This window comes from Macrobrachium rosenbergii, chromosome 40, assembly GCF_040412425.1.
Source record: "Macrobrachium rosenbergii isolate ZJJX-2024 chromosome 40, ASM4041242v1, whole genome shotgun sequence".
NCBI lineage: Eukaryota > Metazoa > Arthropoda > Malacostraca > Decapoda > Palaemonidae > Macrobrachium > Macrobrachium rosenbergii.
Genome location: NC_089780.1, coordinates 23,026,958 through 23,097,665, shown reverse-complemented (window position 1 = coordinate 23,097,665; position 70,708 = coordinate 23,026,958). Strand labels below are relative to the sequence as shown.

General features: G+C 36.6%; 3 protein-coding genes and 1 long non-coding RNA gene across 12 annotated transcripts in view; 3 read left to right on the top strand and 1 right to left on the bottom strand.

The window, feature by feature from the left end:
- The window catches only part of LOC136826235 (integrin alpha-PS2-like), a 191,102-nt gene extending 184,667 nt beyond the window's left edge, over positions 1-6,435 (top strand). For both annotated transcript variants that reach the window (XM_067083328.1, XM_067083327.1), the window contains 5 exons: positions 325-524; positions 1,759-2,044; positions 3,951-4,343; positions 4,934-5,221; positions 5,769-6,435. In XM_067083328.1, coding sequence (XP_066939429.1) covers positions 325-524; positions 1,759-2,044; positions 3,951-4,343; positions 4,934-5,221; positions 5,769-5,864 — 1,263 coding nt within the window. In that variant the 3' untranslated portion in view covers positions 5,865-6,435. The remainder of the gene's footprint in view (positions 1-324; positions 525-1,758; positions 2,045-3,950; positions 4,344-4,933; positions 5,222-5,768) is intronic.
- A 4,085-nt stretch (positions 6,436-10,520) lies between these two features.
- On the top strand, positions 10,521-35,286 carry LOC136826236 (HCLS1-associated protein X-1-like). Of its 8 annotated transcripts, none has more exons than XM_067083337.1 (9): positions 10,521-11,453; positions 15,920-15,988; positions 17,077-17,264; positions 18,245-18,389; positions 19,224-19,372; positions 20,349-20,439; positions 21,929-22,094; positions 27,095-27,203; positions 29,256-35,286. In XM_067083337.1, the coding sequence occupies exons 3-9, from the start codon at positions 17,138-17,140 to the stop codon at positions 29,345-29,347; spliced, it is 879 nt and encodes a 292-aa protein (XP_066939438.1). In that variant the 5' UTR covers positions 10,521-11,453; positions 15,920-15,988; positions 17,077-17,137; the 3' UTR covers positions 29,348-35,286. The 8 variants fall into 8 exon arrangements, with proteins under 8 accessions (XP_066939438.1, XP_066939435.1, XP_066939436.1 ...); XM_067083334.1 differs by having other exon boundaries at positions 27,095-27,208; positions 29,256-29,513; XM_067083335.1 differs by having other exon boundaries at positions 10,563-10,707; positions 27,095-27,208; positions 29,256-29,513.
- Positions 28,051-34,995, bottom strand: LOC136826237 (uncharacterized). Its single transcript, XR_010849560.1, has 3 exons — positions 34,858-34,995; positions 34,377-34,459; positions 28,051-28,185 (listed from the first exon to the last, which is right to left on the bottom strand). It is a non-coding gene; the product is annotated as an uncharacterized lncRNA (long non-coding RNA).
- A 15,735-nt stretch (positions 35,287-51,021) lies between the features above and the next one.
- Positions 51,022-70,708, top strand: part of RhoGAP100F (Rho GTPase activating protein at 100F) — a 331,548-nt gene continuing 311,861 nt past the window's right edge. The window contains exon 1 of the mRNA XM_067083319.1: positions 51,022-51,187. The gene's annotated coding sequence lies outside the window, so the exon portion shown is untranslated. The remainder of the gene's footprint in view (positions 51,188-70,708) is intronic.

Sequence of the window (70,708 nt, the reverse complement as noted above, 5' to 3'; positions counted from 1 at the left end):
TCTATATTTTATTTATTTAGTTACTTATTTATGTATTTTTTCTTACCTTTCCCTGTCTTATATATTAATTAATTTTTCTCTTAGCATTCTTTTCTTTATTTTATCAGGTTTTTATCTGTTCCATAATAATAATAATAATAATAATAATAATAATAATAATAATAATAATAATAATAATAATAATAATAATAATCCATAAAAATCTCAATAAAATGGTGAAGAAATCCAGAGTGGTGTAAGTGTAAATATGTATTTCTAATATACATTTACACTTACACCTTTTTCACCAATAATAATAATAATAATAATCTCACTTTCTTCCAGGTCATTTGCGACATCGGAAATCCCCTTCCAGCGAGAGCGAAGGTGATACTCCACCTGGTATTCCAACCCATTCCGGAGACAGTCAACAGCTCCGCCCTGGAATTCCACGTGACCACCACTTCTGCCAACGAAGAAGGCGAAGAAGAGTCCCAGGCCTTGGCGCTACCCGTCACCGTCAGGAGTGACATCGATATCAAGGGGTGAGTGGATTGGGTGGCCCGGTTTTTTATGCAGAGGCCGTTGGTATAGGCAATTTAGTGTACATGTGTAGCTAAGACTCGTTAGAAACGAGGTAAAAGTGAGACAGTACAGATGGAATTTCTGGCTTTATGATTTAACTTATACTTTTAGTTTATCTGAAAACGTCCAAATTTATTGTATGCGTATGTCACTAATACTAACACCTTAAGCTTATGTGTCATAAATATCCATAACTTTAAGCCTCGGGGTGACCCAAGTCAGCCTGATTATGTGTTAAACAATTGTTTTTACCCAAACAATTTTTTTTAACTTACTGACCTTCTCCTCAGGCAAAATTTGTAGCAGTTTCATTTTCCAAAGTCTGTAGCATATTATACCAACGTGAAAGAATTGCCTTGACCTGCTGATGCAAGTTGACCCTGTGTTGGAAAATTGATGGATAACATTTTAAACCAGTTGCATTGACCGTCAGAAAGAAAGAACCAGGACAATTTTCCAGATATCCTTTACGAACTTTTTAAGCAAAATACTAACGAAGTTTTTTTTTTAATAAACGTTCATCCCCTAAGGGAGGCAGTGCCATCAGTGCACCTCACGTAGGCATTGCTAAAGGGTGTTTTTAGTGTCCCTCCAACCCTTGGCTACACCCACTTTGTAGCCTTTTACTTTACCTCCATTCCTGCTTTCTTTCTTCAGTCTTGCTGTCCAGTCTCTCTTAACTATTGCTTCTCAGTGCCACTAAGGGGTTTTCTCCCAGTTTCACCTTTAGATGCATTACTTCATTTCCTTTATTTTCTGGGTCTGTACATTTTTTTCCCCACCACTTCATCTCCCTCTTTTCAGTGTTCTATGACGAAAGCGCCCCAGTGCTTGGCTTGACGGCCTAAATTTCATAAAATCAAATCAGCAAAGATGCGATGCATTACTACTCTAATACAATTCAATTTGTGTTTTAATATTTGTGTCCAATTTTTATTTATTGATTAATTAGTTAATTTATCTGTTTTTCTAATAACTGATCTCCTCTTTCTATGTTTCCCATTACCTTCTGTTACTTGTTTCGAATGAACACCATAATATTCTTTTGGAAGCTTGAATTTGAAGTCAGTGGTCCCTGTGGTGGGCTTGTTCCATATGAATAGGGGTCATCTTCTGAATAATAATGATAATAATAATAAGTGTTATTATTACGTTTTCTGAGGCTAACAAACCTACACCTTTCTTCCCCAACAGGATATCATGGCCGGACGGTCCTTTCGACTACAACGTGTCCCTCTTCGGGAAGCACCTGGTCGGCGAACGTCCCATCCAGCACGAGAAGGAAGTCGGACCCGAAGTGATGCACGTTTACCACGTCACCAACCAAGGGCCTTCTGACCTGCCAGGGGCGCATTTGTACCTCCTGTGGCCGACGAGAACTCTCACGGGCGACCCGCTGCTCTACCTTCTCGATACCCGGCTGGAGTCGAGGTTTACCAAGTGTGAGAAGGTTGCGGATACGAATTATTTAGGACTGACGGTAAGTCGGAGTAGATGTCTAGGGTTTTAGATTGTAAGTTGGACAGACTCGTATTCATTGGTATTTGATCTTTGGCATCTTTTTTTTTAGTCTGAAGAGATATCTATGGCTGTGGACTATAAACTGTACAGGCTCGTTTTCATAGGTATTCGACCTTTGGTTTTTTCTGGTCCAAGTCTCCACTAAATGACCCACATGGAATCCAATTTTCTTTTTGAATTCATGGGGCTATAGATTATAAGCTAGACAGACTCGTGTTCATTAGCATTCGATCTTTGGTTTTTTTCTGGTCCGTATCTCAGCTGAATGGCCCACGTGGAATCCAGTTTTCTTTTTAAATTCGTGGGGCTGTGGACTGTATAGACAGATTCGTATTCATTAGCATTCGATCTTTGTTTTTTTTTCCGGTCAGTATCTCAGCTGAGTGACCCACATGGAGTCCAGTTTCTTATTTTAATTCAGAAGTCAGTGAGATAGACAGCCTAATCCCTTTATCTCATCCCCGGGCGAGTGGAAATAAGTAAAAGATAGGGGTCACAAGTTATTTCGCCGAATCAGAGTACAGAGATGAATGGCCCAGTGTCTCTAAGCGGATTCAGCTCACTGCTAATGAGTCTCCTAAGGAGAAAGATACGTGCTGTGTACTCGTATGTACACACATCTATGCATATATTAAAAACGCGTTTATGAATTTAGATTACGTAACTGTGTAATGCCAAGTACCTCGTGTACATTCGTACATTCGTGTGTGCGCATCACGTACCTTTTACTTTTTCTTGTAACGGGTCATTCAGCGAGACAGAGGGCCCTTTTTGGCCTGAGAGTGCCACAGATCCCACGGTAACGTGAGACACCAATCCCACCGGGAAAAGGAGTTCGCCCCATTCAGGAGCTAATTCCCTCAGATGCACCGTCTTACTCCCCCAACCGGAGTAACTATGGCTGCTATAGCAACATCTACAGTGGCATTTTAATGAGCTTATATTGTAATGGAAGTACTTGTGCTTAATAAGAGGAGGTGGAAAGGCCATTATGAAGACGTTCGTGTTCTTTTATAGCTCAGATTGTTTCTAGAAAAACAAATATATGAGGTTCTGCTGACTCTGGCTTGTATAAATAAGCTTTAGGTACAGATTCAACTTTTTACTTGCAAAGGGTCGTTAGTTTAGTTGTACTTGTCGTTTAAATAAATGTTCTCCCATAAATTCCCTTGTAATGGAAATGTCTCCATCTGACACTAAACGTGGTGCGTCAGGTCTCTTTATGTTTATGTATAACTGCTGAGCTTATTTTATTTTCTGCTCTGTTTTAACACATTTTTCTCTTCGCGATGCTTATCTGTGACAGTGTTATTTTATTGATATTTAATACTGAATACTTAATATGTACAGTTTCACGGGAAAGCGAGCAAGTTTCATTGTAATCATATTTTGTTTTGCAAAGTTCCGTAGCCACGACCTGACACAATACGAAGATGAGTACTTGCTTCATTTTACATTTAAATAAGTAAAATAGACAAACTTTACTTTCATCTATTATCGGTATTTTCTTAAGGAAAGAGATATTTTTCTTAGAATTTTTCAATGTAACGAATATTCTCAAACCTTTAGTTTGAGTTCCTCTACTTGGGGACACACTCAAGCCTGCATTCTTTTCTTTTTTCTTTCTTTCTTTCTGTCTTTCTTCCTTTCTTTATTCGGTATGAACAATGCTATCAAATCAAATAATACGTATACTGAATATCTATAATTACAATAATATAACGAAATTCGCTTTCTTGTCATTTTCCTTTCATTCTTTCTTTCTTTCTTTCATTATTCGGTACGGATAAAATTAGCAAGCGAAGTAATATACTCCATAACACTCATTAAAATGATAAGAAAACCACTTTCTCGTCATCATTAAGGTCGACGAAGCATCCTACGAAAACCTCATCGTGACGCCCATCCTAGACGCAGAGGAAGGCGAAGCCTCGCTGAGCTCAGCGTCCGGACATCCAACAGACGCCGTTGCCGACAACCTGGTCCTTCGGGAACAGCAACACCGTCGGAGGAGACGCCACAACCACCACCACACCGTCAGCAGCAGTAGCAGCAGCCACGCCCACCGACGCCACAGGCGAGAGGAAGAGGGGGGCGTCGTCGAGGGCAGTGGCTTAGGAGTCGTCAACATCGAGAAGGAGCTCTCCTGCGGGCCTACCAATTGCACGAGGGTGAGATGCACGATCTCCCCCTTCAGGAAGGATGATAACGTGGTCCTCAGGGTCAGGTCAAGGCTTTGGGTGGACACTATTGAGAAGGTGAGTGGAGCGTTATTGGTCTCTTAGCTTTTCTTGCGTTGGATTTTGCTCGGGGAAAGTAGGATGCCAGTGTCAGTAAGATAAAGGGGCCCTTATGGGGATAGTGCCATCAGTGCGCCTCACGCGGTGCACTGCAGGCGTTACTTGAGATTCTTTGCAGCGTCCCTTCGGCCCCTAGCTGCAACCCCTTTCATTCCTTTTACTCTACCTCCGTTCATATGTTCGTTCTTCCTCCTTTCTTCCCATTCCTCTCCCAACAGTTGTTTCATAGCGCAACTGCAAACGGTTTTCCTCCTGTTAAACCTGTCGAGCCTTTTTGCTCTCAACTTCCCCTCCAGCGCTATATGACCTCATAGGTCCCAGCTCTTGGCCTTTGGCCTAAGTTTTATATTGCAGTTCCAGTAAGACAAGGGAAACAGGGCGACGTTATTTTGTTGATAGATTCCATATACCCCTTCTCCCTTATATCCATCAGTTGAATTTACAATTGGCATTCATACACAAGGATATTTATACCCCTTCCTCCCTTTCCTCCGTCAGGTAACATTACAGTTATCATCTATCAATTAATTTTAATTTTATATCCCCAGATCGGCATGTCGGAAGTGAAGATCTCCTCCAGGCTGGTCGTCATAGGCACAGACGGCAAGGACGAAGTAGAAGGCTCCTCCTCGGCCAAGCCCTTCCATACCAATACCCCGGGGCACCACTCCCACCACCTACAGACGCAGGTGGGCATGGTGTGGCGTGGGACGGTCACGACCATCGTTCGCACGAGCACGGAAGAGCAGAGGACCTCCTTGAAGTGGTTGGTCATCTGCGGCAGTATACTAATAGGTCTTCTCCTGCTGGCGATCTTGTGCGCTATTTTGTGGTCGGTGAGTTGGAAGACGTCGTTTTCAGTTGTAATTTTTTTTTTTTTATCGAGGGTCAAAACTAGCCTGTACAGGGTAATATATCTCTATATCTATTTGTCTGTCTGTCTGCAATATATATATATATATATATATATATATATATATATATATATATATATATATATATATATATATATATATATATATATATATATATGTATATATGTATATATATATATATATATATATATATATATATATATATATATATATATATATATATATATATATATATATATATATATATATAGACAACCATTAGCATTTGAAGACATAAAATACTCAGAAAGTAAAATCGCTAATAGAATTATGATTATAATATTTCTTTTTTCTTTACGTAGTCTATTCATAACTTAATATTACGACATCAGGGATATTAAATTAGTTCTCACTTTACTGCTAACCCATTGGGGCTAATTTTCTAATGTATTATTATTATTATTATTATTATTATTATTATTATTATTATTATTATTATTATTATTATTATTCTCTTTTTTCCTTCCAGATCGGTTTCTTCAAGAGGAACAGACCGCACGACAAACACGAGAACGAGCCGTTGAACAGCAACGGTTACTATGGCAACGAGAACGGGAAATCTTGAGAGAAGTCTTCGTAACCTTTGAAGGACCAATTTGTTTGTCACGCGATGCCCTTGGTGGAGTTACGATAGAACGGGCGGTAAAAGGAAGATTTTATTAAACAAAAAAAAAAGGGGGTGTCGTTTTGATAGATTTAAAAACAAAAAGAGGTGGTCGTTTTGATGAGTGGAAGATTTAGAAACAAAAATAGGTGGTCGTTTTGATCAATGGAAGATTTAAAAACAAAAAGAGGTGGTCGTTTTGATCAATGGAAGATTTAAAAACAAAAAAGAGGTGGTCGTTTTGATCAATGGAAGATTCAGAAACAAAAAGAGGTGGTCGTATTGATAAATGGAAGATTTAAAAGCATAGATAAGTGGTCGTTTTGATAAGTAGAAGATTGAAAAACATAAATAAGTGGTCGTTTTGATAAATGGAAGATTGAAAAACATAGATGAGTGGTGTTTTGATAAATGGAAGATTAACACTAAAAAAAAAGACGATCGTTTCAAAGCATAAAATACTGCCAGATGATTTTCTTACATAGGACTAGATCTTGTTCGTGTGAGAGCACAGACATTTTCCACCCAAAAATATTTGTACAATTCAAGTGCATTTGCAAAAGACTGGCAATTTGAGGTAAGTTGTGACTGGGGCATTTGAATAACGAGTTCTTTCCCTATCTTTAATTGCGATCCGGATTCCAGGAAAGTTAAACCTAGATTGTGAAATGTTAGCCAAGAATGATGGCTTCAAGTACAGAAAAATAACAATACGTAATAAGTGGACCAAAATATTGCAAGCGACGAGGTTCTTACTGAAGGCCAGAAAACTCGTCCTCTCAATGAGATTGTCTGGGGCAATATCTTTGAGACAGGAGGACTACGATAGAGAAGACATCATCAAGGTAATGGAGTTACACACGAAGAACCGTAGACTCGTGAAAAGGTGCGGCACTGTGTAGTTAAGGTAGTGATATGCTTCCGTTTGTACGACTCTAACAGTCTTAAAGGACTTACTTGCTGCTAAAGTCCCCGTTGCCGATCTCTGTGCAATTATTAATTTTGTGATAGGATTAAAGCGGTGAAAATCTAAGGGTTCCTTGGGCACTAAGATAAATGTGCTTCTTGTGCTGAAAGGCTGGACTTGATTCGTTGACTGGAAATAGAGACTTCTTCAAGTTTACTAGCATTTTGTGTTTCCTGTTGCCCCATCGATCGCTGAGATATCAGGGCAATCTGCAATGGTAATCTGAACATAACAGTTCCTTAAGCATCACTGCTCAGTGATAATTGAGCAGGCTTAGGATATTTTTCCTTGCCTTGTACATTTCATTATAATCCTGCAAACAGAAAATCGAGAGATTTCACCTATATGTTGATCATGAAATTCTCATTGAAGTCTGTTCAAGATCTTACTACATGAAATTCTCAATAAGTCTATTGAAGATCTTACTCTTGTATGCATTGTCAGTTTTTTGTAGTTTTTTCTATTTTATATCTTTATATATTGTCAGTTTTTTGTAGTTCTTTCTATTTCCTATCTTTGTACATTGTCAGTTTTTTTATTTTTTTCTATCATATCTTTATACACTTAGTTTTTTGTAGTTTTTTCTATTTTATATCTATACATTGTCAGTTTTTTGTAGTTTTTTCTATTATATCTTTATACATTGTCAGTTTTTAGTTTTTTTATCTATTTTATATCTTTTACATTGTCAGTTTTTTGTAGTTTTTATATTTTATATCTTTCCTTGTTGGGCTGGAAACAACTGAAGACCGATTAACACTGCCAGAAAAGATATATACATATATCACAAAGGTTTAAAGTTGTAGTGGATAAAATGGTTATTACATTATTTTCTTTCAAGATCCGTGACATCTTACCATTTGTAAATGCGATGCATATTTTACGTTTACACTAAAATGCGTACATTCCAGTACTGTTGCTTCTGCAGTAGCAAGAAAAGTAACTAAATCAGATGAAAGTCGTGAATTGAGTACGTCATCTGAAAGTCGTGAATTGAGTACGTCATCTGAAAGTCGTGAATTCAGTACGTCATCTGAAAGTCGTGAATTCAGTACGTCATCTGAAAGTCGTGAATTCAGTACGTCATCTGAAAGTCGTGAATTCAGTACGTCATCTGAAAGTCGTGAATTCAGTACAAATTGTGGCCAACGGGGTTATTTAAATTTGCATAAAAACTGCGTCAAGTTGAAATCAAATCTATGTCCTTACTCTGTGATGTTTAATTTTTCAGATCCCCGAAAAAGAATGGCTTGAAATTATTCCAGTTTTCCATGAGTTTCCTGGAATCAGTGGAGTAATTAGAATTCAAAGAGATCAGTAAAATTACGTACTTACAAGAAGCCTTAAAAATGGGCTCTGTTATATATCCAAAAAGTGCAGAACCAAACGACTGTTTCTTGTGAAGGAAGTACAACGGACCACTACGACCAAACTTGTGGCCTGTGTTGACGAAAATAATATTGCCATACAAGCGTTGCATTTATACACTGTAAATACATGTTTAGTATTTATGCATTTTAAATTTTACGATGTACAGATTTTGTTTTATTGCTGAAAGCAATTTTTTTTAATGAAACCTTTATATGCAGTTACTTTACAATACTAAAGCTTAACTGTTCATCTGTAACTTGTTTCTTAGATGTTAATGTTATTCAGCCTTAAACACTTGCTAATGATTTTTTTTTAGATTCAGGGTATAAATCCTCCCTGATTATGCTAATTAAATTTTAGATAAAGTTTGATAAGGAGAGATTTACGGTTTTGTTTCAAAAGAAGGCCCACCCATTTATATATATATATATATATATATATATATATATATATATATATATATATATATATATATATATATATATATATATATATAAATATAAATAACGTAGATTATTTTAACATTTGAAAGATGACCCCATCCCTTACTTTCTGACCTTGACTTCACGTCCATTCCTTTTAATCTCTTCCAGGCTTCCAGCCTTTGCTGTCCAACTCCTTCAACTTCCTCATGCTTCATTTAATGTGAAATCTCTTGAGAATTTAGAAAACTTACAGGGATGATGAGGCCTTCCGTAGAAGCCTGTGAATTAATATTTTTTCCTCTCAGTGTCACATTTAGCATTGCATATTTTAACAGTTAAATACACGCTTAGTCTAACGAATGTTTTCGTTCTTGTGCTAAATTGTTCTAATACTGATTTCCATTTCTTTGTCAGTAATTGTAGACGTAATTTTAAGCCGTGTGCATTTTGAATCTCATTCATTTTTTTATTCTAGTCAGAACTGCGAACTAGGTTAGCCCTTTTTTATTATTATTACTTATCACTCTTATTATCATTATCCATAATAGTTCTAATATGACGTAGGTGTTAAATAAAAGTGTATTTGATTATACCAATGTATTATATACATTGTTATTAGCTGTAATTGTGAATTTATGATAAGAGAAAGTGCCAATTAATTTTAAGAAGAATGCCATTGATATGTAAGGGTTTTAAAAAGTTTTATCTTCAGTAAATTAGATTTGCTAGTTTTAATTTTTGTACTTTTTTTCTAAATGATAGAGAGCTTTTGTATTGTATATGTAAATATTAACTTTTCAGTTGTGAAAGAATTATGGTATGTCGTTTTCTGCCTATAATTTAATTGTTTAGTATTCTTAATTGTTAATTTTTTTTTTAGCCATGCAAATGATAAGATAACAAAGATTCCTTTTGAGAAGGAATATGTCGATATTGGAAGCTCTTCTTTAAAAGTGGGATAGGAAAGGTGGCATTTATAGTATGCATTTATCCATATGCATTTACAGTACTCATCTGCCGTGAACATTATGCAGCTGGAGACGCTGGTAGCTAAATAATGATGTACTTAACTATTTTGTTATATTAGTAAACGTACGCTGTTTAAGTAGTTTATAAGACTCGACAAATGTGAGTTTAAATTTATGTTATTTAGAGAAATGGAATTTGTTAATATAATGCTTAAAGTGCCTAAAATAACAGCTATAAATAGTTTTACGTATGAGTCAGTTGTTTTGTAAGTTTATGTAGAGCTGGGACAATTGTGGCAAGATCTTTTGTGTAGTAGTTTTAAGAAAACTTTAAATGTAGAATTTTCCGATGTCTACAATATTTTAATCACTTTTTACAATCTCTTCGATAAAGCACTTTGTTATACTTTTTTCGTTAACTGTAATAATGCGTGAATTTTTTGAGGTGTCTATTTGAAAAGCCATATGTAAAGCACATCAGTTGAAGTTTTGTAGTATTACAGAATTGTCCTGCATTTCGCGATTTTATGTAGTTATTTGAAATGTTTGTAGGAGGTTTATTTGTTAAATTTTACTCTCTGTAATTTCTGTAAAATTATGTGATAATTCATATTTTGTAGTTTCCACACTATGCCAGCCATAATGCAGATTGATAAATTGGCAGATAAGAATTGAAACACGAACCTGATTGTTTCCTAAACACTTATCAAGACTTGTTTATTGATCACAGCTCGCTCTTAGTTTGTGCCTTCCAAGGTAATAATAAATATTTAATAAAAAATATTTAATAAAGTATGTACTGTTTACAGGTGTCTTATTTTGGCCTTTTCCTCCATTAAAAAAATACTTAGTACAGAAGTTAATTTGGATTTTCAGTGTCTCATTTGACTTATCGGCCTAAGTGAGCGATCCTTGGCTCATTGTCCACACAGCTCAGATATTGTCCAGTGTTCCAGTGACAATCTCGTTTTCAACATCAATTTTTATTTTAATTTATTGCACATAAAATTCAAGATGTAAAACACAAACGAGTGAGAATGGCTGAGGAATTCTTCGATTACCAACTGGAATGGGTAAAATGCAAAGTAGGCCTAAGTTATAGTTAGTTGTTTACAAGACAAATGCGTTGACTCTTGGTGTCAGGTGGCTTTCAGCGTTCGAGAATACGCTCAAGATATGCCCGTGGAAAAAAATAGGAAAATAGGGGTCAGTTTAAAGCATTTAACGAAAGTTATTGTAATGAAGAGTGGGCGTATAGTGGAAGAGGTAGTGAACTGTATTTTAATGGAAGTGAGAAAATAAGAACGTTCACAACTTTGAACAAATCTTTCAAGTTTATTCAGGACATTTCTCAATCATTCTTATAAACAACTTTGCAATAAATTGGCGTTGTGCACGATTCAGTCCTCAAGATGGTATGATATCGATGTCCATTTTGCTAGATTAAGTTAGTTAATAGGCTAACATGGTACTTGCTCCTGTGTGAACGGCACTTAAGCTCCTATTTGAACGGTACTTGAGCGTTTGAGCGGTACTTAAGCTCCTATTTGAAAGGTACTTGAACTAAATTGGGAGTTCTGTGTATAAAATGTGATGGGGTTTTGAAGCCTCTTTAAACCTTCCGGTGAGTTGTAGTATCCAACAGAAGGGAGGTAAAACCTTCCATGACCATTTCACTTTACCCCATAAAAGGTAATAGTTTGTACTACGATTAACGTTGGGAAGAAAATACAGTAGTTCATTACGACGTAGACGAATAGTCAAAAAGATGGCAGGAACAAGCAATCATTCAATTAGTGACAGGAAAACTAACGAAAAGGTAAAGACAACAGTTTTTTTTCTTCTTTTTTTTTTAGTTGTAGCAGCCATCAAGTGTGGTCGCGCCTGTAGAAGCAGCCATCAACAGAAGTTTGTCAACAAAACCTGGATCGAATTGAGCTCTTGTAGTAGGATGGTGATGCTCACTTAAAAAGAAGTGGACGTTTAAGTGATCCTTGACATAGATTAGTGGACAGTGGTGGCGTTTGTGTGGTAGATTATGAATAACACATAAAGGCTAGGCCTACAGTTGATGTGCCGTGGCTCATTCTTCTCACTTATCACATATGGGCACCTGTTCTTTTGAAGCTCACACCACTAGCTAATGTTCATTCTAAGCTTATTTCGTATGATTTACGCACGTTTTAGTTAATTGATATATTAATAATAATAATAATAATAGATAAAAATTGATTTAACTACCTTGCAGGAAATATTTTCACATTTTGAAAGCCGGACAATCATTGCACCCTTTAAGGTGAAGACAGTTGATTAATTTAATGCTATAACTGCCATGATATCTATAGTGATCAATGACAATTTTATGAGATTAGTGAAGCTTTTTCCATGCGCAGTGTAGTCACATTCAAGTAGGCCTAGAGTATGACAAACGCGAAAATTTAAGGATTTCATTTTAGATCTGAACTCGAGCTTGGATGACACAATCATAATATCGTATATGAAACTGATCAAAATGGAGTAAGAATTTCTTGTCCATTTATTTAGTAGCTTTGAGTGTTTGTGTTCAACTATAAAGAGACCAGAGTTGTAGAGTGTTTACTGATAGGCTGAAGGTGAAAGGTGCGTTATGCCCCCGTGGAGAGAGAGAGAGAGAGAGAGAGAGAGAGAGAGAGAGAGAGAGAGAGAGAGAGAGAGAGAGAGAGATTGTATTCGCATTACGAATGTAAACACACCCACCAGCTCTTGACGCAGTTGGTGGCCAGGCTGTCAAAACAATGGTAAATAATCCGCCGACACCTTGTTAGGGTTATAGCATTCTTGCAAACAACAGTCAAAGGAGAAGGAGAAGCATTTATTACCCTAATGGAGGCACGGTGAAGAGAGAGAGAGAGAGAGAGAGAGAGAGAGAGAGAGAGAGAGAGAGAGAGAGAGAGAGAGAGAGAGACGCATAATCCCCTTAACAACTGTCAGAGATTTATCTGTCACTCGACAGAGCTTTGGTCGATCCTGTGTTATTGTGTGAGTTTTGTAGTACCATGTTGCTTTACGTTTCCTTGTCCGTAGTTTGAGTATGTCTCTCGTCTCTGTGTAAATAAGAGACTTGTTAAACTTGTGATCATAGGCTGTGATTTCTCATGGAATGGCATTCCCGCCTGGGAATCGTGGGATTTTGTAAACACCAGGTGGATTTCGAAAGAAAATAAAGAGGGTTTGAAAGGCTGTGGTTAGAACACTTGTCTCCTGACATTGTTTTCTATTTTTATTCCCCAGAGTAGTCTGACATCCATATGAAAAAGCCATTTATTTGTTAAACAAGCGTCCTCGGAATATAATGTCCATACGTGAAAGAAAAATGACGAAGATAAACCGTAGAAAAATAAACAAACTGTCCAACAATAATAGTGTATATAGGCGTAGACTTGAATAAACTGTAGTTGAGAAACATAAAAATTAAGGTTGTTTCCAATTTTTTCTTTATATTTTTAGTAATAATGTTGATTCTAAGGCACTATCATTTCTGGTTTGATCAATATACCTTCATGTAGGATCATGATCACTTTGTAATTTTTACATATTTATACGCTTTCACATAGAGAATTCCATTACAGCACTAGTTTTCTGTCAATATACATTAAACCAGATCATTGAACCTCTAATTTCGTTCAAAGTAATTAGTTAGCAAAGTACCTTATATATATGGTTCTTTTTACACAAAATTTACCACAAGTTGCTATATCTAGTGAGGCTAATTTATTAATATGTGTTAGATCCTTTTTCAAATCAAACGGGTGATCACTTCATCAAGTCACATTAGACTTAATATATGTTCAATTAAATTCCGCCAACTGACTGTTACCAGTGTATACCTCTATATTTACTTAACGAGAATCTCTCTCTCTCTCTCTCTCTCTCTCTCTCTCTCTCTCTCTCTCTCTCTCTCTCTCTCTCTTCGTTTACCAGGTGGGAAGGCTTACGGGAAAGGATCATTGTGATTGTCAAACGTTAGGGAAGTGGATGTTTAAATGGCCACTTTAGTGAGAAAGATGTTGAACTGATCCAAGGAAACTGTCGACGCAGGAATTGTCTTTAGTTCTATCTCCATAAAATGCGATTTCCATTCATGTGGTCCTCCTCAAAAACAGCCTAGTAAGATGCACATAACTTGACAATCCTCAGGCCACAGCCCACATCCATTTACACACAGTATCCATTAAATGGATTATAAAAAGAAATTAGTAATCCTTTTCTAAACACACACACATGGTAAACAGACAGAACGACATAATAAGTAAAGGTAAATAAACAGATACAATGAATGATGATAAACAAAGACAGAAGAAACCCAATATGTCCCACAAAATTTCTCTTTTCTTTTTTTGAGAGAAGTAAGTTGGCAGGCCCATAGAGCTTGTCACGCTTACCTAAAGCGAAACATCGAGACCAATGATAAATAAATGGATACAATAAATAATAAAGACTTAACATAAATCCAAAATATCCCACCAGATTTTTTTCTTTTCTTCTGTTATTTTTGAGAGGGGTAAGTTGGCAGACCCATAGAGCTTGACAAACTGCCTAAAGGGAACCATCGAGAACCAATCATGACGTCATTGTAAGTCAGTGTTTACATCTTCGTGTAATGTCACCATCTCTCAGATCAGCTGATGTAATCGTAGTTTCCAGACGAATTTAGTGTCCGTTTATCTTTATTGCCGTACAGAAAATATAAAAGAGAGTGAATAAACAAGAAATATGGAGTGGTTAAGGAGGATGTTCGGTTATTCGGAAAGATACGGGTGAGCATAGGCCTAGGTTGAGCCGTAGGTCTACGTTGCCAAGGCTAGTCTGGTCTAATTTTAGATTGTCAGGTTCATTTGATGGGTTATTATTGTCTTCGTGGCTAAATGAAATAGGTTAGGCTTATTTTAATTATTTTCTCTTTGAAGATTACAAACTATCCTGCTAGATTTCCTATGGGCTAGGCCTAGGATATATGCTGTAGCTAGACGCGTAGGCATAGCCTAGACTGTCACAAGGAACAATGCTTTAAGAAAGTAAAGGATTGTATTCTGATTTAATTTCATCTCAGATTTAACTCAATTTAATCCAGTCTTTCATTGCAATAACAAATTAGTTGGCTAGTTTGAAAATACTGGACCCCTTAGGCCTACAATTATAGGAACCACAGTGGGAAGCGAGGTTTTTAGGTGTGGGGAAAATATAACTGAGTGAAATACAAGGATTTATTCTACTATCCCCATGATACTTCCGGAAGTTGTTATCGTCATTAAGTTTAAGGTTTAATTAAGCTATTAAAAGTGACATGCCCTAATATAGTACTTTAGTAGACTAGGGACCTTCTAATCTAGGTTGTTTTTCTTTTGAGGGTCCAGAGGGCAGCTAGGTAAGGACCCAGCACCCTGGTTAGGTTAAGTTAGTTGTGGTTGATTAGGTTAGATCACAACATGGTAGAACTGTATAGTAGCTCCGCGGCGGCGACTGCCTTCTAACTTAACTTTTTCTACGGTTTTTTTGGTTGTTTATTATGAATTTACCTTTAATTTTTGGCGCTCGAGTGTAATTAACCTGTAATTAACCCCTGAAGTCCATCCAACAAGGGGTTTCCATACACGATCTTCATAAGACAGAGCGCTGGTACGTCTGTTTCAAACAGTTCATATCCCGTCTGGCAAGTTCAATAACTTGTTAATGTATGGGTACCCAACCCCCCTAGGCCAGTATTAAACACAGCGAAGGGACATTCCATTTGGCTGACAACAAACAGATGCACCGCCAGTAACAGAACCCCTAAAAGCTTAGAAAAAAACAGTTGAAAAGGTAAAAACAGGCACGGAGCTAATATATAGAATTACCCACAACGCTATTAAGTGTACAGAATTTTCAAAAACTTACAATACCTTAGGTTAGGTTAGGTAAGGGTCCAGAGATGGCAAACCCACCCCTTTCCATCCAGTAAGGACCTGTTACCCTAGGTTAGGTGAGGCCAAATACATCCTTGTATTTCTCTCATTTGGTGTTTTCTCTCGTCCATTGGCGTGTTTGTGTTTTAATTACTAAAGTATGCAGAATTGGATAGGAAATATTGTAAATACACAGCTTCTAGGCTTAACAGTATTGTATGTGTAACTCCTAACGTACCATAGTTGATTCCTTAGATTGTTATTTACGTGTGTTTGTTCTTGCTTTTTGTTAACTGTAGTTGAATATTCTGTAAAAGGAAATTTATAATGATAATTTATTGAAATAACCTTTGCATACTTTCAGGTCAGAGCACAAGCCTTACAGGAGTCCAACTTGGGAGGAAATTTTTGATAATCGCAACTTTGACGACAGGTAAGGCCTTTCAAGTCGAGTGCCTTTACATATTCCTTAGGGAAGAGAATCTTCACAAGAAATGGTTTATTTTTAGAAATAGAACAAGACGATCATGTGTATCAGTGTTATTTTCACAACCATGTTAATCTGTGGCCCGTTCATGTAAGAAGGAAACATGTATGTTCTTGTAGTTACTGTTATACAGGTACAGAACATAGTTTTAGTGTGTAAAATAATCACTACAGAATTTATGCTGCTGGGTCAGAATCCCAAAATTAATTGGATATGCCCCTGTAGCTTATATGAGAACAACATATCTTGTTCCCATTTTTATATGGGATCAAGAACAACATATACTCAACTAAATTACACAACAGTTAGCCATGTTCAATGCATAATTTCCAGTTTTGGTCAGAGCATTGAATCTTCATACAAACTCTGTTGTTTTTTCAAATTTAATGGCATAACTGAATAGGTTTTATGCTTTTCATTCTATAGTAAGAAGGAATGGTTTTTTTTATCCAGTTCTTTAAAAGAACAAGGTTAAATACCTGACTATCTTTGGTTTTTGCATCCTCATGATTCATTCAAACCAGAGTAACACTTTCGTTAATTTTTCATTTTTTGTTAGACATGGTCTAGATATTCCAACCTGTCAGTCTGTGTTAATCGCAGGTTTGTTGTAAGTCGATGGTTCCATCTACCAAGAATTGTTACCTCAAGATATTCAGCTTGCTGCACATTCACTAAAGTCATTATTTTCGGACAGGAATAATAAATTTGAATTGATCTCTATTAGTGGTTTCACAATCTTATTGTTTTGGTAGCATTAATACCCTCTTATCATGCACTTGTGGTGATCTTAATGTCGGTTTTGATTGGTGTACTTTCTTTTGGGTGAAATAGAAAACACAAAATAGGGTCATTTTCTGAGATGGGTATCATTGCTTCTTAATGTTTAGGGTTAGTCTTCAATACTGTATTTTTAATATGGTAAGGTATAGTTACTTTTTCTTAAAAATCATTTTTTTTTTTTTTTAGAAATATGTATATTTTCTGCATGTAATGACATACAGGTCTAGAATTGATAAGATTGCTTTCCTCAGACCACAAGCACCAAATGACCCATTTAAGGACTTTCATCTGGGGGGAACCTATTCTTTTGACATGGGTGGATATGAAGATTCCTTCTCCTCAGTATTTGGTCAGATGGACGACATGTTTCGACAGCTGGATTCGATAATGCAGAACTTTCATGGATATCACGGAAATGTCTTCATAACTGATGGTCCAGGTAATTATCGTTAAACCTTTCATGTGTGTAAAGTAGTTATTTGTGGATTTCAGGTTTATTAGTCCATGAATAGAAAATATTTTATTAACCTGAAAGAATGTGAATTGATATACAGTACTGTATTATCTTTAAACCTTTCTTCTGTGTAAAGTAGTATTTTTTTTAAGATTTCGGGTTTATCAGTCAATTAATTAAAAGTGTTATTTTTACATACTTAATCTCATAGGGGATATTAAGTTTAACCAGTGGAAGAAATATTAAAGTGTAAGTTGAGGAAATTGGACTTAATCTTTGGAAAGAAACTGGTTTCCTAACTCATGATAGTAAATAGTGGACTTACTCGACTGCTATCAGATGTTTCCCTGAGTGTACCCACCACAATATATTTGTTCCATATTTATATTGTCTCTTCTCTACTGTATCAGAAAATTAATCTCGTCAGAAATTAGTGTTTATATATATATATTAGGTAGTCTTATAAATATAAGTAATTTCATTCATTTTTGAAGTCAAGAGATTCAAGGTGCCATATTTGTCAAAGAAATGTTTTATTGTACTGAATTTTTTTATATATAAATATGTAGCTAAACTTTTTGTATTATGTTGCTAAACTACTGTGTAAAGACCAAGTTTAGGGGCCTGTATAAGTGCCATTCAGCAGTATATTTATGGTGGTAAATTTCCTACAGTGTTAGTGTTCATCTGTATTTTGAAGGCACTTTTAATATTCTTAGACCTTGTGTTGTGCCTAATAATTGCTGTTTCTTGTAAGCTTATGATGATTTGATGGAAGTTTTTAGTCCTATTCAAGATTTTTAAATTTTGGGATTAATATATTAGCTAAGCAAGTAATAAGTGACTTTTCCGATATTGTTGTTAACAGGAAATTCTTGAAATTAGCAGTGTTCATTACTTTTTGGAATGCAGTAGACTTTTAAAGGTAGTAAAACAGGTTAGTTAACCCAGTAATTTATCTACAGAATTTGACAACCCTTCGGAGTCACAGTCGCCTCGAGATTCGTTTCTGAAAAAGCCGGATGGTGAGCCTGATAATGATTCATCACCCAGACCCCAAGGCCCTAACCGTCCACATGTCTTCATTGGCCCCTCCATGGCAAACCCAGAGTAAGATATTTTTGCATTAGCCTCTATATTTTGTTACTCAGATTTCTGCTATTTTTGAAGATTTAGATGTGTGCAATAATGTCACAGTATGTAAAACCAGAATGACAATGATGGTAGTCCTTTCATGTGTTTTACCATTCTAGGGGCTAGACCTGCTTCTAAACACCCATAGTGGGGGTTGCTTAATTTGCATTTTGGTGTCCTTCACACTCCTGAATTCTTGACATACTTTAGGCCATTGGGACCAGCAGATTATATCAACATATCTAATTTAGGTATAAGCTGCTTTCCCTTTTTTTAAGTCTGATATGTATCTTAGTTTTTCCGTTTGTCATATTGGGCCCACAGGAATTGGTCTTGACTTTGATTTCATTTCACATTTGATCAACCTGAAAGTTAATCCAGTTGGCAATAGTGTAAGTTTCTATCCAAAAACTTGACTGTTCCTACATACATAATATATGGCTGTAATTAAAGGAATTACTTGTTCTCTCATACAACAAACAAAGTTTGCTTGAATGCAAACTGTTGATATACAATACAAGGTTTTCTGTTCCTCTACTCTGCTGTTTGGCCATAGAAGGTCACTTTGCTGGTACAAGGGAGAACAAGCACACATAAGAGAAGAGAGAACATAAGTAAATGTCTGGCTTGTTCAATAATTATCTGTTTACCTTTATGAAGGTGATTTGGAACCCAGGCCATGGTTTGATCTGTCAAACCCTTCAGAAAAAAGGCCTTTGTAAAGCATTGGTGTTTGTGGTGTACAATGAACACTTAGATTGTTTGAGGTCTCTTTTCATATTTTTTTTAATCATTCTCTTGTTGATGCAGGCAAGGAAGAGATGATTTGAGCCCTCCTGGACATGACAATATAGACCAAATGTTAGAATTTGGCATCAGAGACCCTTTTGACATGGTAGAGGACTTCTTCAAGAGCTTTGGAGGAGTCTTTAGAATGGCCCCTTTTGGAGAAAATAGAGGTTAGTACAGTGTTGTGTTGGAAAATGGTTATGAAGTTTTTCCTAAAGATCTGCTTTTGAGTGGAAAGCACATGTATTCTATATAATGTAGTAAGAAAATTGTGTTTATATATTGTATAGGCACTGAACATTAAATTATATTAATTTTTTTGTAGTAAAATAAATTTGTCACTTTGCTTATAAGGTATGATTATAAATCATATGATCAATCTCTTAAGTATTAGCTCTCTAATGGCAGATCTTGATTCTAAAGATGTAATGTTGCTGACCAGAGGTGTACAAGATTTGAAAGCATTATTTAACAGACTGAAGCAAATGTCAAGTAGTGATGGTCATAAAATCAATGTTGCTAAATCAAGAGGTTGTGAAAGTGGAACGTGCTAGATTAGAAAGCATAACTTACGAGAAATCAGCCTATCAATTTTGTTGCCCTGTCAAGTGTTGTGGTACAGGTATTAAATTATAAGATCTCTTAAGTGCAAAATTGCTGAAAGACTGAAGTAGGGAAATTAAGATATAGGTATGTTGTAGTAAAGTATGGTCGTCAAATATACTTACACTGTGTAATATGATATAAATACTTCGTTCACAAGTCTGCAGAAGGGAATATTAGGCTGTGAATAAAAGTATTTCTGGGTGTTTCAGAGTTTTTAACACTAAGCCTTGTGGAGAAAACTTATTTTTTTAAAGTGGCTGCTTCTTAACACTTGCCGGATGGGATGCCATCCTGATCACGCTCTCAGCCTTGAAGCAAGTACACTTATAGCTAACTGCTAAGCTTCAAGTAAGGCATATATAGTTACAGTAGTAAATATTTGTAGATACCATAATTTAAAAAATGTTACTCTTTGATTATGAGAAGTGCTTGCGGGAAAGTTGAGTGTTCGAAGGCACTGAGCATTAGTCTATTTTCAAGACACAATCCCAGCAACAGTTACTCTGATTGTTTATGCATTCATGATGTTTTTCTTCTTAGGAGGTGTGCCAATGTTGCCTGGTCCAGGAGGAGAACCAGAGGAAAACCCTAGAGATGCTCTTGTTAAAAGAGATACAGATTTGGATGACAAGTAAGGCATGCAATTTTGTTGAATTGTTTTACTAATTGAACTCCACTAAGTCAGTCACAGCAAATGAATATGCTAATTTTGCTTAGACAAATTGATAATAGATTACATGCTACTTCTTGGTACAATTTCTTGTCTGTTTTGAACTCAACTGGTTTTCATTTGTTGTTTTAGCTATAAAAGATGCAATCAATATGAATGAGTACAAACCCTTCAGGCTAGCCCTCTGAGTATCAAGTTTTGTTAAAATTATTTGATGATAGTAAAGAGTAATTCATGTGCTTGTGATGTGGCTGTATACTGGAAGGCTGAACTTCTAGTATATTATCAGAGGAATTACGAATGTGACAGTGACTTTGTCAGGTAAGTATTTTGAATGTATATAGTATTTTGCAAACCACAGAAGACCACAACAGTGATAACTGCATTTGATTTCCTGTAGGAAAAAGTAGGTTTGATCAGTTCCTTGACTCTAGACATCTCAGTTCTAAACTTAGTACTGTCATGGGTTAGCTCATTAGTCAATGATCAGCATGGCAGGTCCTCTTTGGGATTTTGTTAATCCTTTGATTGCAGTTAGTTAGGGAGTCTACTCTGGTATCTGGTAATGTATGCTAATCATTATTATGTTTCAACCATATTTAAGTGTACATGTATCTCAGAACATAATCCCAAATGTTGGACATCACAATTAGTTATAAAAAATAATTTAAACTGACCAATGAGCAAAAAAATGTCAACTTTTATAAGCCTAGTCAACAAAATATTCCCAGGAATACAAATACGGTATGATGATGATAATAGACTTTATTGTAAATCATTAGTCATCTACGATATGAAATACTTAGCAAATTGATATGCATTTCTTTAACAGTAAAGGTTGGTTACAAAACAAAAACATTAATACAGTGTAGATAATAAAACCATTGACACAACTTGCGTACAAAAGGTTCAAAATACAAAAAGCAAAAATGGTATTAAAATTCTGATGCAGCAAAGACTGAAGTTATCTGGTATTTATTCATAAATATAGGCATACAAAGAGGTATTTTCCCATATGTAAATAGTTTGCTTATGGATACCTCAACTGTATAGATTATATCCTACAGCTAATTCTCAAGTACTACTGGTTTTGCATAAGAAATTTGTAGAAATACAAGTGAGAGGGGTAAAGGCATTGTATGCTTTATGCAGAACTGTATTAGTAATTAAAACAAAGGCATTATTTCTCTATTTTCCTTCTCATTCATACGTATACACTTGAGACTGTGTATTTGGCATGCATGCTAAGTGAAAGTATCCATATACAAATGTATGTATAGTTTTGGGTTTGTTCAATTTGTTTCTGTATTTACTATGAAGTTATTGGTTATTTTAGGCATTTATTGCATGTTTGAAATTTGTAAATTACCTCTATTGACAGTAAACTTAAGTAATAGTTGTACCTACAGAATAATTTAAAGCAGACTATTAACAATAAAATGTTTTGCAGAATTACAGGTGATTTTTCAAACTTGTTGAAGAACATGCCAAAATATGATCCACCAGTAGTACCAGGACAACCAGGTATCAGTTCACCTGAAAGCATGCAGACTCAGCCACGCATTCAGCAAAGATACCACTCGACATCAATTGTCAGGATTAGAAGGCCTGATGGGGTAAGTTTTGGGTCCTTAGTTTGACAGTTCTACATATATTTGACTTGATGTTTCTCATTTTTAATTTTCTATTGTAGTCATAAGTGCATTATTCTCTTTAGAAAAAAAAAAAAAACTGAGGTTCTTCATGTGTTATTTACTCTGTTAAGGTTTTCTTGTTTTCCCCTGAAAAAGGGTTCTTTATCATTCTCTAGTAAAACAGGCAAAATATAGTGATGTATTAACATTTTATACCCCATGGGCTTAGTATGTATGACTAGACCCTTTCATAATTATAATTTTCATTTTAGGAGTAATATGTAGTAGCACCAAATAGGTGTATGTATGGTTGAAAGTTTACAGCATTTTGATTTGTAACTGCAAATATTGCACCAGTCATTCATCACTTGATTCTGGCCATCAAAGCTGGTTTGTTGTGAAGTGCTTATCCCATGTACAGTAATTTGTTGTGTTTATATTATGATATAAAGCTAAACATCCATGGATATTTTCAAATGCAAAGTATGTGTATAAGCATTAGTACTGTATTGTGAATCAGCGTTGTAAAAGGAAATTCTTTGCTGTATAACAAACATAGGGTTCTCTCCAGGTATAGTTTAGTCTATTGTGAAGATGTTTCCTTGAAATTAATTGGAAATAACCAGAAAATGTGCAGTGCAAAGAATAACCAGAAAATGCGCAGTGCAAAAATAAATGTTCATGGCAAACCCATTACTTTTAAGTATTGTATTCTATATTAATTGTCTTTGAATGTCCAGGTGCAACTGTTCCCCTTACAGTGGTGATGGGTATCCTGTAGCACTGTACAGTACATGCAATGGTCAGGTACTCGGGTTCATTCCAACTCAAAATTGCAATCAATCTTGCGTAGTTCTAACATCTAACCTCTTGAACTCCATACTTTCTCACCAGTTTCTCTATTAACCCTGGACAGGTAACGTCGAGAAACCATCACGATTCAGGTGGCGTAGTATACAATTGAACACCATAAACTTTGGCAGGTTCTACCAGGGCACCCATAGGACTTTTTTAGTATGTTTTTATACTGTAATGTACTCTCAAGACTAGTTTAATGGTGAAGGAGAAAAAAAACACTGAATAAAAAAAAATACCTTTACTTATCTTAAGGGGAAATTTTCCTTAAAACTACACCTGCAGACACTTCACACTGTACGCTTATAACTAACAATTATCACAAAAATCACATTGGTCCTTGAAACTAGAAGGGTTAAGGTATCCGACGAGACCAAATTTGTCCAGATTGACAAACGACTGGAAAATCTGAAAAGAAAAGAAAAAGCGGTTAATTTTTTTATATACAAAATCATGAAAAATTTTTGTGTAAAAGGCAGGCTATATTTAGTTTAGTAATACTTGTTGGATTTGGATAAAATTTTGCAAAAGTAATCTACAAAAGTAATCTACACTGATCCTAGATGATGGCAAAAATGTAAAAAATTATATTTAGTAACAATAAACAGGTGAAAAAAATTCAGGAAACTTACCACATGTTATGGCAGCCATCACAGACGTAGTTGATGTGATTGTTGCAGGCAGGGTGCTGGCACTTGCCACACAGAAGCTTAGTCCTGGCATTCGAAGAGGAAGGGCAGTGTGGGCATCTGTGACGTCTGTCACTTCGTTTTGCTCATCCACAGTAAGATGCCCACTGGGTTCATAGTTGGCAATGCAATTTGCAATGACCTGGTCCCACAAACTCCGTATGGCAGCAAATCTGTCGGTCTTGACACGGTTCTTTCTCGTGGCAAGGCTGTCGAACTGTAAAGCCCTCAGAAGAAAGGAGAAGCGCTGCTCACTCATGACACCCCTGTAGAAGGGCATCCATAAGCTTGGAAAACATCTCTTCCGTTGTGGGATGATTATCCTTACGTGCCCCTGTCATGATGAGGATACCAAGGAAGGCACGTTACTCCATGAGGGTGACGTCCTTGAAGGTGGGGTCGTCTTGCTGCTTAAACTTGTTCCTCAAGAAGAGGATCTTGTTGTTGGTGTGGACACATACCTCTGTTAGCAATACGTCAGGCAAAAACTTTGAAAACACTTCAGCAGGAGTTTTACACCAGAAGACGTTCATTGTAGGGCCTGCATTGTCAAATCTATCTGGCTGCATGATGGGTGGCAGTGCAGAGTTTGGCTCTTGAGTGCCACTTTGTCTTGTTCTTCGTCCAGTACGAGTCCTTCGGTAACCTCTTCAATGGCACACCTTCAGCAGGACGAAGAGGCCCTCTCCTTCTTTTCCTACTTTTGAGCTCCAAAGGACTGAGGGAAGCCTCAGAATTAGATGCTGAAGAAGGCACAGGAGATGCTGAAGAAGGCCCAGGGGAATGCAGCAAGGGAACCGCCCTCACTAGCAGACAAATCTTGGAGAACGTAAGGTTCCACATTGTCAGGATCATCCTCCAAAAGGGGGTTAGCCTCCTCCCCCTCCTGCCACGTGAGGGCGTCATGCAGGTTGTCATATATGTTGTCTGCCTCATAGATGATTTGTGAAGGTTCCTCTTCATCACTGCTCTCAAAAAGGGCGCTCAAATATTCCTCCTCCGTCAGGAATATCCTCGCCATGTTGAAATCTGGAAAATACAAGAAAATGGAAAATTAGAAATTAGCTTAAAAATCATGTTTTCACTGCCCTCCAATCCAATATGGCGATAGGAATGGTTAGCAACATCACTCACCAATATTTTCACAAAATATCACAAAAATATTTCAATAAATAACAATTCAACATAAAATGCAAAACTTTTGCAATTGCATGTCACACCATGTACAAGGTAGAAGTGTGTCAAAAATACACCATAAAAATCCTCTATGGCCAAAAATCCAGTGAAGGAGCTTGATGTTTGCTGCTGCATGTCGTTACCTCCATCGACGTAGGCTACCAACTAAAGGTTTGGGAGGGAAGAAGCAAGCTGATGTCCCTCCTCCCTGCGCTATTGCCAAAAAATCGCTTTTGCGCAGCGTCGTGGTGGAGATTGTACACCACGCTACCATTCCAGGGTTAAGGGGAATGTTACAGAAATTTGGAAGGTGTGTATTTTGTGATTTTTAGCTTAGCGGTAACTCCATTGTTTTTTGTTCCATTAACTTTATGGCTCTAGTAGTTTTTGGATATATTCCTCCTAGTGCATCCAGATTGCTCTACTACTGCTTCAGTAGATGCCACTTTCAAGGTAGGGGGAGCATGTTTGGTAACAGACTTCCCATTTTTCTTTTCTTCTCATCTGCTATATTTAAACCCATTTCTCTTTTCCTCTCATCTGCCAAATTAAATATTCTCTACCATATTCAGATTTGCTGTTTCCTCTCCTTTAAGTACGAGACTTGAATTGCTAGCAGGTAGCACCTGCCTCACATTTGCATTTGAAAAGAGCCATTCCAATGAATCGTGCAAATGTTGGCAACAACCATGCCAGGAACACAGATGGCCAAGACCTTACTGATCCCATGGCAGCAGCAACAGGGACAAAAATTATGGTTGTATGGGGAATACAGCAGCGGCAGGAACAGGTCAAGCAGGAAATGCAACCTTACCAATATTGTTGAAATTAGTTACATATCTGAATGTTCCCTGCTTCAAGATGCTTGTGAGAATCACACCAATTTTCAAGATCAGGAGCAATTTACATGACTGGGATTTGTGGGCAGAATTGCCAGCCCACCCTCGTTCAAGAACTTACTTGACAATTTGAAGTCATGGGTAAGTTGCATCAGTTACAGGGCCCGTGGCCAAAGCTGCTGCAACTATTGCAGCATTGGCAGCCCCTTTTCAAGAGATGCATTGATGACTGGAGTCATGATTGGGCTTATAGCCATAGCTGCTGTAGTGATTACTGTACAGCATTGCCAGCTGTTTTTCAAGAAGTGCTTTTTGATGAATGGTAGTAGCAGCTTAGCAGTGTTAGTCATAAGATCCCCTTGCCATGTCTGGACAATAATTTTAGCATTACCAGCCTCCTCTTTAGTGTCACACCAGTCATTGGAACCATGGGAAGGGTGGCTACAATTAGAAAATTGCAATATATTTTGGAACTCGGCTCTCCTCCGTTCTACAAAACATTTTTCTGAAAGGTATTTTGCTGGTAGGAGGAGAATCCTGACTCAAGTGTGTATATATCATGTGTGGCAGTTACCTGCTGAGCTACATTTGTTGTTGGCACTAGTCACAGACAATTTAAATGAAAACTTTTCACTTCAGTACTATTGCTTTTGGAGTTAATATTTATTAATACTGAGTTTTCAAGATATTGAGTTTTCAAGTTTAACAGTTTAGTATTTGTGTTTTAGCAGTTAGAATTTCAAAGCCTTTCTTCTTTTTATATGTTTTTCTTTTTATATCCAGTGCAGCATGCATATTTCCAAGTGAAGAATGTTTTTTGCCATTCATGTTCAGAAGGATGAAGGTAGAGACCTTATAGTGTTCAAGCCACTCTCTAAGTGTTCACAGACTGCAGAATACTTTATTTTACTTGCTGTCTTCTTAGAGAAAAGAAATTGTATAGTTTCATTCTTCTAATAACACTCAAATGACTATGTAGTGGGAGCAGAAAGAGGCAAGGGTAATGCTACCATCCAGTGGTAGCAGAGCAGATCAGGTCCAAATCAGGACAACAAACTGAAGCATGTGTAGTTGGTGAATGTCACTTACATAAGTAAATAGTTTCTCTGAATTGGTAAAGTTAGGTTTGTATCTGTGAAATGTAAAATTTCTTCTTATTGTTTGTTGATATTGGTGAATAAACAAGTTGAAGGTATGCTAGTGTCATTCAACTCTCCTAAATAGACAATAGTTCTTTTTATAACTATTCAGCACGAGATGCAATTATCAGTATGTTTTTTCTCTATTTTTTTTTAAAAGTCCTCTTGTTAATATTGTTTTCCTCTGATATGTTTTTTAAAAGGCCTAGTGTTCATATTGAAACTTTGCCCCTTGTACCCAGGTAGAATGAGTTATTGTATTAATTGAATCTTGTATTCCACAGTCAATAGAAGAGACACGAAAGTACACAGACAGCACTGGTCGTGAAGAAGTAACTGTAACACACACACAGCCACAAGATGGTACACCTGGTGGATCACTTTTACATCCAGGTCAGGTAGCTTTATTTATTTATTTTGTTAATTTCCTTTTTTGCTCAGTCTTACCTTTGTATATGTTTTTAACTACTGCACAAGCTGTTTGGCAGTTAGTGTTACACAAGTTCAAGTAAATCTTAATTGTTTGCCGAGTACTGGTGTTTCATTTTTGGGTTATATCTATACTTAAATTGCTGTTCTTTACTTTAGTGTTGCTGCTTGTGTTGTGCCTCCTATTTGAAATTGTCAGGTAGGGTTTTCGGTATTTTCATGGACTCAAGGAGACAGTGGACTTTCATCTGCTTTGTTGAGTGCGTCAGGACTAGTGCTGCTCTTGATCTTGCTTGTGATGTTTGCTGAGACACTGGTCTACTGACAAATGGGCATACTATGAGAACAGGAGGATGTACCAAGCAAGAAAGGGAGTATCATCTGCTTATGAGGCATCATTTTGTATACATCAAAATCTTGTTTTCTGTTCATCAACTACATTTTTGGCCTCTTTCATTATAAATGCTCCTTAGTCTCCTAATTGTGTACCTTTCCCCACTGTTCAGCCTGCCTGCTCATGTGATTCTCCTCTTGCTTGAAACCTGTTTTGCCAGATAACTGAATTACTCTCTCATCACTGGCTGCTCCTATTACAAGCTGTTTGATTGTATTCTGTGACCAGAGAGACAGAGCTATTGTACCTTCTCTTTTAGTGATTTTTTTTTTATATCAATCTGCTACCACTAAGATAGTTAATTTAACTGAGTGTCGGATTTAGTTAAGAGTGTCGGATTTGGCCTTTGCCCAGCAGCAGGAGCACATCTCTGCTTTAATGTTTGGTCTTCTTTGCCAAGTCTTTGCTTTTTGTATACTTCCTGACCTGTTTTACGTTCTGAATGTATGGCTGCATAAAATTGAAGCCCTACCAGATATATAATGCAGATGAGCTGGGCCATGTTTTTTCATGGACATCTCTAGGGGACACTCAGCAGGGACAGGGAAAAGGCTGCAAAATAAATGAGTAAGCATTAGTGTGTGCAAATTTCTTGGGAATACGTGAATTGAAAATATTAATGGGAAAATTTAAGATAAAGGGCAGTGTCATTATGGTTGCAATGTGCAAGAGTATGAGAAACATCAGCAGTCTTTGACCTATTTGAAGGCTAACCTTGAGAAGAATTGTCTTTCTTAGAATTTATTCTAAATCTGTGAATGAACTATTATTTTGTCCTTTACATATCACAAATGTGGCATCTTTAATTCAGCTTGTCAATCAAGGATTAATTGAAAAATTTCTAAATTCCTCCCTATAACTTCCTGACTGTTAGAATAGAAAATGGCTGTACTAGCATGGAGTAATGTGAAAATTCTACATCCAGGAGGTAAGTCAGATCTGCAGCAGTTTGCATGCCTTTGGGGATTGTAAACCTGAGATTTAAAAACATATTCAACCTGTATTAAGGGCCCAATATCCTTACCAAGCTGGATGTTATACAGTGAGTGCAGCATAACAAAGATGCACCACTGGCCTAAAGAGCAGACAGAGCAACAAATAGTGTAACTAACCTTTGAGGCATTGGACACCAAGGAGGATGTTGACCAAGATGAAGAGAACATGTAGATGACCTAAAAACTTCATCAGAGCCCTGCATAAGTCATGTTCATTGAGAGATGTTCTTTTGACAAGTACCATGCCATGTACTGTATATGGACTAGTCAAAGAAAGCAGCTCAGTCAAACGGGCCACTCTTCATAGGTTAATCAGCATCAGTCTCATTATGTCACTTGGTTTTGATAGCTGATGACCTCTGAACCACATCTTCATGACCACAGCAGCTGCAAGAATAACAGTCTTTTGTTGTTCTTTCAGTTGCTGTGGTTGTCATACATAACACAAGATTACGTACATTTTGCAGTTCAAGCTCATGCATTTTTCTATGAGAAATATAGCTACAGCTAACCCAAGTGCCAGCAATAGGGCTCATGTGAAAGTAGTGTATGCTATGTAGATTTGGAATGGTTTGCAATTTAATATACAATTTCTTCAACAGTAACAATCGTTTATTGAATTTACAGGAGACCAAGGATTTTTCAACGGGGAGAATAGTACCTCCGATGTCCCCAATCACCACTTCCCATCAGTATTTTCATGGTTTTTTACCCGATAGCCTGAGGCTGGATTACTGAGAAGAGATTACCAGTGCCCCTTTCCTCAACACTGAACATACTATCAACAAGAATGTCAACTGAGAATATATCTCTTTCATATCTGTTTTGAAAGGGATCTGGAGTTCTCTGATGATATACAGTACTGCTATGTTCATGTCATTTATCAGTACTTTCCATTGCCTTGAAACTAAAGCGTAGGCATACTGTTATGTTCATGTAGTCATTTATCAGGAGATTAAAGTGTAGGCGGGATTGCAGTGTTTTCACATGCCAGTCTTTTCATGTTTTAATTTGTCTCAGTAAGTGTTGGCTATTTGCATCCATCAATTCATTTTGAAGAGCAGTATTGTAGGATTTATTTGCTACATCCCTGATGTGGATTATGTTGCATTTGTGTGTTTCCCAGTTAAATGTTTATATATCGATGCAGTTGTATATACTATACCAAGAGTTGAGTTATGTCCCAACTTTAATATTGTATATTAGTAGCAATGTAAATTTGTAGCTTTATTTTCTGCCAAATATATAGTTTTTACATTCTGTCAAATATGTAGCTTTATTTTCTGCTGTTATTCAAAAGGCATTGACATCTCTTCTGTTAGAAAATTTCATAGTACTTGAAGCTAAAATTAAGGGTTTGATAACCGATTCGTTCCACCCAAATGCCTTTATATTTATTTACATCAAGAGTCATGGTTTTTAACATTTATTTTTTATTTTACTTTTTGTACAGTCAAAGGTTGCCACAGATTGCAAATACTGAAGGTCTTGTAAGCATTATCAAAACCAAAAGAAAAAAAACGTTATAGGTGATTGGAACGATCCCTAAATAAAATTAATTTTTTCCTGGGATATTTTGTTTTAATTTAGCCCGGGAAATTGATCTCAGAACTTGAAAAAATCTGTGAATTGCATTCCTTACAAAGTTGTATTGACGGCTGTGATTTGGCAAGAAAGTCGAAAACCAGAATATAAAAAGGATATGCTATAGAAATGTTTAAATCTTAAGGTCAATTATCCTGGCTTAATTATGACAACACTAGTCCAGTAAAAGCAGTTCTTTGGATCTGATGACTTGGGCCCAATTGTTGTGATGAATAATGTTTAAATATTTGCAATGGCATCAACATTTGTAACAGCTAGTAATTTATGACATTTGAGAAATGTACATTTAAGATATATATGAAATACATTTGAATGTCAACTGTGCTACTCAATTTAATACATTATTACTGCTTGTAAGAATCTGAAATTTACATTTAGCTCATAATTATCAGTAGCAGTTACATAAATTTCCTATACAGGTACATGTTTACTCCGTATATTGTTGAAGGTGCATGAAGTATCTATAAGGTATTTTTATATGGATTTACCCTTTTGACAAATAAGAATTTTTTCTTTTGCATGAGCTTGAGTGCTACTTTCCTAAGTAGGAAATGATTTATGAATACTACTTTTTGGTTAACATATTAGCATGATAACTCTCCTCTTCATAGATGAAGGGAATGGCCATTTTTCAGTTATTTTTTTTCCCGAATTTCTCCATTCTTACCTCTCAGCCTTAATAATGGCCAGTCTTCATTTGTCTTTCTTCCTGAATTTCTCCATTCTTACCTCTCAGCCTTAATAATGGCCACTCTTCATTTGTCTTTCTTCCTGAATTTCTCCATTCTTACCTCTCAGCCTTAATAATGGCAGGTCTTCATTTGTCTTTCTTCCTGAATTTCTCCATTCTTACCTCTCAGAAAAACTTTGGTCAAACATTTCCTTTGTTGATATAAAAATGATGATAGTTACCTTTACTCTTACTTTCATTACAGCTTTTTCAGTAAACCAAGAACATTGTACAGTACAAGCATTTCACTTTCATTACAGCTATTTCAGAAAACCAAGAACACTGTATAAGCAAAGTGTTGTTTTGTTCACGTAGCGCACACATTATATCAACAGTCCTCTAGAATGGCAATGACTGCAAACAGAGCTACTTTTCTTTGAGTCTCATTACAGGTATTTCTAAAATCCTACAACAGGTTTTTGTACAAGTAGCACACACACTGTCCTTACAGTCCTCTAGCATAGCAGTAACTATGGTAGGCTGTATAGAAAACTTGTCTTATCAACATGGGATTACAGCCATAAGACTGATGAGAAGGTTTGTCATGTTGCAGTTTCAAGGTTTTTCTAAAATGGTAGAAACCACACCTTATAAATTATTTATAATAATAATCATGGACTAAGATAATATACTTAATAAATAGTTTAACCAGACTACTTGAATTGTAATCAGCGCTTAATTCCTAAGGAACAGGCTCAAACTTTTAGAAATATTGTACTACAAATAACACCTGGGAAGCAAAACCCATTTGTGAGTGATGACGGACTCTCATAGGCTTATACTGTACTCTTGACAAGGAACGATAATTTTCCTGTGGTGCTTAGTCACTAGCAAGATTTTCGAGCTCTTTTACTAAGTGGGAGTCAACAAAGATTATAGCAAAATTGTGAGACAAGGGAAGAAAGAGCAGCTGCAGAACTTTTCTCTCTTGGGTCTAATCATCAGTTTAACATTTACAACACTTTTAATATCACAAAATGCAAAAGTGAAAAGTGGCAGCACTCTAAGGAGGATGCAATATCCATTCAGTTTTTCCTCTACTGAGATCATCAATGATATCTCCCAAGCTACCATTTAGGAGCACACAAGTAATAAGATGCACTTGTGAGTAGCCAAGAGGAAGATCCTCAAGGAAATACAGTCAATTAAGATTGGGTTGCTTGGATTTCACATTTAGGAGTTTTATGGTAATCAAGGCAATTCTAGGTTGGATGAGAGTGATCAACACCTGTCCAATCAACAAGAAATTGAATTACCATAAAGGTCACAATGGTATTCAAAGACTTGAGCAACAAGTACTTGAACAAACCTGATAGAGTACTATTAACGAGATACGTTAAGATTGTCTCTGCAAATTTAGGTCTCACATCAGAGGCAAAGGAGACAAAACCAGCATCTAAGAATAAGCAAGCTCATGTATTACATTAGTATTGCCAGTTTCTGGCTTGAGAAATCCTCTGGTAGTAGTGTGGCATTCTCTAACAAAATCATTGTAGCCCGCTTCAGTATCCGAGCTTATTTGAAATAGGGAGCAAGGAGTTGAAACGACAGTGGATTGTTGAGCGAATCTAGATATTCTGCTTACAGGAATTTCCCTGGTGACTAGAGTGTCAGGCATACCCCTGCATACAACCGAATCAGAAGGCACTTATGGAGAGCATCAAGCAGTTATGAACCCTGTAAAAGGGTAGTCCTGAAAGTGCACGTCATGTGGTGCGCTGTAGTCATTACTTAAGGGTGTTTGCTGTGTGCCTTTGGCCTCTATCTGCACCCATTTTTTAGCTATATCTTTACTTCCATCTCTGGTCCTTCTTCAATCTTGTCATCCAACACCTCTAATGATTACTGTGGCCAGGTTCTCCTAGTTCCACTTCTGGATCCTTGTGCTCCATCTCCTTTATTTTCTGATCTCTCTATCTTGCTGCCCAACCATTTCAATTCCCTCTTTTTTCTCCCAAGCACTGGAATGGTTAAAAGTGCCCCACTGCTAGCCTTGACAGCCTCTAGTTTATAAAATCAAGCGGTTAAGAACTTACTTTGATTCTTCAAGTGCCTCTTTTCAAGGTAGGATAAACTGCCTAAATATCAAATAATTCAATGATTGCTGCACACCTGTAGAACTATGGGGATGATGGTCACCAGACTGGAGCAACTAAGTATTAGGTGGTTTTGATGTAATGTTCGTTCGGAGGTTTGCAGCAGAAAAGTGTAATTTAGTTACAGACACTGCTAATACAGATTTAGTCCTTTTCTTCAATGGCCACTCCACTTGACTGTGGACAAATGGTTACATAAAATATGGAGTTCACCCACTGTGAATCAAGATTTTTTCAGGTTTTGGTTTGTCTCTACTAATTCGGCAGCTTGGGAGACACTTCATGCACCAGTCTAGAGGCACATACTTTCCCTAACTCTCCTGTTATGGCAGAAGCTCCCCTCACAGTCCTCTTCCATCGACTGATAATTGCAGGCAGGAATTCCAGAACTTGAAGAATCATGGTAGATTTGTTCAAAGGAAAGTATGTAGTGGTTATTGCTGTCCAAGGAACCTTGCCGCCTTTATGGAAATATTTCTGCTGTTATGGGATATACTGTACTTCACATAGGACTGGTCATTAATTTAGGTTCATAAACTTTGAAAAGGAGATCCCTTTTCCCCGTTTTTATTAAGAATATAAGTGTGGGTATGTACTTCTTCAAAAAGTCCATTGCAACCAGGCAAGACTGTGCTTCATTAAATCCTCACTCAGCACTTATATCTGCTGCTACTTACTGATGCCAGACAGTCTTCATCCTGTCTTGGAGTCAAGATTTTAGATTACCAGATTAAAGGTCCAAGTATATGGGTTTATCATTTCCAGGCAGTGCATTTAAGGAATTAACACACTTGTATGGGTTTGTATGTGGACCAGAATGTGACCATAGATTTATACAAAACGTCCTACCATCATCTTAAAGATAAGGAATAGGTACGATAGCACATAGAGGAGGTAGGGTTCAGAAGTCATTTGCATTCTTCCTAAATAACTTTTCATAATTTGGAAACTGAGGAGGTATTGTGTGAGGAAGCCTTCACTTGGAAAGTACTGGATTTGTTCCTTGTAGGAATCTTCAATTTTTCATAGATAAAAACCTCTTTCTTAGCCAATTTATGAGGCTGGGAGGAGGATATTCTTTGCAAACATTTGCAGATTCAGCAACCTGACCTAAGAGCTGAATAGAGTAGCATCTGAGACAATGCTTTCCCTTTGTCCTAAACATGCATTCAAATAATTACTACTGCTATTTACACTTATGATTAGAATTTGATTGCAACCTAGAAGACAGACATTTGTAAAGTAATAGACTTGGAGTTTTGATACAAATATTCATTATGTTTTCAGGCTAAAAATATTTTACTGTAAAGTACCTACATTTTCTTCTTGGTTATTTACCACTAGCTCCCTTGTGCTGGTGGAAGCTTCTCTCTTTCTCTCTGATTCAGTCAGCAGTTGACCTGGAATGACAAAGCCATAGATTATTAAAGTAATCCAATGCCTAATTCTTTACCCTCTTCCTTAAACTAGAGTTGTATAATTCTACTTTACTTTTCTTTCATCTTTTCACACCTTTATTTTTTGCATGTTTTGCATTAGTTTACTCTACACCCTTCTATTCCTAATGCAATTCATAACTTTGATTTCTAGGTAATTCTGCTCTTACTTTTTCATCACTTCGCAAGTTTTCTTTTTCATTTTTCTGTGCTTTAGTGGACTTTGAGTTACTTCTGCTTAGCTTCATATTTAGGGCTACTAATAATTTTAGATAAAGCTGTTTGTTATAGCACACTACTTTTAATATACTGTGTACTGTCTTGTAGCTTTTAATTTCACCTTTTGTAGTGCATGTACTTACCAGGTTTCAGACATTCTTCTCTTCTGTCAATTGTATATGCTCTGGTTGCTCTTCCTTACTGCATTGTGTGTTTTTTCTTAACTAAAATATTCCCTGTGGTGAAGTATTTGAGCCACAGATTATTTAAGGGTGAGTCTGTGACAGATATGTGTTGATTTGTAAACCTGAAGTTCTGTTCAGTACACCATTAGTGTGGTAACATCTGAGTGAAATCTGTAGTTACCTGGAAAAATAGGGTACATGTATGTTATTCCAGCAAAACAACATTATGTAATGATAAATTTGGTATCACTGGAGGAATGCAATTTAAGTGTATATCTAACATTTCTACCTATCTATAACCAAGACATATGTTAAGGAAATAGTCTGACATTTTAAAAAATTCCTTAGCCCTGTTATATGTCAAGTCATTAAATCTTTTTAATACAATACTTTATCATTTTTCCTCAATGATCTTAAACTTGTAGAAACAAAGTTCTATAGTTTGTTCACCTTTTACTACTTTTAAAAGTAGAATGAAAAACATTTGTCAGGAAAGGTAGTTGCTCATTACCACATTGCAACCTGTAATTTTCATGTCATGATGTTGGTCAGCCTCATTCAGGGAGGCATTTTATAGTGTGTTGCTGGTATAAGGAAGGTCCCTTGTTGGGACAATGCAACCTTAATCTAACAAGAGTAATGGGAGATATTTAGTTTCAAAAATATTTTTAAATAAAATTCTCTATCAAATTTGTCCCCTTGGGTAATTTTGAAATGGAAGCCAGCACCTCACAAGTGTTGCTGATATTACATGTCTCTCATACAAAGATGTCTAGGCACCTGGTTGACCCCACTTGACTTTGTTGTAAGGTATATTTTCATGGACAGCAACGTGAAATGTCTTGCATTTTTTTTTAATACACATGGTATGACTATTTTCAGGTAACGTATTTTGACTGGATAGTCAGACAATTAATTGATTATTAATGCCTAAAAGTTATGTGCATTAGACGTCTGGAATGATTTTTTCAAATATATGTTACTGACCCAAGAGGGGGATCTCTTACAGTAATAATAGTTAACTAGGAGTGTCTCTTTGTTTGCCTAATTACAACGTACACTAAATTTTACAAAGTCTCATAGTCAACCAACTGCAAAGCTGGAAGATCCAACAAACTTTAAATCCCTTCTTGAGGAATGTAAGGGTCTACCTGGTGACCAAGTACAGGGGTTTTACTGGAATTGCTATGGGTCATCCCCATTGTGAAAACCTGAGGAACTATTGAGAGACTAAAGCAGAGGAATTTCAACTGAAAGACTTCCTCTCCAAAACAAACAACAGTTTTCTTTATCCGTTATTATCCTTTTACATTAATTTAAACAGACCACAAAATCACATTTCTAGACTTTCATATGGCTGGTCCAAAAGATTTGTCTTTGAATAAGAACTGAAAACTGGATAAGGGTCAATGAGTTGGAGAGCAAGGTGAATAAGACCAAGATAACAGATGGAAAGGATGCGTCAACTATTTTTATCAAACGTATCTTCCTCCACTCTAGCCTCCTCTAAATCCTTCTTCACTTTATCATACAGTCTAATCCTTTACTTCCCTCTCAACCCTCTAGTACTAACAGGTTATGCCCAAGCCCTATTCACTCCTTCCTCCTCAACCATCCTTACCAAAATCCCCATACCATCTCACTCTTGACTAATCTTATCATATCAGCAATCTTCACCACCTTGGCACTTCTACTTTCTTAATTTTCCAGCCTCTCATGCAATGATATCCCTAAATCTGAACCAGGCACCATCAGTTCTACATGAAGTACCTCCATTCCATCTGCAAAGGGATTGTTTGCTAGTTCAAGGGTTTGTGCTTGAGACTAGTGATAGCACCTCAGGTCTTCATGAGCGCCAAAAGCAACCTGCAGCACCAGAAACAATTTTATTTTATTACAAAATCATTGCAGACCACTTAGCAAGACACTAGTATGATACAGAAATTATCACTCATTATTATTTGTTTTTAAATAAATTCCAAATACTGGCCATATTGTCCTTGAGATATCTTCAACCCCTATTAAGTCTCGAGTGCTGTCCCGTCTTTTCTGTAATTACAAAAATTACTGTTAACCATTATGGAATGCTTTTTCCCCCAACTCGATTTCAGAGACTTTTAGCTTCATTTAGTCATGGGGCCAACTAAAACTTCCATGTTTGACTCTTAACTGTGCATCAGTAAGTAATATTTTAAGAATTTCATTGTGGCTGTGAACTCGGTAGTTTTCAGAGTGCTGAGACAAATATTCAGGGAAGAATGTATTTGAGGTGAACAGGCCCTCAAAACAGCAATTAGGCTAGCAATTAAGTAACTTTAAATGTGAAGCCCAATCTTTTACTGTTTTGTATGTGATTTTGATGAATCTGGCATTTCCATTAACCCACTATCCTCCCTTACATCTAACAGCAAGAGGGCCCACACCATGAAGAGAAACCAGTACTGTATGCTGTACAAGGAGGTTAAGTTTTGGCGGCCAAGAATTATCCATCCCCTTTGGGAATGCAGAAGACAATAACAAGGTATTGAGGCAAATACTGTTTCTATGATTTATGGCCCCCTAGGTCAGATTAAGTTGGGGGAGAGGGTCCCAGGGCTCTGGTCAGCTAGGACATGGTGTCCTATGTTAGGTCAAGTTAGGATGCATCTGTATTGTATTTCACTATTCAGACGTTGGTCGGGTATGACCAAGCACCCTAGGCTAGGTTAGGTTAATGAAGGTATGGTTAGCAAGCATCCCCATAATTTACTTGTGACTTATAGTGCTCTAAATTTGGTTAGGTGGGCACAATTGGAGAAATAATCTCCCATAACATATACGACACAAAATCCTAGGTCTGTGTTAGGTTAAGGCAGGTAATGTTACCCTCAAATAAAGCACTCTAGGACCAGTTAAATAGGGGTCCACTTTAGCAAGTTCCTCTCTCTAACAAGTGGCATCTGGCACACTAAATTATGAGTATATCAGTTAGGGAAGGTAAATTTTGGTTGCATCCCTGTCATTTGCCTGTGTAATGTGTTGTGGCTTATAAAGGTTATAGATAAAATGTATTTTCCCAAATGCCTATCTTGTAGTTTATGCCTCTATGATCATTCCTTTTTGTTCCATTCCTCAATATTGGTTCCCCCCTTCCTTAAAAACCTTGGTTTCCTAAGTAATTGTTTAATAAATGAGTCAAGGGGAACACACACAAAAAAAAATGAGTGATTTGCACCAACAATAATAGCCAGATTTGAATAAAGAGCACAATTATTCATCAGAAAAACACAAGGTTCACATATTTGGGAAGAAATTATATTCCCAAAATCTGTCGAAAATGTTTAAAAATTTACAAATCTATATTTCATACTCATATCTGATTACAGTTTTAAAACTGACATTTAACAATTATTATGTATCTACGAAGCCTAAACTCACTAAAACTTTAAATAACGCAACTTCAAAGCACCATGATTGGTGCTCAGTTGAATTAGAATTTTACTCTATTTCACATGTGCTTAAAATAATTCAGATAACTGTCAAAGGAACTGCCTATTTTTTGTAAGCACCTGGAAAGAAGTTAACCTGTTGTTCTGGACATTGACCTATAATCATTCTCCAGTTTGTAGTGAGCCTGGTGGAGGTTATGACTCACAGAAAACCTTCAATAATCACAGTTAGGACCAACATTCCCAGTTTAGGCTAGACCCAAAAATTAGGTTTGCCTGGATAGCTTGTCATGGGAGACTAAGGTATTAAGACAGAAACTTGATAAGATAAAATTTGGTATTACTATACCTTAATACTACACCTCAACCCTGGAGTTTTTATGCTATGCTCTTGAGTTTCCTTAATATGCTTAATACAAAAATCACACTAAAGTCTACCACAAATATATTACTGTATAGTGATTGTCATGGGGCTGGTACTGGTAATTCTAAGCCGTCTGTCCGTGGTGAGCAAGACTATGGCAGTTGATGTTTTCCTGTGTTATTTTACTTGCTTTACAAGAATTTAAAGTAATATTTTGTCGGGCGGCTGTAACTAAACTGTAATTGACCTTTGAAGACTACACAACTTGTATTACCTAACGCCGAGCAGGTCTAAGCCAGCATTCCGTGGCAAGCCTCCCCCCCCCCCCTCCATAGTTAATACGGCAAAATTGTAACCATTAAACACCCCAAAAAATACCAACCTAACGTACCCTTGAGGTGTTTACTGGTTACAATTTTGCCGTATTAGCTATGGAGGGGAGGGGGGAGCTTGCCGCGGAATGCCGGCTTAGACCTACCCCGCGTTAGGTAATTCAAGTCGTGTAGTCTTCAAAAGTCAATTACAGTTTAGTTACAGCCAGCCGACAAAATACTACTTTAAATTCTTGTAAAGCAAGTAAAATAACATAGAAAAATGCCAACTGCCACAGTCTAGCTCACCGCGGACAGCCGGCTTAGAATTACCCTGGTACTAAACATGGAGCCTATGAATGCCTATGGTTGTGGTGTTTAAGTAAAAATTTACTTAAAAATCTCTTATAAAGATCATATGCATTATTTAAAATATTCTAGGTTTTCCATCATAAGTTATTGAGTAAAAACACTCAAGGTGCTATGAAAGATGAAATGTGCCTGGGTTCACTGTTTTCCATGCACATCATAGCCCTAAATAATACAATAACCAAGCCTAGGCCTATACAACATAACAAAACTGTTGAACATTAACCGGATCCCTATTTTAAACTAAAAGAGATTTTTAAAAATTATTTAAAACACACTATATATCAAACCTGCAAGTAGAATGTTTTTTTTTTTTTTAATCCTTTACAGTCTAGACAGTCTGCCACTACCAGCCAAATCCCAAGGATCATAAAACATTGAGTTAACTTCACAAAGGTTACCAACAGAGTACACGCCTGAACCGTTCTCTGCCAATGAAAACGATAATAAATACAACCAGCTTAAAAAAAATTTGTTTTTATTAATTTTATATCTTTTAAGCAGTCATTAAAACAAGATGTCTGGAATATAAAAACTGCAATAAGTTTGTGCATGTTTACATTACGAAAAGGACCCTCAGATAAGAAAATTTAAGTATATAATTATCAAATATTTGATGGAGTCATGGAATTTCCAATACAAAAATATCGAGCAAATCTTCGGAGCAATAGCAGGACGGTTTCATGAAACATTTTATTTTATTGATTTATTAATTTAGCAGGACGGTTTCATGAAACATTTTATTTTATTGATTTATTAATTTAGTAGGACGGTTTCATGAAACATTTTATTTTATTGATTTATTAATTAACTGGTTAAAGATAGGACTATATACACATTCACTGGGCATTTTCATATTACGTGACTAACTATAGAAATGAAGTGTCTTAAAAACACAATTTACTAAACTAGAATTAAGTGATTGGTGCATTCAGTGTTTGCGTATGGGTCTAGCTATAAAATTACTGCAAACAAATTTGGGAAAATTCGTCCTAGGGACTGCAAATAAAAAAAACACCCCTAGGCAATGACATAAAACCCAAAACGGGCGAATATGTGTAACATTCGTAAAATTACCAGCTATTGATAAAACAGACAAATCATTTCATATTACTCAGTAAGTGACAGTGGTTAGGGTATTGGCGAGTGACCGTGTATCTTTTATTCCACAACGAGTGTCAGTTTGTACCGGTGGTGCTGATGTTATAAATGATAACATTATGTTAATAACAGTGATAACTCATGTTGATGACATCGATGAAACTGATGTTATAGATACTAGATAACTTAAAAAAAAAGGCTGTGATTATTACTGTACCAGTGAAGGTTTACATAATTTACAGATTATAGGATATAAATTATCATAATTTACAGATTATAGGATACAAATGATCATATTTTACACAGTATTGAATATGAATGATCATAATTTACAAATTATAGGATATAAATTATCATAGTTTACAGACTATATGACATAAATTTACATAATTTACAGATTACAGGATATAAATGAAATGATCATAATTTGCACACAATAAGATACAATTTATCGTAATTTACAATTTACACATTGTAGGCTATATCTTATGAAATATTTGTGTTTGTGGATTATCTTAGTTTACATACTGTAATTTAAAGGTTACATGACATAAATTACAAAATATTTGTATGTGTATCATCTGTAGATTATCATAATTTACAAACTATAAGATATAATCATGAAATATTGGTGCGTGTAATATATATATATATATATATATATATATATATATATATATATATATATATATAATATATATATATATATATATATATATATATATATATATATATATATATATATATATATATATATATATATATATACACATACATACATATATACACACACACACACACACACAGGAAGACAACACACGCCATACAAACCCACAACCAAGAATCTCTTCTCCAGACTTGGCGTATAGCTCAAAGCTCAAACTTTCCCTCATCTTCTGCAGAAGCCCTACGAATGTCCCCAGTGGCAACTTACTCCAACTCCTACTACTCCTCCTCCGTCTCTTACTCCTACTCCTACTCCTTCTCCGTCTCTTACTCCTACTACTCCTTCTCCTACTCCTACTGCTCCTTCTCCTTCTCTTCTTCTTCCTTAGGCTGATTTATCGCGGGAAATTATCGACGAGTGAAAGTTCGAGGCTTCGAGGAACAGTGAGTGCTCTCTCTCTCTCTCTCTCTCTCTCTCTCTCTCTCTCTCTCTCTCTCTCTCTCTCTCTCGGCTCCTGTCGAGGTTGTGGTTTGCTGTGAGGAGGTTCTTGCATGGCGGTTATTAATGTTATTGTTATTGTTGTTGCGGCTGTTATTATGGTGCTGATGACTTATTATTATTACTTATTTGGGCAGCATTTTTATAAAGCAGGTCGTACAGGCCAGTAGTTCTTACCAATCCGTTTGAAAAAGGTCAATTGTTCTTGAAGAACAATCGGTAAGGGTTGCCAGTTTTCATGGAACTACTTAATAAAAGGCTACCTGGGCTTATGGAACCAACTAAAAAGACTACTTATTCTCAAGAAAGTATCCAAAAGGGCCGCTTGTTCTCATGGAACCATAAAAAAGGCTAATTGTTTTTATGGAACCGCCCGCAAAGGCAACCTCTTCTTACAGGTCTATCAAGAAAGGCAATACTGTGTTTTCTTACAAATCAACCTAAACCAGAGACAAGATCATGAGAAATGGCCAATGCTCCTGTTGCATAAAATGACAAGTGAAATTTACTTTGGTGAGGCCTCTTGTAGACATTTCGTCTGACAAATGTTTGGTTTTGATACTGTAACCTAAGATAATTTTCTTTGCTTCTTTCTTCAGTGCTTTTCAAGAAAAATGTTTTGATGGGACTTCTTTAAATCGAGAACGGATGGCTACTGATGATTCATGAAACACACATAACTTTAGTAATGTCTAACTGATACACAGAGAGCCATCATGACTATCTTCAGTGATCTAAGAAAAGAAAGTCTGACAGACCTTCACCTTTCCAGCTCCGACGTGTCTGATATTTACCAGAGCCAAGTTCATGAATGAAAACAGGTGCCACGGGAGGGAGAGGTCGTGAATGATACAACGCAGAAGAAGGTCAAAAGAAGCTCTTGGTCCACACCAGAAATGAAAACATTTACTGATGCCTGTTATACTCTGAAGAAGCTGTTTCTGACAAGACTGAAATGGTATAATGACCAGTGTTGACGTATGTTGATTTAAAAGGCGTTGCTTAAGAAGCCACCTGAATACACATGCATTTTCTTATCATTTATATATATATATATATATATATATATATATATATATATATATATGGAGAGAAAGAGAGAATGTGCCTTTGTATGCAAGTATATGCATATACTTGTTTATATATTTAGCAGATAAATGTTTATTTATAATCAGATGTAGGCACATTCAGTTTTATTCTCCTCTTTGTTCTTTTTAATAATAATAATAATAATAATAATAATAATAATAATAATAATAATAATAATAAATAACTTAAAATCACAAGACAATTTACTAGTCTCACTGGCTTTTGACGAGTTATTTCCCCAAACTTTTTATTTTATTATTATCATTAACATACTATTACTGAGATCATATCACGAACGAAGATAGTGAAGGCAGGCAGGCAGGTATACCTGTAGGCAGACGCTAATAATCAATTTCTAACGAAAGAAACCCCGAGTTTCTGTAACTCATCAGGGATTAAGGGAAGGAGGGTTACATCGTCCCCTATCTTCTTCTTGAGGGAATGTATCCCTATCTTTCTCCCTCTTCTCAGGGAACACACCCCCCTTCATCATCTCCTCTTCTAATTCTCTCTCACTCTCTCTGTCTCTCTCCTGATTCACCCTCCGCTAAAATACTCTTTTTTTCTCTCTCTCTTTCTTCTCCTTCCATTATCCAGGCGTTTTGAAATATGGACACACCCTTTCGTCAACGCTCAGTCATCAACCTTCTCCCTTCCCCTCCCCTACTCTAATTCCCCCCACCCTTTTCCATGAACCCCTTCTGTACCCTTCCATCACAGAGATAACGGAAGGTACGTCTTATATGAACTGCACCTCTTGAGTCTGAGCCTACTCGCCGTGTTTAAATCGCAAAGGGTAACGACTTTGAGAGACTTCCTCCTACCGGAAAAGTTTCGATCTACGGCGAATAAATGAACATCTGGAAGCGCTTGGCATCAGAGAGAGAGAGAGAGAGAGAGAGAGAGAGAGAGAGAGAGAGAGAGAGAGAGAGAGAGAGAGAGAGAGAGAGTCTACCTGGAAAGCTTCGAGTCGAGTTGAGTCAGATAGGCCTACAGCTTTCTCCCCCTTTCTTCCAGATTCACCCTCTTCCCACTTCTTCTTCTTCTTCCTTCGCTGCCTACCCGTTCTGTGTCAACAATACAAGCCGAATGGATTCCATCCTTTTGTCTCTCTCTCTCTTTCTCTCTCTGCCTTCTTTGCGTTTGAATTAACGAGTCATCGAGCTTAACAAAGCACCGAAGGACGGGTGGTGTTCCCAGTGCTATATAGGTCTAGGGTTCGAGGCTTTCATTATTGTCTCTCCGTTATTTCTCATCACTACTTCTCTGTTATTGTGATGAAATCACATTATTATTATTATTATTATTATTATTATTATTATTATTATTTATTATTATTATTATTTACCTCGAATTTCCTTTTAATATTTGGGAATACAACACAAGCGAGTCAAAGCCACAATGAAGAAGTTATAGGCGTGTTATTATATATGGGGGTTTATTCTTACAGGCCTGCTTTTAGGCTAGTTTTGTTTCATGTTAATGTTTGCACATTTTGATAATGATAATAATGATTATAATATAAATTTACTCAGGGAAAAAACTCTTTATTTCCAACGGTAAAATATGAAAATAATATAAAGAGCAGAAATATAAAAAGAAGTATAAAATTATTCTAGACCAATAGATATTATCTCTTAATATATAAAAAGCTATGATAGCCGCTAGAATTTAAGTCAAATCTAATTGGCGTTTACGAAAAGTGCGTTTGGAGAGAGAGAGAGAGAGAGAGAGAGAGAGAGAGAGAGAGAGAGAGAGAGAGAGAGAGAGAGAGAGAGAGAGAGAGATTGGAAAGCTGTTGACTGAATAAAAGCTGAAGAGCTGAAAGCTTGGAAAGTTTTTAGAAAGCTTAACAAAACAAAATAACTCACTATAATAATAGTGATTGAATCTGGTAGTTGGGACCGCAAACAACCAAGGGAGACACAACCCCCCCAATAAAAATTAAAATATTGAGAAAACAGAGAAATAATTTTACAGTCAATTATGAGATGAGGCAAGGAAATATGTCTAAAAAATAAATAGTAAACAATTCAAATGATAAAATAAAGTAAGTTTGATTAAGAGAAAATTAAAACAAAGGGTGATTCAGTTACAAGAAAGGTGAAGGTTTGTGTAAATGATGCGAATGAAAATATCCTTTTGAAAAGAAATGAGAAAAGGTATATCTACACAAGAAAGCGATGTGTATTCAACCAACCTTTAACCAATGCGCCACAGAGAAAATCAAGAGAAATATACAACACGAAGCAAGACAAAATTCGATGTATATTCGATGTAAGTTGAGGAAAACTATAATGCCTTCACGGTTGAGTACCCCAAAATAATGCGTGTCATTATCGGAAGATCGAACAACCCGGGATCGATCCCAATTTCATTGAAGTCCGCATTCGCCAGTTGGAATGATCCCTCAGCTTGTAATTCTGCGCGCCTGGGGACCCACACAGACGCACGCGCGCGCGCGTAATGCGTTGACAAAAATGAGAGCGTCACACGGAAGACTGATTGAATGTGAAAGGCTAAATGCAGATAAAAATGAGTGGATACTTAGTAGATAATCTTTGTTAAGACTATGTGATCCTGAATAAACGCTTCCGTAGCAACAGCTGCGTGAATTATAATTTTTCATGTGACCCTAATCTTTAACCTTCAAGGTCAACCTTAGGTAATTTTATTGTCAAGGTTTCAAGTTGAGAAAATTTCCACAAGACAGAATGCTCCTAAACCACAACAGAGAATAACGATGACTACAGAAAAGAAATGTAATAAACTATTGATGATAATAAAGAATAAATAAAGATGAAAAGGTTTACAAATATTAAGACAATCTTTCTTTGACTGACTACGGATACCAAATTTTAATTTTCTAGTAACAATTTAGGTAGTTTTCTCTGACAAAGCCTTTTGATGTTAAGAAAAAAATACGCACACACATATATATATATTATACATGTGTGTATGCGTGTGCATGTGTGTGCGTATAAAATTCCGTACGAATCATCTACGTCCACTTGTCCGTCAACTCGGAGTTTGGGTTGCTTTAAAGTTAAGCTAGCGGTCAGGCGTTTACGGGGGGAGGGGGTTGGGGACCCAACCCGTACGGAATCGTAAGGCCATACGCACTCATGCACGCTCCTACGCACACACACACACACGCTCATATGCACGAACTTTTAAGAGGCCGGTGTCTGTGAGACTGTGCGTAAACTGTGTGTGTGTGTGTATGTATGTATGTATATATATATATATATATATATATATATATATATATATATATATATATATATATATATATATATATATATATATATAAATTTTCTGACTCACATCAGGATCAACCCAGGTCTTTCATTTGAAAGACTGGTTCGATCCTGACGTGAGTCAGAAATTTATTTCTGTCCCACACGTAATTGTCTGTTGATATATATATATATATATATATATATATATATATATATATATATATATATATATATATATATATATATAGAATTTAAGGAAACAGAAATAGTATATATCTCTTTTTATGATTGTCTATATATTTACATCTAAATAAATAAATAAATATATGAATAAATAAATACATAAATAAATAGACAGATAAATAAATAAATCAATCAAACAATTAATTAATAAATAAATAACATGTTTGTAAGCGAGAAGGTTTTGAAAATACTTCCTGATAAATAAACAGATTGGACAAGGTAATCTGTCTGTAATTAATTCGGTTAGATTAGCGTAAATTAACCTTTTTTTTTAGGTAAAGTCATTTTTACACATTTCCTTTCTCTCTCTCTCTCTCTCTCTCTCTCTCTCTCTCTCTCTCGTATAACATTCCCATATATAAAGGGCATTTTATTTTTTCCAAATATTTTTATCTTGTCAGCTTTTAAACATGTCAGGTTTTAAGGGATTGCCTATTGGAAAAAAGGAGAGAGAGAGAGAGAGAGAGAGAGAGAGAGAGAGAGAGAGAGAGGCTTTTTCCATTTACCTCTAACTTAGTTCCTGTCCTATGCATAGAAATTTGTCCTGCACCTGACGTGCCTTGCTATGGCAAGCGGTGATCTCTCTCTCTCTCTCTCTCTCTCTCGATAAAACGTACCCTAAATCACCTTTAGGGAGTAACATTGTTTATTCCATACACCTATCTACTTATTCACTTAACCCCCTCATTTCTGTGCTCTCTCATTCTAGAACGGTTGAAGAGTTGGAAAAATGGAAGAAAATAAGAGTATGAAACAAGCTCAATTTATCCTAAAAAAATGAACTCGCTTTTTTCGTCAAAATCCATCAAACTAAAAATGTGACTTACAGTACAAGAGAGAGAGAGAGAGAGAGAGAGAGAGAGAGAGAGAGAGAGAGAGAGAGAGAGAGAGAGAGAGAGAGAGAGAGACTTTAAAAATGCTTTACACTAAAACTCTATTTTTCCCTGTTTCTCTTATATATATATATATATATATATATATATATATATATATATATATATATATATAGAGATCTAGAGAGAGAGAGAGAGAGAGAGATCCAGGCCTTTCATCAAAAAGGCGCCAAACCCCCACAGGAGCTCCGAGAGGTTGGAAATTGCATCTACTACTCGAACGCAACCTCTCTTATAGGTAGTCAAAACCGTGGTAGTCCACGACGACGAATAATACGGTGTCCAGTCAGGCCGGGGGAGGACGGAGACTACATGTATCGACCCTGCCAGACCTTGCGTTGGTCTCAAGTGCGCATGCGCGAGCCCGCCAGCCAGCAGGTGCGCACGCGCCGGTATCATCATCGGCCGCTGATGCCTCCTGCGTACCTTTGCCGTCCTCGAAAGTTATTAGCAGCAGCCTTTGCTGTCCATTAATGACAAGAAGCGATTCTTCTTCTTAACCTCAGTCTATCCGGCCACTTATCTGATTAAAATGGAGTTTGAGAGAGAGAGAGAGAGAGAGAGAGAGAGAGAGAGAGAGAGAGAGAGAGAGAGAGAGAGAGAGATTGGCTTGCAGTAGCAAATATTCTTTATTTTTTTCCTAGTATGGCTTGGTGTTTAAACCCATTCATAAAGGGAACTTGATGAGAGAGAGAGAGAGAGAGAGAGAGAGAGAGAGAGAGAGAGAGAGAGAGAGAGAGAGAGAGCATGAATTTGCTTGCAATACTTAAAAACCTCATGCATAGATTTCGCTCCAAATTGTTTGAGTGATGCCTTGAGAGAGAGAGAGAGAGAGAGAGAGAGAGAGAGAGAGAGAGAGAGAGAGAGAGAGTTTGGTGGAGGTGGTTGCGCGAGGTTGAAAGTGTTGGTGTGCGTGGTGGTGGTGTTGGAGCTGATGGCAATGGTGGAGGATGGGGGTAGGGGCGGGTAAGGGAATAGGGTGTGTATGAGAGAGAGAGAGAGAGAGAGAGAGAGAGAGAGAGAGAGAGAGAGAGAGAGAGAGAGGGGAGTGGTGTGTGAGTGAGTGTGTATGTGTGTGAAGATCTCCCTCTCTCTCTCTCTCTCTCTCTCTCTCTTTCTCTCTCTCTCTCTCAGTGCCGAGTGAGAGAGTGGACAGCAACCCGCGCGAGGTGGAAGGGGCGCCGCTCACGCCCCCCGGAGAACACTGTGACACTCTCTCTTGTCCTGAAGGCGCCGCGTCAGAGCGCTGGTGCCTTGGAGTGTGAGTGTGAGAGAGTGTTTGTGCGTGCGAGCGTGCGTTTGTTTGTGCCGTGTCTCGCGTGAATACGTGCATCATCATCATCATCATCATCCTCTTCTCCTTTTCTCTCCCACACACCTATTCTTCTCCCCATCCCCTCTCTCTCCCTCACGCACTCTCTCCCCCAACACAAACACAAACGTGGATAACTGAAGTCATTCTCCAACAAGTCGTTCCTCCAACAAAGTTCTTCTCCCTCAAAAACCAGGAGAATAGACCGACAGTCTATCTCTATCTCCTCCTGACTGACTGAGTTATTCCTCTTCTTCTTCTGTGTTTCCCTTTACCTGAACGTTGGTTTTCCCGCTCTCTCTCTCTCTTTTTCGCTCCCCTGGTCCGTCTGTTTCCTCCCGGTCTTCTTCCTTACTCTTCTTACTACTTACTCCTCTAGTACTAGTCCTACTCCTTACTCCGTCAGCGGTGGATTGGTGTTCTTCACCTCCTCTCTTTCTTCTCTCTCTTAGACGCCCCCTTCGTGCGAAAGAAGAGGAGAAGAGAGGAAGAGTGGAAGAGGGGAAAAATCAAGAAGAAGGAGCAGAGGAAAGCGCAGAGGAATACACCGGCAACGGCGCGACGACGCCTCCTGTTTCCTCCTTATTCCTTCCTCCTTTCTCCTTCAGCAGCCGTGTTAGTACTAGTGCTGCTGCAGGCAGGCAGGCACAGCTAGCTAGCTCTACCTCTAGAGAGAGAGAGAGAGAGAGAGAGAGAGAGAGACGGCGGGCGGCAGCGGCAGTAGCACTCCATCAGGAAAGGGGGCGAGGCGGGCCAGTCAGTCGCTGCTGAGGGCCCAATCCGATATACCGCCCGCGTCGTCGTCGCCAGTCGTTGGTCGTCGTCAGTCGTTGGTCGCTGCTGCTGCTTCCTTCCTCCTCCTCCTCCTCCTCCTGCTGTTTGCTGTGCCGCTGCTTAACTCACTATACCACCACCATCGCCAGCAGGAGCTAGACAGACAACAGACAGACGTCGCCGCCGTCACCGTCGCCTTCATTAGAGCCGTTGTAGGTCGTGCCTCTAAGAGAGAGGTATAGTGAGAGAGACACACACAGAGAGAGAGAGAGAAAGAGAGAGAGAGAGGCTGCTAGGAGGGTGGTACCATAAGAGCTCTCTGATGTTGGCGTGACAGGCTTCCGGACACATCGATTCGCCTCCCCCCTCCCTCTTCCTCCTCCTCCTACCCCCTCTCCCAAATACGACCAACCCCTTACTAGTCCCATACTAGTCCCAACCCCGCAAACTCACGCACATTCGGCGACGCTTTCTCTCGACACAAACAAACAAACAGGACACACAAACAGGCAGAAGGACAAGACACACAAACAGACAGACATTCGAGGTACATACACACATACACAGAGACACACACACATGAATGCGCACGAATACGCTCGCCCGCCAGCCGCACGACGCCTTATGCCGAACCCGTGGACATCTTTCTCAGCACTGGCAGCAGCCGCCGCAGTAGCTATTGCGAGTGGAAGAAGAGAAAGAGTGTGAGTGAACCAGAGAGAGAGAGAGAGAGAGAGAGAGAGAGAGAGAGAGAGAGAGAGAGGAACATAGCCAAGGGGGTTGAGTTGAGAGAGAGAGCGCGGAGCGAATCCTTAAACACTGCCACCTGTCAGATCAGCTAAGCAGCTAGTACTACTACCACTATTACTATTACTACCACCACTACTACCACTATTACAATCACTACTATCACCACAGACATGCAGCCTCCCGGCTCTTCCTCCGAAGGGGAGCGCAGTCCTCCTCCTCCTCCTCCTCCTTCTCACCTGTGCTTAGCCAATCCTGCGAATACCTGCTTTCTGTCTTCTACTGCTGCTGCTTCCCCTAGTGCCAGGTGGCTAATCCTCGAGATCCTACGCCGACGCTCCCTCCTCCTGGCATCCTGGGAGAAAAGGAGGGCCTGAGCTGCTGCCCAGACACAGCAGAAGGCAAGCAGACACAGCAGCAGGCAAGCAGACACAGCAGGAAAGCAGCAGGAATCCAAAATTAATCGGCGAGGTTAAGATGAAAAACGAGCAGAAGAATTAAAAGGATTATTTTCTAAATTCCTGGATTAAAGAAATTAAAGAAAAATATAGCAGAAATTCTTCGTGTATATTCGTGCTTGTGCGTGCGTTAGTGCGTGTGTTCTCTTCGATATAATAATAATAAGAATAAGAAGATTAATAATAAGAATAAGGATCACAATCACTCAAGACTCTACCTCAGTGCAATAATATTAAAAAAATATATATAATCTATAAACAAACCAAATTTAACACAGAAAAGAAGTATACTCTCTTTTTCTCCTCCTCTTCCCCCGCGAAGTGATATGAAAGTGTTCAAAGAAAGAAAGAGAAGAGAAGAGAGGGATAAGAAATAGAGATAGAGATATAGAGAAAGAGATCAGATAAAAATTTAAAAAAGCCTTATCTCACACTTATAATAATAAATAATTACTCGATAAGTTTAATTAAAAAACACTACCGTTTAGTTGCTAATATTGTGAAATTGTGCTTTCGTGTCTGTTTGTCTCACTCGTAGAGAAAAAAAAAATAGACAAAATACGACAGAGTTCCCCGTGTGCTCGCGCGCGCGTATGTGTGTGTTGGGGTGCGGGCCACTTTCCTCTTCATCAATTTTCTTCAAGGGAATGTACGGCCCACCAACGTCTGCATACCAGTAGCACGTCTAGCCCCAGTCAGCATCTTTGCTCCCATCAAGCATTCCCCCCTCCCCCATCCCTACATACCCCCCAAACTCCCCGGTCACCGGGAGACCATTTATGATTGAGCGAGGTAAGTGGACCAGGCTGTGCATTTTGGTGGGTTTAACTGTGTATTTCAGTGGGTTTAATTGTGCATTTTGGTGATTTAAATTGTGCATTTTGGTGGGTTTCATTGTGCATTTTGATGATTCAAATTGTACAAATCACTGGGTCTAATTGTGCATTTCAGTGAGTTTAATCGCGCATTTTGATGATTCAATTTTAGTGGGTTCAACTGCATTTCACTAGGTCTCATTGTGCAATTTATTGGGTTTAATTTTGCATTTTATTTATTGAAATTGTGCATTTTAGTGGGTTTAATTGTGTAATTTAGTGGGTTTAATTGTACAATTTAGTTGGGTCTGCTTGTGCATTTCAGTGATTCAAATTGTGCATTTTAGTGGGTCTAATTGTACATTTGAGTGCGTTTATTTTATGCATTTTAGTGATTCAAACTGTATATTTTAGTGAGTTAAACTGTGCATTTTGGTGACTGAAATTGTGCATTTTACTGGGTTAAATTGAATTTCACTGATTAAAATTGTGCATATTAGGGGTTTAATAGTGCAAATTGTTTATTTTTTGTGGTATATCTGTGCATTCTAGTGAGTCTCAATGTGCATTTTAGTGATTCAAATTGTGCACTGAGTGGGTCTAATTGTGCATTTAAGTGACTCCAATAGTGCATTTAGTGGATCTAATTGTGCATTCTAGTGACTCAATTTTTTTTATCTTAGTGGGCATAACCATGCACTTTAGTGGGCCTAACTGTGCATTGTAGTTAGAATAATTTTGCATTTTAATTTTGGTGTGTAAAACCGTGAATTTTAGTGATAAAGTTGTGCAATTTAGTGGTTCTAATTATGCATTTTACTGGGCGAAACAGTACAATTTAGTAAAATAGGTCTTTCTGTGAATAACAAGTATAATTTTTCAATTTAGTGCATCAAACTGTAAATTTTAGACGGTTTAATTAGAAATTTTAGTTGTTACTTGACATAACTGTGCATTTCAGTGGATCAATTCGTACATTTAAAGGGATCAACTGTGCATTATAGCAGGTTTCAGTGAACAATTTTAGCGGTTCCGAGATAAAAAAAATTGACATTCTAACAGTTTAAATTGCATAATTTAGTGAATTTAAGAAAGCATTTCACAGGCTAATCATAGCACATTTCACTGAATTCCCACGTACAAAAGAGTTACACCTCTATAGAATAACTTGTAAATTTCCCTACAATGACTGCCAATTCTTCAGAGTGTCTTGACAAGTCTGATGCTCTACGGCAATCCTTGAAAATGGCTTAAAGGCACTATAAGTAGTATCGGTCAGTTATGGAGAATTCATCAAACAGGTTCTAGCGGAATCTGCCATTTCTTGGGAGTGGAGGATCGAAAAATCTCTTCAGTTTTATTTCTAAATGTGTTTGTACAGTTACACAACCGTGGATTTGTTTCTCCATTATAATTATTATATATGAGAATCTTTCCTTTCATTCTCCTTCACGTTCAGCTTAGTGCTCAAAATGATTTTATGTCCTTTCTAATAATTCTTATCTCGATTTCGAACTCCAAAATGTTAAGTTTGTATGAATATTCTGTTGCGTTTTCGCTAAACGATGTCTACGATATGTAGAACTACATTTAAACGATCTATACAGTAAACGCTGTTGGTGTCGAATCTCAATAAATATTTCTGTTGTTGTGAAATACTGTAAAAATGGTGTCATTGTAAAGGAACACTTCTCCAAACCACACGAATTAGATGAGAAAAAATGATCTATTTAATATGACTGGAGTTAAAGTATAAGGGAAAAGGCATTAGTTAAACGCTGTTTGTTGAAAAAAAATAAAAAGTTCCTTATGAACGTAGATAATGTTTACATACAGACAATGATATCTGTTTATTTATTTATTTATTTACAGAAAAAACTGTGAAAAAATGTAAGAAGCCTTAGAAATTAAGATGCGGAGCAACAAAGGCTGATATAATGAAATGTGACAAGATTGGACCATAGACTTGAGTGCCCAAGATATTGCAATGGTTGAATGTGTTTGAATCAAATTTGCACAATCTCTCGGTCGATAAGAATGCATACGTCATTTTTATCTACTTTAAATCAATACGAATACATTCGTCCTTATTAATGTATTTTAAAATTGTTTAATAATTAATTTGAATAATATTTTATTCAATTTTATTAGAGGAAAAGGAATGAAATGTATTTCCGACCAGTCACTCGGCAAGTTTAGAAGGCGTTGTCAAAAGGCTGACTTTTATTGCCGTCCCTTTTTCGCATTTGAGAGAGAGAGAGAGAGAGAGAGAGAGAGAGAGAGAGAGAGAGAGAGAGAGAGAGAGAGAGAGAGAGAGAGAGAGAATATTTACTGATGTAACTGATATTAATGGTGTTAATAAGAGAGAGAGAGAGAGAGAGAGAGAGAGAGAGAGAGAGAGAGAGAGAGAGAGAATATTTACTGATGGAACTGAGGAGATATTATTGGTGTTAAAAATACACATTACCTCTTCATAGAGAGAGAGAGAGAGAGAGAGAGAGAGAGAGAGAGAGAGAGAGAGAGAGAGAATAGTCGCTGATGCAAATAGAGAAAGAAAGATATCTAGTTATTAGAAGTACTTATTACCTCTTTATGAGATAAGAATCACACACACACACACACACACACACACAGAGAGAGAGAGAGAGAGAGAGAGAGAGAGAGAGAGAGAGAGAGAGAGAGAGAGAGAGAATATTTATTGATATAATAGAGGAAGATAATACGATAATACTGGTGTTAAAAATACATATTCCCTCTTCACTGTATAAGAGAGAGAGAGAGAGAGAGAGAGAGAGAGAGAGAGAGAGAGAGAGAGAGAGAGAGAGCAAACTCGTGTGTGTCTGCCATGATGCAAGTCCCGTGACGGGCGGCACGGACACGCTTGCCCCCTAATGTCACGCAAGATGTTTCCAATGTCAGCGGTTTTCTCTCTTTCTCTGATGGCTTGAGGACGCATATCAATCACGTATATTAATAATACCTGTGGATTAATTTCGGTAAAAAAAATGGCCTGTCATCCTTTCCGTGTCATTAATATTTTGTCAGGACTTTTCAGTTTTCTCTTCTTATTTTGAATGTTAATTAAGCATAATCCTGGTCATTAGTGTAAGATTTGGGTTAATTTTCTAAATTAGATATTTATTTTGTCATATTTTACAATTATCTTTTAATAATCCTTGAGCCTAATTGATTATCTGCTGAATGAAACTTGCAAATATCCAAGAATGTCAATGAACACTCGTTAAACACGTGTATCTCCAATTCAAAATGAGAGATAATCTCAACCCGCTGCCATTACCTCGACATGATTCATGTTTTATTTGTATATACAAAAATTCCAAAAGTATTCAGTCCGTACTCCTTAGTTAACGCAAATGGCAGTGTCTGGCAACTGCTACTAATCACATCAGTTGCTAAATATAAATCTGACTACGATTTTACCAAGTATTTTTATTGCCACCTGTTGGCAGTACAAGGAAGAATTAACACTCAGACGTTCCTTGCCACGAATTATAAAGAAAAACTAAACAAAATCTGAACGTTGGTAACTAGAGCAAAGGTGACTGGAGACATTTAAAATGCAAAAAGAAGTCAATTATTCAACCTATGCCGACCTTTGGCAACTGCGTTCTGGGCAGGTTCGTAACACGAATGTGCTGTTCAATAGTCACGCATATTGTACGGAATAAACGTTTCGTTACGACTGCGTAACTCTGCTATGTTTTGTTGTTGCCTAATTACAGATGTTTCATTCATGTTTTTTAATCGAGAATGTGTGTATAGTTTTTACTATACTTCTTTACTATTAAAGAAATTTGTATTTGCTATTGAGTAAGATTGGAATGTCAAGGCCCTGTTTATTGTTGTATTTAATTAAACACAGGGCTTGTGTCACTCTATCTATTTATTTATCTGTCTGTCTGTCTGTGTGTCTATCTGCTTTATAAAGCTCAAAAGGTCTAGTTCATGACATTTTGTTTAGTGTGAGGGAGTGTAAACTATGCGTTTCAGACAAGATTTTGTAACTGTGCGATTTTGTCACTTGTACACTGAATAATCTACACAACCTGGAAGGAGATATCAATGACATAATTCCCATATGACCATAATTACGCAACAAAAGTCCCAGAGCCCTACCTAGGTTAATGAAACAGTTTTCGCACTAACCACAGTAGATTAAAATGAAAATGGTTGAAAGTGGTCCCACAGATATCACTGAATAAATTGCTTTCAGATTTTCTTCACAGATATCACTGAATAAATTGCTTTCAAATTTTCTTTAAATATCCTTCAAACTGAATGTTCGTGTACTCAACTAAGATTTACTTTGTAAAGTGTTTTATTGATTAATGAAAGGTTTAATGCATAAAAAATTGACGATGTAAAACTCAATTTTGGTAGGTTTTTCTAAGAATAAAAATCTTTAAGAAAATAATGTTATTAAAACTTATTTATCCATTCTTAAACGCTCTCTGCAAATAACAAGTGTCGTTAACAACATAAGATTCATTATTATTATTATTATTATTATTATTATTATTATTATTATTATTATTATTACTACATGTGCACCAAACGAACAACGTAAGACCAGCATTCTTTAAATTACACATCGCATTATTATTATTATTATTATTATCACCACTGCGAATGCATCAAACGAAAAAACGTAAGACCAACATTCTTTGAATTACACAAAGCGGTGGGAAAGGGCGTTTTGACAGACACACACACACACACACACACACCTGTCCAGACATACCGCGTAAGAGGGGGCTTTGCATATACACGGAAAGGTCACAGGTGTTTAGGGAACTTACCAAAAGGCCTAGGCGCCTCTTTCTTAAGGGACTTGAGAGATATACTCTCTCTCTCTCTCTCTCTCTTTGTAGGTCTCTGCATTGGAAGAATTTTAATTTATATTTCTCTCATTGAAATCATCAGCAATGAACGGCAATGATTATCTCTCTCTCTCTCTCTCTATGTAGTTTTTGCTTTGGGGAATATTTCAGGTTCATATCTGTTTCTCTTTGAAGTCATCAGTAATAAACACTTCTGTAATGGTTTTATCTCTCTCTCTCTCTCTCTCTCTCTCTCTCTCTCTCATTGTAGGTTGCTGCATTGGAAGTATTTTAATTTATATTTCTCTCTTTGAAATCATCGGCAATGATTATATTTATCTCTCTCTCTCTCTCTCTCTCTCTCTCTCTCTCTCTCTCTCTCTCTCTGTAGTTTTTGCTTTGGGGAATATTTCAGGTTCATATCTGTCTCTCTTTGAAGTCATCAGCAATGAACACCTCTGTAATGGTTTTATCTCTCTCTCTCTCTCTCAATTCCTGAGAAAAGAGGAATCCTTAGTGTAATTTCATCCCTCATTGCAAGTCCTGAATTCTTCAAACAGTTTCATCTCTCTCTCTCTCTCTCTCTCTCTTTAATCACAACGACTGGAAGCAATGAAAATAATTTACCCTTCTCAGAAAATGATAAATAACTCTAACCTTTAAACAGATTAAGCGTAATGAGAATTATTTCAACATATTTCTCTCTATAAAATATTAAAATTTTTCAATGAATGATTGTGAATAATAATTATTTTTTAAATTGATTTAGTATTAATAATAATAATAATAATAATAATAATAATAATAATAATAATAATTGCATACAAGGAGCAATCACGCTTTGACAAATATATATGAAAGAGAAAGACATGATAATAATAATAATAATAATAATAATAATAATAATAATAATAATAATAATAATAGTTCTTAATTTTTAAACATACGGACAGGCATATAAATGTACAATAAATTATTCATATCTTGCTCTTATATATACATATACTGTATATGTATATAAATATTATATATATATATATATATATATATATATATATATATATATATATATATATATATATATATATATAAAACTTAGGATGTACAGGGAAAGGGATGATAATAATAATAATAATAATAATAATAATAATAATAATAATAATAATAATAATAATAATAATAATAATGTTAGAGAGAACTAACTATACAATTCCATTTCTACAAATCCGTATGAATGTTGTTTCGGAGGCGGCAGCAGCAACAACTGTCATTGTTATCGATTGTCTACGAGAGGATCGATGGAACTTTAGATTGAGAGAGAGAGAGAGAGAGAGAGAGAGAGAGAGAGAGAGAGAGAGAGAGAGAGAGAGAGAGAGAGAGAGGTTTCATGCATTCAAGAGTAAGTCGACTTTCAACATTGTTGGGGAAAATGGGGGAAAACAACGTTCACTAAGAATGGGGGGAAACAACGTGCACTAAGAATGGGGAGGAAACAATGTCCGCTAAAAAACAACGTGCACTAAGTATGGGAGGAATACAATGTCCGCTAAGAATGGGGGGAAAAGAACGTGCACTAAGAATGTGGGAAAAACAACGTTCACGAAGAATGGAGGAAAACAACGTGCACTAAGAATGGGAAAAACAACGTCCGCTAAGAATGGGGAGGAACAATGTCCACTAAGAATGGGAGAAAACAACGCCCACTAAGAATGGGGAGAAACCATGTCCATTAAGAACGGGGAAAAAACAACATCCAGTGAGAACGGTGAAAACAACGTCCAATGAGAGCGTGGAAAAACAACATGCAATAAGAATAGGGGAAAACAATATGTCCACTAAGAACAGGAGAACAACGTCCACTAAGAATAGAGGGGAAAACACCGCCCACTAAGTTTTACACGTTTGTTCTGGCCTTGAAGAAACGAAAGAAGCCTTACGTGTGAGAGCGCGCAAGCTCGTTCCTCAGTGTATACGTGGGTACGTGTGTAAGTGTATAGGGGACTGTGTGCGCATATGTGCGTATGGCGGACGCGGACATGAGTCACACAACAACGTGCGTATAATGGTGGGTGTGTCCGCTTCCTTTACGCCAAAGGGGGTTTGGGGGGCGGGGATGACACGATATATACCTACAGAGCGTTCTGTAGCTTTGCTCTACAGCTCGCTCTACAGTTTGCTCTACAGCTTGTTCTGCAGTATAGGTTCCCATTTTGTTTTTGTTTTTCCTTTTGCTTTGCTTATGGCTTTTTTTTTTTTAATTTAATTGAATTGTTTTAGGTTTCATTTGTAATATCTATCGTTATCTATCTATCTACCTATCTATCCATCTATATATATATACATACATACATACATACATACATACATACACACACACACACACACACACACACACACACACACATATATATATATATATATATATATATATATATATATATATATATATATATATATATATATATATATATATATATATATATATATATACACACACACACGCAACAATTTTACAAATATTTACCGTACTTATTTACCAATATATATGAACAAAAACATGTACGTAACCTCTAATACAAACGTCACGATATACAAATATATTTCTAAATCCCTTCGTTCAGTCGTTTTAAGTTTGGCTAAATTTATCCTTTCTCATATCCTTCGTAGGAATTCAAAGGAGTCGGCGCTGGACTCCTTAGATGCAGCATAAGGATTAATCTTCTTTATCTCTTTACTAAAGGATGCTTTAGGATTATATATATATTCCATGCGTGAAGGAAATTTATTATTTGATCTTCCAAGAATGACGCTAATCCAGTGTGGATGACAATAATGGTTGACATTAAAAGAGATTAATTTCTTTGAAAGGTTCGCGTGTGAGATGGATTTAAAGAAGGGACTTGTATACATAAATACATACATAAGACGTATACATACATATGTATGTATATATGTATATATATATATATATATATATATAGAGAGAGAGAGAGAGAGAGAGAGAGAGAGAGATTAGGTGCTCTCTCTCTCTCTCTCTCTCTCTCTCTCTCTCTGTATATATATATATATCTATATCTATATATACATATATACTATATATATATATATATATATATATATATATATATATATATATATATATATATATATATACAGTATATATGTATATATAGATATACACATATATATACTGCATATATATACAATTTTTAGGAAGACTCGGCCAACTCGGTCCCTCTCCTTCCATGCATTTTGAGGAAGGACTGAAAACGAACCAACCTTGAGTAATCTTTAAAAAGATTTATTTACAGTTCAATAAAATATAATATAAAATTTCATCTTATTTATTAAGTGTTTTTTTTACTGTTACTGCTTTTAAATCCTTACTTATAATGTTACCTTTACATGGGATGTTTAAATGAATATTTAAAATGCTTTACATTATATATATTTTGATGGATACAAGTATATATTAATCCACAGTACAGGGTACATCCTGATAAATAATAGTATATATTGTTCCATAGCAACTATGTACAGTCTACCAGATATACCTATAAAAAATATAACATTAAGCCTTTACTCTACCTTATATTCCTGTAGAACTAACTTACAAGAGATAGCGAACTTACAATTCCAAGTATAAGTAAATATGCTTAAAGCAAGTACTTTTTGGGTTATAAGTCACTACTATTACCACTTTAACTTCTACTTTTTATAGTACTTTATGTTAAAAATTATCATTTATACGTACAGCAACTATTATCATTACAATGCTTTCTTTATGAGTACGCAAATCTTGAAAGAGAGAGAGAGAGAGAGAGAGAGAGAGAGAGAGAGAGAGAGAGAGAGAGAGAGAGAGAACGTTTGTGAGAGTCACGTGATTAAGAGAAACCAACGTTTTTGCGTGACGTACTTATAACTTACGGAGAGAGAGAGAGAGAGAGAGAGAGAGAGAGAGAGAGAGAGAGAGAGAGAGAGAGAGAGAGAGAGAGAGAGATCACTTACAACTAGAATCATCGAATACTTAGATCCATCTGTCCTGAGAACGGGTTTAGAAACCCATGCAGAGAGAGAGAGAGAGAGAGAGAGAGAGAGAGAGAGAGAGAGAGAGAGAGAGAGAGAGAGAGAGAGAGATCACTTATAACTAGGGATAACATCTCCTTATCCTGAGAACGAGTTTAGAAACCCATATTGTCTCCTTCTATAACCTTCTGAAGACCCCCAAAAACAAAATGGCGTATTCATAAACGCAAAGAATATCACTGGCACCACCTAAAAAATAGAGTACCAATGAATAATGACTGGTAGATGGCACTGGGTGGCACTCTAAGCCTTGTGACCTTTCTGACCTTTTTTTTATTATTTTTATCCTCTTCGATTACTGTGTGTGTCGGGTGTGATCACATAAAGGTCACTGGAATTCTAAAGCCTTTGACACAGGTTGGTGATCTGGCTGTGTGACCAAAAAGGTCAGCGTTGGTCACATGAAATTCATAAATAATGGGTCAGTTTATTTCGTGGTTATACATCTACAGAATTTTCGAGAATATTTTGCTTAAACATTTAACTTCTTTTTTCAGAAACCAACCAGTCTGATGTACCAAAAATTTAAGGCCTTTAATCTAATTTCAAAATCAGTGCTATGGGTCATGCAATAAAATAATTTACCATGTTAGAAGTCTCACCAAGTACATGACTATTTCATTCCATAAATAGCAAATAATTATTAATGTTAAAGAATAATAATAAATTCTTATTTTATTCCTTACGCCGTTGGACTGCGGAAAAGTCTCCCTGAGGATGCTGTGCGATTAGGACCTCGAAAGTTCAAGCGAAGATGCGATGCATTAATGCCCTGGCAATTCACCTTGTATTTATGTATTTGTCTTCTTTCTGTATTTCCTGTTATTTTCTGTAATTTATTTCAGATGAACGTCATATCCTTTGGACGCTTGAATTTCGAGTCAATGGCCCTTGTATGATTGCTGTATATTAATAGGATTGACCTGAATAATAATAATAATAATAATAATAATAATAATAATAATAATAATAATAATAATAATAATAATAATAATAATAATAATAATAATAATATTAGGAAAAAGACCTTCTTTAATACAGGTTTTGTTAAACAAAATGGCAGTTTCAACAGCCTTATTGTATATAGTAAACGCTCAATTCGTCTTATTAATTGTTTTTCTTGCGCTGGAATGGTTGCAAGCAATTGACCGATATTCATATCCGGTGGTTTAGTGATGTGTAGGAGGTAGTTCTCGTTGAATGTCGACTAGTTTAGTAAAGATGAAAAATCCACGCATTACAGCCATTGCATCCTGCGATCCTGTCCTGAATGATGCCCTAACGAGGAGGGCGAAACTAGTCGATATTCAACGAGAACTACCTCCTACACATCACTAAACCACCGGATATGAATATTGGTCAATTGCTTGCAACCATTCCAGCGCAAGAAAAAAATTAATAAGACGAATTGAGCGTTTACTATATAAAATAAATGATGCTGAAACTGCCATTTTGTTTAACAAATAATAATAATAATAATAATAATAATAATAATAATAATAATAATAATAATAATAATAATAATAATAATAATAATAATAATAATAATAATAATAATAATAATAATAATAATAATAACAACTAAGCTATAACCCAATGTACATGATTAGACAAATTTACTAGATCTGAAACAGTCACTCCGAAATAATGTGAAATTGGTTACCAAATATTTTCTTTTATAACACCAGACAACACCACCATTAAACTAACCAGAAAAGAAGAGTTAATATTAAACTCCAATTCAACAATATTTTACGAGCGCCAAGTCGCATGCTTTCACAGGCATCATCACCCAAGTTACTCCAATAATTTTCCTGCCTCAAAGCAGACGGCTGGCGTAGCTCACATCAAGAGAAGTTATAAAAAAATGTATTTGTCAGAACTGAAAGTAAACATTATTAGAGAACGTAATAATAATAATTGTATCAATTTTTTTTTTACGGAACTTCAAAGACTATCTGTCAAACGTCAAACTCGACGCTTCATTAGGCACGGATCGGTTACTACAAAGGCACTATAAAAAGTGATATCTATCCCTTTTTGTTCTAATTCCTCGAAATAGTATAAGAACGATGTAATTAGGCAGCCAGTGATATATAAGCAAATACTACAATTCATTATTTTTATGGTTTTATGAAATTTAGTGTCATGCTAACCCCAAGGTAGTCGTATTGTCTTAAGACAATGTGAAGGTAAGTAATTAAAATCAGAACAGGTAGTCGTATTACCTTAAGAAAGTGTGAAACTAAATAATTAAAGTAATATTACCTTAAGAAAGTATGAAGCTTGGTAATATTACCTTAAGAACATATGAAGCTAAGTAATTAAAATCAGACCAGGTAGTCGTGTTACCTTAAGAAAGTGTGAAACTAAGAAATAAAAGTAATATTACCTTAACAAAGTGTGTCAAGCTAAGTAATTAGAATCAAACCAGGTAGTAGTATTATCTTAAGAAAGTGTGAAATACAATTCAACCTCGGTAGCAGTATACTTTAAAACCGTACGAAGCAAGGTTCCTAAAAGGCATCACTATATTTCTAGTCCAGTTAGATTTGTTACAATTGCTACAGGTGCACCGTAACTTTACTCTGTAATTGATTTACATTTATTAAAAGTAACTTATGTAATACGTTTTGCAATCACAAATTTATCATAAAATTCATACCTAAAATACGAAGCATACCGGAAAACTCCTCCTTCTTCATTTCACAAAGTTATTCCAGACTTTATAAAATTATCCACCATGTTTTTTCTTTACTTCATACATTCACTAATTTCTTTTAGGCCAATAATTCCGTTCACTGGTCTTGGCAATTTTTCCTTTCAGACACCAGACAAGATTTGTGATTCATATCAGGCAGACGATACAGGAATTCCTTCTTCATCTGCAGCATACGAAGGAACGTAGAGCATACACGTATGATACGTGTGGGAAGAAATGATAATGGATGGTAAAAACTACTAAAAATTAATTAAAACAGTGATTGTGATGATTTCAATGAGATGATTGTGAAACTGATGAGAATTAGAATATATTAACCTTCAGTGAGTTCAGTTGAAACCGAAGTTCGGGAAGAAAGTTTACTGAAATAACTGAATGTGTTTTATTAAATTGACAGAAAAGATTCTTTTTCAAAGAAATTTGAGAAAACTGAACAATGAAGAGATATTGGTAATATCATCCAATACAAGGTGCAACATCACTGATTCACAAAGAAATCCACTTTCCAAACTATGTCAAGTACAGCTTATTTGACAAGAAAAAAGTTAAAATGCTTTTGGTAGTTCTCATATTCGCTTATATGTGATGCTACCATCTCTCTCTCTCTCTCTCTCTCTCTGGATGAATAATCTACTCGAAATTTCATTACTTCAAATGCTTTCGGGAGTTTCGAAGCTACGATAGTGTATATTCGCTTTCATGTGATGTTTCCATATCTCTCTCTCTCTCTCTCTCTCAGTTGAACAATCTACTCGAAGTGTAATTACCTTTAATGCTTTTGGGAGTTTCAAAGCCACGATACAGCATATTCGTTAATATGTATGTTTCCATCTCTCTCTCTATATCTCTCAGTTGAACAATCTACTCGAAATATCATCACTTCTACTTTCGACACATACACCTTCCCCCTCGTCACTTAAACCACTCGAAACGCAGAATTCTCTAATTTTTTTCTTTTTTCTGATTTGCGGAAGTCTTCAAAAAAGTTACGAGACCTGTGAAAAACGAGGTCAAGTCGGGTTTAAGGCCCAGGGACGAGGGTTTTGAAGTTAGACCCGGTCTAATGAAGTTAAACCGTTCGAGTGGTATTTGTCTTTGGACTCGATTTTTTATTTTTTTTCCCCCAGTGGGCGGTGGAATTGATTGCCGTTCCGGTGGCACCAGGAACCTCTATCTTGGTTTGGTCGTTTTATCTAATAATGGATAAATCATCATTTTTGATCATTTATCCTTTTCTGAATCGTCATTTCGACACAGTGTTGATTATGCATTTTTAAAAATTTTTTTTGACGCGTCTGCATCGATGGTGATTCTGTCAATAAGTATCAAGTGTGTGTCTCTTACCATACATCCTGGATGGAGAGAGAGAGAGAGAGAGAGAGAGAGAGAGAGAGAGAGAGAGAGAGAGAGAGAGAGAGAGAGAGACTTGACACTGCTGAAACAAGAAGTCAGTGATAAAACCACCGTCGATGCAGATAACTACAAAAAAAAAAAAAAAAATGCGTATTCGAGACTTTGCCATTTTTTTTAGCTGCAAATCTAGCTTTTAGCTTTCCTAATCCTGAAGCTCTATCTATATAACTTTCCAAGTTAATTATGTCACAGTAATCCTATAGTTTCCAATCCTTCTATTGTGTCCTTTAAAATCCTAGCTTTCCTTAAACAATCTCAGATTGAACGGGAGGCAAGGATAAGGCTTCCTTGGAAGCCCTTCAGTAATTTATCCTAGATCCTAGATCCTATTCCAACGTGATTCCGACAGGAATTTCTGCATGAAATGATTCCAGTCCTAAATTAAATGATTCCAGTTTCTTATGATTCTCCCGAGAATCGGGTACTTAATAAAACACGTTTTTTTATCTACTTTTTCATAAGTTACTAAATTCTGATAAAGAATCCTTATGACAGCGGAGAAAAACACAGGAGAAAACCCACTCAGAAAAACCGGTGAGGGAAAACCACTGGAGAAAACCACCAGAGGAAACCACTGGAGAAAACCACTAGAGAAACCCCACTGAGGAAACCCCACTGCAGAAAACCGCTGGAAAAACAACTGAGGAGACCCACTGGAGAAAACCACTGAAGAAAATTCCCGAAGAAAACCACTGAAGCAACTCCCCCAAAATAAAACCACTGGAGAAACTCTCTGGATACAACACTGAGGAACTCCACTGAAGAAACCCCATGGAGAAAACCACTGGATACAACACTGAGGAACTCCACTGAAGAAACCCCATGGAGAAAACCACTGCATACAACACTGAGGAACTCCACTGAAGAAACACCATGGAGAAAACCACTGGAGAAACCCCATGGAGAAAACTCACACTGGGAAACCCCAAGAAACCACTGAGAAACTCACTGAAAAAACCCCCCACTGGAGAAAACCACTGGAAATTTTCAGGCAGCGTGAGGGCCCACACTTCCACTGGTGGAATCGTAGCCTCGCCACATCTGTCTGCAACCACTGAAGAAGGAAACGTTAATGAATGTGTCCCGGGGAAGCTTTTTTAAAACTCTCGCCCGATTAAAAGCCCGGGACTAATAATACCCAATTAGGTGAAAGTTCGCGTCGTGGGGAGAAAGTAACGAAGAAACTAGAAACGAAGAAAGAAAGAAAGGGCGGGCGACGGTGTTTTTTTTTTTTTTTTTGAGATTCCGAGGAGATTTCGAGTTTGTGTGAGGATGTTTGTGAATTCACAACAAACACACACACACATATATATATATATATATACTATGTATATATATATATATATATATATATATATATATATATATATATATATATATATATATATATATATATATATAATATCGAATTCACTTTATCGACACTTTACCTGCCCATGACATTTGGTCTTGGTAGACTGTGCCTTGCTTGCTCGCTCGCTCTCTCTCTCTCTCTCTAAAGGCGCCATCCAAGAGGGTCACAGATACCCCGTCTATGCCACGACTGTATTTGAAAATTATTCTGTATCTGACTGTATTTGAAAACTACAGTCACCTTTTCCTTTGAAATAACTGCTGCTTGGCTCATGATAACAACATCGAGGATATAATTATAAATTGTTTTCAGAGGCCTGCAACCTCTTGTTAACCGTAATGCTTAGTAAATTCCATTTACAAAACGATGGATACATTTAATTTAACCTTTTTTTTCAACAACAGAGATATAATGCATTGTTTCAGTTCAAGAAAACTGAAGATCAATTGGGGCTTGCATATTCTTTCTTCATTTCAAGAGGTCTAAGCATATTCACATAATGGTAGTGGTCCTAACAGTAGTACTAACATTACTAACAGTAGTAACAGCAACGTTATTAAATTTATGGCCTCTCATAGGTTATTTCAAAGTCCTTTAAGAACTTATAAAGGATTTCCAGGGAGTAATCGTTATCATTATTGAGGTGAAATGATATGAGAGCTCTGTTATTAAAAGTCATTATTTCTTGTTTATTAGTAATTGAAGGGTCAGTCAAGATACACTATATTTATTATTTACATATAAAAGTACCCTTAACTTCTGTTTTTTAATGTCAGTCTAAGTTTCTTAAGCAAATAAAGGTGTTATGAAATTTGTTTAACAATGTAAAAGGCGACTTTAACACCTTGCATGGTTAAAATAAAATATAATAAAATAAAAAGAGATTTAAAGTATTAAAATATTTACAATATTCATTTCCCCTATATGCAGTTATCCAGACTTTAGTCTATAATACCAGGTTTGAATAGTTTATACCTACTGTACTGACTGAATTTAAAAATAAATATCTATATGGCATTTTTTGCAAAGTTTACTGGACAAAAAGATTTATTCTCTAAATGTCGATTTTATTTATTAATTTTTTTTTTTACCAAACTCAAGAAAATAGATACAGTTTAACTTAAAGATGTGAACTCTTTGTTCCCGCCCAAAAGTTCAAAGGGTCACCACTTCCGGCTTTGTAAAGTTCAGAGAGGACCTCGTCCTATTCTTTTTTTTTTTTTTTTTTTGGTTTAGTTCGTTTTAGATACATTAATCTCGGTTTTACTGCCGTTTAGGTAATCTCAACTGGGAGTTTGGTTTGAGTTTTACAGATTCGAATCTCTACCTTGTGTGGGCCAACATTCAGATTGACGGCATTTCATAACAAGTAAAAAATACGTCGAAGTTTCTTCGGCACAGTCGAGTTTTCTTCGAAGTTTCTTCGGCACAGTCGAGTTTTCTGTACAGCGTATAATGCTGTATGAAACTTTCAGCCAGGGCCCATATCTTAGCCGCGGCCCATGAAACTCAGCCACGGTCCGGCGGTGGCCCGTATTGTTGGTGCCTATAGTGGTGCCTGAAGTACGATTATGGCTAACTTCAACCTTAAATAATATAAAAACTACTGGGGCTAGAGGGCTGCAATTTTGTATGTTTGATGATTGGTGGGTGGTTGATCAACATCCTTATTTGCAGCCCTCTAGCCTCAGTAGTTTTAAGATTTGAGGGCGGATAGAAAAAGTGCGGACGGACAGACAAAGCCGGCACAATCGTTTTCTTTACAGAAAACTAAAAAACTGAAGAGACTACATCTGCAGTATTCAAATTCACTAAGAGGGTCTTACTTCTCTCTCTCTCTCTCTTTAAAAGTTGTGAGAGTAACGTAGCCTTTCTTTCTTTCTCCGTTTATTAAGGAAACAATAATGAAAGCTTTCCGAAGTGATCAAAACGACTGTGGTCCATTTTTTCTTAAATCATCCGCGAACACGATTTTTAATTCAGCATTTATAACACCGAACATTATAACCCATGTTTTCCAAACTTGCAACTGAAACTATGCCTGAAGTTTTCTGACATTATTATCGGAATATTCTGCTCCAAGTGTTTAGGTAAGTGTGGTCCCATTAAGATGACAATGCTCCTTGTTCTGGAAAATGATTAATGTTACAATGTTTAAGTTTTCCATAATGGCTACTGTCTACATCCCAAGTTTTCCAAAGTTTTGTAGTAAAATCCTACTATGTGTTTTCCTCAAAGGCGTTGGGCTGAGTGTAAAGTCAGTATCACAGAAGCATTAAAACGTTATTTTTCCAGTGTACCGAAGTTCACTGGGCGAAAGTAGTTTAAATTGTCCTTCTTCCTAATTCTGAACGGTTAAACAAAACCTCACTTTTGCGGGATGATAAATTTCTGTATTGAGAAGCATTAAAAATTTTTTTTATATCTATCTAGAATTAATATATTGTTTAAATTGTTAATGGAATTTAATCATAATAATTTTGGCCAGTATTCAGCTAATGCTCAGATAGGGAAAGTGAGCTACAATAGAGACATGAAGCTTAGGTCTATGGTCTTGAATTGCTAGGTAAAAAAATCAAAGTTAACATATATACACCGACGTCTTAAAAGCCTATAATTTTGCCTAAGTAAAACAAAATTAGGTACAAATTACGCACTTGAGTTTCGTCTAAATTTGTAACTATTTTTCCTGAGACAGAAAATTAAGCTTACGAAAATGTCTACATTTTTGCATCGCCCTGCAAAAAATAAATAAAATAAATAAGTAAAGATAAAAATAAATGGATACAAAGAAACATATACACCATGAATCAGCTTATATTTACACCCGGCTAGTCTCGTGAGTTCAGCAACAACGGAAAAAAAAAGTTAATAAAAACTAGTCGGAGTTACAAGGTACGTCGCATCGATCCCTTCAGGTACGAACCGTTTACGGAACTGCCGCACGGAGCTATGCTTTATGAAGTTCCTTGCCCGTGAAAGGAACTGTCAAGTCAGCAAATGCCTAAAACACGAATCACTTTCTCTTGGTCACTTTCCCCAGTCTAATCCCTCTCCCTCCCCCCAATCTGCACTGTGATGTCATCTACTTGACAAGGAGCATTTTTCAAAGGAGTCTATCCTAGCTTCTTTACAAGGCTGTGGCCAATACAGCCACGCCAGTTCACTGTATTTCTTTTTTTACAGACATTGATGTTACTTTCAAGTAGTTTTCAATATAATTTTAATAGGCTTTTAGTCCGTGCTAGGCCTATGTGAACCATATGACATGAACGTGTGCGCATAATGAATGATAATAGTAATAATAATATTAACAACAACAACATAAACAACAATAAAAACAAGAACAACAATAATAATAATAATAATAATAATAGTAATAATAATAATAATAATAATAATAATAATAATAATAATAATAATAATAATAATAATAATAATAATTCTGAAACTCGGTCAATGTCTTCTGCAGTCTCGAATATCTCTCTAATGGCGGGTTGACTTCCGACCGTGAATAGCGTTTGTCTTCAAATTCTCCCTTTCATCGGAAAATGTCAAACATAAATATTAATATTAATATTTATGAGATGTAGCAGCGGGCTTGCAGTACCAGATGTCAGCTCCAGAAGTCTATATATGGTGATGGATTGGTACCGATAAGTACCATGTGTATAAAAGGACAAGAAGTTAGCCTAGGGAACCTTGCTTCTTGTAGACAGGGAAGGTATCAATTATTAAACAAAAATGACTCTGATGAAGAGTCTTTTGAGGAATATAAACGAGAATTTATTCCCATAAGCCCCTTCCACTGCTTTGCTGGAAGCTGGAAGCCGCCTGGAATATGCAGCTAGGCTTAGAGAACCTTGCTTCTCGTAGATAGGAAAAGGTATCAATTATTATATATATAAAAATGACCGACAAAGAGTTTTTCTGAGGAATATTAGCGAATATTCACTCCTATAAGCTTCTTCCATTGCTTGGCGAATGCCTGCCGCCCTTCTTCTTCTTCTTCTCCTTCTTGCAACGTTGCCCCAGATCTCGGAAAAATCAAATAGCAGACAGCAAATGTGTGTGTGAGTCAAGCCTTGGCGCCAGGCAATGCGGGTGCTCTGGATTTCGCATAAAACGCCCACTCTCTCTCTCTCTCTCTCTCCTTGCCGCCAATGCCGACGATTTCAAACCCCCCACAACACACCACACCACAACCCCCTTACACACACTACAATACCATCACCCCACCCTAGAGAAGGGGGAAGGGGTTGATAAGAGCCTGGATGTGACACTTAGCAGCAGAAGAGAGACGCTGTTGCATTTTAGGTTCCGCGGTTTGGGCCAACGAAGGAGGTCGCCAGGGGAGAATGAAGGGGGAACCGATTTAAGGGGGAAATAAATAGGGGAGGAAACCGGTTTAAGGGATTATCAGCGTAATATTGAAGCAGGTTCTTCCATTATCTTGGAAACAGGGCGAGTGATGCTGACGGTGGCCTCATTCGAAACACTACCGTACAAGCAGTAGACCTAACGGTCTTAATTTCTAGTTTTAATTATAACACTAACCAATAGCCAGCGATCCAGATTAGTAATAAGGAAAAAGCCAGTAGCAAAACATTGTTAATGCTACTAATGATTAGAAATTATATAAGCCACCTAGCGCGGCTTCAGAACTCGATTCGAAAGACGACAGCACAGGCTGTAGGCCTAACGGTCTTCAATTCCTACTTTCAATAATACTTATAACCAAAAGGGAATTACACAGGAACAATAACAAAAATGACCAATAGGCAGTGATACAACAATAGCAACAAGGACGAGCCCAGCAACAATAATTAAAGCTACTAATGATTATAATTTATATATATGCTACTTAGCGCGATACCGTTAGACACCAAACCAAAACCTAGTACTACTATGAATGCAAATAATTCTAAAACAGCCTTTGAATGAAGTCTGATGTAAACTGATTATACATTCTGCCCAGATAAGTAGCTAAGCTGTTTGAGCTAATATATTGTATGCTTTTCCAGACAGAAAAAGTAGTGTCAAGCAGAATGGGAAGGGGGAAGGGGGAGGCTAAACATGGGG

Bases quoted from the DNA above. Each gene is read 5' to 3' on its own strand.
- LOC136826236 (XM_067083329.1), top strand. From the start codon at position 14,387: ATGGAGTGGTTAAGGAGGATGTTCGGTTATTCGGAAAGATACGG. The intron at 14,431-15,919 runs GTGAGCATAGGC...GCATACTTTCAG, and splicing joins GGTTATTCGGAAAGATACGG to GTCAGAGCACAAGCCTTACA. The intron at 22,095-27,094 runs GTAAGTTTTGGG...TGTATTCCACAG, and splicing joins GGATTAGAAGGCCTGATGGG to TCAATAGAAGAGACACGAAA.